The sequence below is a fragment of the Thermobia domestica genome, chromosome 9 (genome assembly GCF_964235325.1).
Source record: "Thermobia domestica chromosome 9, izTheDome1.hap1.1, whole genome shotgun sequence".
Classification (NCBI taxonomy): Eukaryota; Metazoa; Arthropoda; class Insecta; order Zygentoma; family Lepismatidae; genus Thermobia; species Thermobia domestica.
In genome coordinates, this window is record NC_137462.1 from 28,354,159 (window position 1) to 28,426,247 (window position 72,089).

A 72,089-nucleotide genomic window follows, 5' to 3' on the forward strand; every position below is an offset into this window, starting at 1 on the left:
ACACGTTCGATGATGAGATTTTATTTGTCTTTATCGCAACCAAACGAAACAATTTTCAACGTTCAACAAGTAGAAATGAAGTGAGATTACTTACCTTATCTCATTTGACTTGTCCTCGTATGCAATAATGGCTAGACATGCTCTGAATTCCCATTAATCGCAATACATTTCGACATGTCTCTGTGTTTAAAGGATGATTGTTTTGTTGCAATTTTAATTTCGAAAGTGTTCTGTAGTGCGTGTTGACACTGAAGCAAAACCAAACATCCTTAACATGTCATGTGAATGTCATGCTCGAAGCAAGTGATAGGTAAAGTTTTTTACGTGTAGAAGAAATGTCAAATAGTGTACTCTATTTATTCACCATGTAATTAGTCATCTTCTGATATTTATCGACGATCAACCATGCTTATTAATTATAGGATTGTTTACCTTATTAATATACACAGTATATTTCGCATGTTAAGCAGCTCCTATCAAGTTCATGCAGTACACAGGTGGAAAACTTTGAATATTGCGAAATATCATTTCTGTTTGCTGCATTGTCTCTGGAAATAATTATATACGGGTAAATAAAGTAAAACAGAAAGAAATACTGTATAGCTACAGTTTGTTTAGTTGGATTTATATGCTCACAATTTAATGAAAATGTTATTATCCTAACTATGTATATAAAACTTCATGAACTGACTCACTGACACAAAATAACGAGTATTTCCGCTTGCCGTAGAAAGTTGAAATGTGGCACGATTGTGGCTTTTCAGCACCAACCCACAGCAAAATTGTCAAAAGTGAATATTTTTAATTTTTAGTGGGTCTAAAGGGGAAATGAAGAAATTCCCCATGTTATTTAAATGGAACTTTTTTTTAGACCTATAATTTGATGTTTTAGGTACCTGGAATTGGAATAAAAACTTGAAATTCGGTATGCTTGTACATTTTCATTAGCATTACCTAAGCGAATTACCAAAAATAAAAATTCCCAACTTTAGAGTGATTTTATGGGGAACTGAAAAATATCATTTAAGGACTACCTCGGGAGAGTAATTCTTCCGGAAGTAGAACTAAATACACGGTTCTGATTGGTTGGCGTTATCCATTTCTTGCCACATTTGCATTCAAATAGCAGAAATCAAACTATTACTGCTGTCGGTCGGTGGTCGAGTGCGCTAGCACTATATGCTAGTAACGAATCAACTTTTGGCCCAGGGCCGCGGTGGCTCAGTGGTAGAGCGTTCACCTCTGGTGCTTGTGGTCCCGGGTTCAATCCCAGTCTCCGCAAAGTGAAGTTTGTGGTGGACAAACACCGTGTGCGTGGGTTTTCTCGGGGTTCTCCCGTTTCCTCCCACTTTCTTCATTCCACCATTTCATTCATTTCTCATCTTCACCGTCTCCTTTAGCCTAACAGGCATAACCGTGGGACGTAAAACTTAAAGATTTCATTTTTTCAAATTTTGGCCCGACCTAAGGATTTTTTTTTTTTACATTTTTACAACACTTTTTAAATTAAAATAAGATGAAAATGTTACTCAAAAAAGTGATTTATGCGGATAAATAGTAGTTGTAGTAGGAACTGGTTAGAAGCTCCGCAGGGCTCGTTTTGTTCCCCTTGTACTTCATGATATAAATTTTATGACCAACTTAAAACAGCTGGCTAGGATAGCGCGTAAAACAGCTGGCTAGAGTAGCGCGCGAGAAAACACTTCCGGGAGCAGTTCTCCCCCGAACGGGTCGTAGCAGAAATCACACTCTTGCTGCTGTCGCCCCTCGTGGTCGAGCATACTAAAGTAATGAGCTACTAATGAATATCGCTTTTGACGTGGGTTCAAACCCGGCCCAACGAAAGTTATTTACATTTTTTTAAAATTTTCATCACACTTGTTTCATTAAAATAAGATGAAAATAATACTAAAAAAGTGAATTACTTACTTTTGTGCAGATAAGAAGAAGAAGAAGAAGAAATTTTGTGACCAACTTAAAACAGCTGCCTAGTGTAGAGCGCGAAAAAAAACGTACTTCCGGGTGTATTACTCTCATGAACGGATCGTGTTACTTAAATGGGACATTTTTTACACCCCAAAATGTTTAGGCACTTTCAGCAGGATTCTAAATGATGAAATTTGGTATGATTGTAGACTTCCGGAATTAACCCACAGGAAAATTGCCAAAAGTGAATATTTTTTAGTTTTTAAGAGGTTTACAGGAGGGATGAAGATATTCTCATGTTATTTAAATGGGCGTTTTCTTGGGATACAAAATCTTATCTTTTAGATAGTTGAAATAGGAAAAGAAACTAAACTCGGAAGAATTTTGGGTTCAAGCGGTGCGAAACCGTATGTAACATATTTCTTTACTATTTGTTCATATGTTTCACTTGGTTGCCGCACTAATGTACGAAGTATCTTTTGATAGTGTAAGTTTCAAATTGCGCATAGGAAAACTATGCTCTGGCTTTGAATAACTTTCCAGTACTGAAATGAGAACAGATTTTTCCGAGCCTTTTCTGAGAATACATTCTTCAAAAAATACCGGAAACTAAGCTGCTAGCTAGAATCGAAGATATGTTGCGAGTTGTTCATCAGAACGTAAACGCAGAGCATCCGATGAAGAAGTTGGGTAGAATTAACATTTGCGGTCATCTCTGATTTTGATACCTTTTGTCATAATTGCAAAAGTTTTGACGACGTCTTTTCTCTTAAGATGAATGTTGTTAAATGATTTGCCAACCACAGATTTCATTGCATCGAGGCCAACTTCTTTCGCTAAACCACAGTTTATATCAATTATTAGCAACCAGTCCATTAGTAAGAGACGCTAGATCAGGCGAATCTTTCTGGAAAGGATCGTGTACGTGTAACCACTTGATCATCTTCTTAGCATCAGTGGCGTCCCTGCTTCTTTTTGAATCTCGGAGTTAAACGTGCTGATTTAAGTCGAAGTCGATTTTAGTCCACAATTTGTTTCTATGTCATAAAACTTAGTTATAGTTGACGTAGGCTTTATCCACCTAGCAACAGTGGAAGTTGCTAGATGGGTTAGTCCGCCAATGGATTGCATCGAGAGCATTTCACCGATGAAGAACACGAGGCTTCCGTTCTATGACAATCGACGATCAAACTGGGAATGGTTGATTTCTGTCACTCCTGCTTTGAATAGGAGGTTAATGAGGATTTTAGACACTGAATCTATTCCGTAAAACAAATTCTTAGTATATATTATTGTTTTGGCTCTTTGGGTTTCAATATTGAAACCGAAGTATTAGTAAATTACTATTACTTTCCATTTCAGTAAACTGTTATGGGTGGACATGGAACTTATATTTTGGAAATTGAATCTTTTACGAAAAACCGCTGCTCGATACTGATTATCGTAATCGTACTATGGAGATCAATATTGAGACCTGAAATACTAGTAAATTTCTAGCACTTCCGGTTTTAGTAGGATGTTATGGGTGGAAATGGTATATTTTCCTATGTTGAATCGATTCCATAAAACTGCTTCTCGCTATCTATTGCCGTATTTGTTCCATGTCGATCAACGTTGAACGTTGGAACTGGAAAGAATTGATTTCTACCACTTCCGATTATAACAGAAGATTAATGGAGATGGAATCTATTCTTGGAACGCTGAATCGATTGCAAAAACTGCGTCTTGATCTCTCTTACTGGTTTTATGTCAACAGACGGATGGGCGGACATTGCCGCTCTATAAGACTTCCGACACTTATGTATAGTACAGTTTGGAAGTCTAATAATTAATTATCATAGCAAAGAATAAATTATCTTTTGGGTGTGTGGTGGCTCAGTGATAGAACGCTCATCGCTGCTGTGTGGGGTCCCTGGTTCGATTACAGATCACGTCAACTGAACTTAGTTGTGGACAAACACCATGTGCCCAGGTTTTCTAAATTCCTCTTACTTTCTTCATTACCACTATTTCAGTCGTTATCATCTCCGTCTTCCTTATTATGACATAAGATATTATTTATTAAAACAAGCAAACAAACAAACAAAGTTTTTGATCAAAAGGACGAAGTTAAGGCGTGATACGTAGATGAACATACCCACTGATTTTGTTTTAAAAGGAGAAGGCAGAGGGTACCAAATGAAAGAATCTGCTACGTATATTTTACGAGGAATGGTAAATCTTAGGTGATTGCGCCAAAGCACTTGGGGGAGATGGGTACTGCTGGAGTAGAACGTAAATATTTTTACATGTAAATTCATTATAACAAGTAATAAGACATTTTGCTTGTTTTCCTGGTTCCGTCAGAAATTAGTTCAAGAACTCTTTCCTTTATTCGAAGGAAAACACCAAGCGTTGTATCGAAACAAAGATTGCTTTCAGCAAACATTGGGTATCCTTTGGATAGCTGTGTGCTTGAAGACCTGAGGTGAGAGCCAGATGTCTTTCGATGATGTTAAAAAAACGTGAACAGGGTTGGGAATATTTTGCCTCCTTCCTGTTACTTGCAAGACATCTTTCGATGGTTTAAAAAAAACGTGAACAGGGTTGGGAATATATTGCCTTTTTCCTGTTACTTGCAAGACAAAATTCTTCATTTTGCTAACTGTACAAATATGTTGCTTATCTTCTTACAATGAAGATTTGCTACAATCAATGCTTTCTTCTTTTTCGCACTCAGAAGATTAATTTTTGTTTAAGATTATTCTTCACGGATGAAAATAAGGACTAATTTTAAATAAAATGTCTACTTTGAAAAACTACCCCAATTTGAGAGGATATTTATAATACTTACGGATAAACATTCTTCGGAGGCCGATCAATTCGCATTAGCACTCACTTCTGTTCGGCGAACATAAAAGGATATAAATTAATTTCAAACTACATATGTATGTCATATTAGATTTTCATGCGTAGGCAGATATTGATTCTAAAATCACTCGTGCTCTATTATTCCATTATAGATATAACCATTCAATAAACTTTCGAATATTATATGCCTGCAACAGTCAATAGCGCAATATTGATATTTAATTACGTATCTGAGATTAAATTAGATTTTATACCTTTCATCTAGAGGTTGGTTTAGGAAAGAATTATGTTTACTAGTTCACATACAAAGGAAATAATTAGGCATTAATACACAATAACTAGTAATGGTGTGCATTGTAAAAGCGAGAGAAAAGATTTTACGCTGGAAGTTTTCAACAGATGACCCTTCAAGTAGTGCCGTGCCGTGGGGGGAGGGGCGAGCAGTTCGACGGCCCCGTTTGCCAAAGCAAGGGGCACAAAATTCTGGAGGAAAAAGGAAAGAAAGTGAGAGAGAGAAAAATTACTTGGAATATTACTAGTATGTATTAAAATCCTCTTCCTGTTTTAGGAAGTGGTCCTATAATGTTACTCATGTTAAGAAAATGCATGTGCACATATACAGGGTGTTTCAAAACAACACCGGCACTGTTTACGAAGTGATTCCTGACTCCAAGATAAGACGAAAAGTATACACCAACCTGGGTGCACGAGTGCTTCCTTTCCGAGTTATAGGCTGCCGAAAACATGAAAAAAAAAGAAATTTAAAGGTCCATGGCTCCAAAACTATGGGACCTACCGTAGTCGGTCAAGACTTCACTTAGGAGCTAATATGTGTGCTATCCAAAAGTATACGTTTCAGAATCCTAACGTACTCATGCAACCATTTTTATAGAGGGAGTTTGGCTATAGGCATATAATTTGAAGTACCCACCAACTACCTCTATAAAAATTATCGCGTGAGGATCTTAGGATTCTGTAATACGAATAGTTGGTTAGAACACATATTAGTTCCTAAGTGAAGTCTTGACTCGACTACGGTACGTCCCATAGTTTTGGAGCTATGGACCTTTAAATCTCTCTTTTTTTTTCGTGTTTTTGGCAGCCTATAACTCCGAAAGGAAGTATTTCTGCACCCAGGTTGGTCATTGAATGACCTAGAACGTGTCATATTCTCAGATGAGTCCAGCTACACTGTTTTCAAACAAGAGAGAAAGCCCATTTGATGCATACAATCCATACTGCTTGGTACCCATAGTCAAACATGGAGGAAAATCCGTGATGGTTTGAGTTGCAATGTCGTGATAGACTTTGGGGTCCTTAATTGTTCTAGAGGGTCGTGTTATTGCCAAGGACTATAGGGTCATTCTGGAGGACCACTTACACCCTACAGTTCGAACACTCCTTTCGGACGGTGGTGGAATGTTCCAGGATGATAACTTCCCCATTTACACTTCTAAGCTTGTCACAGAGTGATTCGATGAGCATAACAGTCAAGTTGAGTATCTGTCTTGGCCCTCTCAATCGCCAGATCTCAACATTATTAATCCTGTAATAGGGTTTGTTAAGAGATCGAGTGAGGAAACGTTTCTCTCCACCTCATGCACTTGAACTTCTCACTGCGCTTCAAGAGGAATAGCTGAAAACCCTTCTGCAAACGACACAGAACCTCTGGCAATCCTTCATAAGTTGTGTTGCTGCTGAAATGGTCGCCAAAGCCGCCCCAACATCTTATTAAATACAAATTATTGCTTTCTACCAGGTCTTTTAGTTTTAATATCCGCTACCTGTACGTTTATTAAGGGTACGTACGGACATAAGCGTACTATCCACTACAGCAAAATTAAACTACCGCTAATTTTAGTTTTTCTGTAATATCTTCAAAACAAATAAAAAATATTCGAAAAGCAGAAACGTAGTGAATTAGACAATGCTATTTTGCATGTGATACCTTTACTACAATTCATCTTGGGGCCACGGTGGCTCAGTGGTAGAGCGATCACCTCTGGTGCTTGGGGCCCCGGGTTCGATCCCAGCCCCCGCCAAGTAAACTTTGTGGTGGACAAACACCGTGTGCGTGGGTTTCCTCGGGGTTCTCCCGTTTCCTCCCACTTTCTTCATTCCACCATTTCATTCACTACTCCTCATCACCGTCTCCTTTAGCCTAACCGGCATAACCGTGGGACGTAAAACTCAAAGATTTCATTTCATTTTACCACAATTCATTTATCTGCTTTTGGTACGCCGCTATTTACAGAACCCGCAAAAAATGCTAACTCTATCTACAGATGCAAATCGAAAGCAGATAGATGAGTTGTGATAACCGTATCATATGCAAGATCGTATTGTCTAGTTTACTATGTTTCTGCATTTCGAATATTTTTATTTGTTTTGAAGATATTACAGAAAAAAACTTTAAAATTAGCGGTAGTTTAACTTCGCTGTAGTGAAGACCCTTAAGACACTTTTAGACCCCCCTAAAGATGGATATCTCCGTTTTTCAGCAATCGGTATATGGTTGATATGTAAGTTTATACGGATTGTGGTGTTGGAAAACCCATGGTACGAAAATGGGTTATATAGGAAGAGGGAGTTTGGTAACGGTCATATAATTTGAAGTACTCACCAACTACCACTATAAAAATTGTTGCGGAAGAACAGCAGGTTTCTGAAACTTGGATAGAGCACATACTAGTTGCTAAGTGAAGTCTTGACCCGACTACGATAGGTCCCATAGTATTGGAGCTATGGACTTGTAAATTTCATTTTTTAATGTTTTCGGCAACCTACAACTCCGAAAGGAAATATTTGTGCAGCCAGGTTGGTCTATACTTTTTCTTATCTTGGTGCCAGGAATCACCTCTCAAATGTTGTCTGTATTCTTTTGAAACACTATATACAGGGTGGCCCATAAGTCGTAGTGCAGTGGATTATTTTGGAAACAAACATGATTAAAGGAAATCTGACTAGCGGAGGTTGGACTTGGGTAAAGGAGCTACCAATTAATGCATGCGTGGTGAATGGCGGCTATCGTGGATCCAGGTTATTTTTTTTCAAATAGGAAGGTAGGCATGTGACACATCAATTAACATTGTTTTTTGCAGGGGAATGCAGTCCCGCAAGCAGAAATGCGTTATCATGTCCCGTTCCAAAGTTATGACGCCCCAAAGTCCCACCTACAGGATGTGCTCCACATGTTGCCCGTCCATTGCAACACACAACCGGAGTCTGTTAATCCAGTCCTCCTGAACCCGTAACAACACAGCGGGAGTGATGCTATCACAGGCGTCCTGAATACGTCCCTGTAGGTGTGCAACATCCCGAATCTTCTCCTGATACACCAGGTGTTTTAAGTGTCCCCTTAAAAAATCCAAGGGAGTGAGGTCCGGCGACTGGGCTGGCCACCCCACAGGGCCTCGGCGACCGATCCAACGTCCAGGAAAATGCAGATCCAAACATTCCCGCACAGGCAGCGCATAGTGCAGTGGGGCACCATCTTGCTGAAAATATCGCAGCAAAGTGGCATCAGGGCGGAGAAGCAACGGAAACACCAACTCCTGTAACATGTCCAGATATCGGACAACATTTTGGGTACCAGGAATGAATAAGGGTCCTCTGATCGACGTGTTCCATATGCCACACCACACCATGATATGAGCAGGGGTAACCCTCTTGCAAGGATTGATCGCATGTGGCTTTGCATCCGATCAATACCGCATGTTCTGGCGATTCACTTCCCCATCCAAATAGAAGTTTGCCTCGTCTGTGAAGAGAACGCTGGCTGGGAAATGCGGATCTCGGCCATATTGTGACAAAGCCCAATTGGCGGATTCCATGCGCCGGTCTGGATCCTCCTCTGAAAGGTTGAGTACAAGCTGCAGCTTGAAGGGATGTCACTTGTTCGTATGGAGAATCCTCATCACGGAAGCACATGGTACGCCTGTTATCGCTGATAGTTGCCTTGTGCTGCGCTTCGGACTTTTCACACTCGCAGAAAACACCATTGTGGATGTCTCCTCATCTGTCGCAGTTCGTGGGGGACCTGATCGTGGTCTGTCGGCAAAATTACCAGTTTTACAGAATTTCCTAATGAGGTAGCTAACGGTGTTATGGCTTATTGCAGGTCTTTCGGGGTGGCGCGCGTTGAAGTCCTGGGCAATACACGACTGCTTCTTTCCCCAGACATTAGGATGATCTCAATTCTTTCCTGCTTCGTCAGTGCCATCTCGCTCTACCTGCAACGAAAAGAAAACCTGTCTAATTTGGGGCGTCACGTCTTTCTTGCAACGTTAGTGCCATGTCGTTCTCCCTGCAAGGAAACAGAAAACCGTCAACTTTGGGGCGTCATAACTTTGGAACGGGACATGATAACGCATTTCTGCATGCGGGACTCCATTCCCCAGCAAAAAACAGTGTTAATTGATGTGTTACATGCCTACCTCCCTATTTGAAAAACCTGGATCCAAGATGGCGGTCATTCACCACGCATGCATCAATCGGTAGCTCATTTACCCAAATCCGCCCTCTGCTAGTCAAATTTGCTTTAATGATGTTTGTTTCCAAAATAATCCACTATACTACTTCTATATATACAGGAGTTGGACACAAAATCTTAAATGTTTGCAAAAGCGTGAAAATCATACCTAGTATGATATGGAGACTACTTTTGCGTCCAAAACAGCTTGGATCCGACGTCGAATGGACGTATACAGCTCCTGAATCGTGGTGTGTGGAATTTTGTACCATTGTTCCTCCAAAACATGCTCCAGTTTCATAAGGGATGCTGGTGGGGGGTAATGAGACCGAACACGCCTTTGTAACTCAGACCACAATAGCTCAATGATGTTCAGATCTGGTGATTGTGAGACAAAGGGGAGGTGTAATAGCTCCTGGTCATGCTCCTCAAACCATGATTTCATCGTTTTTGCTGCGTGGCAGGGTGCCAAATCATCTTGGTAGATGCCATCACCACCAGGGAACAATATTTGGGCCATGGGTAGAATTTGATCCCCCAAAATGGCCTCATACGCCTTAGCATTAATCATTCCCTGCAGGGCTATGATGGGACCTGCAGAAAACCTCGATATCACTGCCCATACTGTAACAGAACCACCCCCATGATTTACAGTTGGGAGCAGACAGTCTGTATCATAGGCCTGCGACGGCGTTTTTCATACGTAAATACGACCGGTTGTTGGAAACAAGGTGAAGGGCGATTCATCGGACCACATTACGTGTTTCCACTGCTCATGAGTCCATGCCTTGTGGTCCTTGCGCCACTGGTTACGCCTTTTCGCATTTACTGCTGTGACCAGGGGTTTGGCGATAGCGGCCCTGCCATGAATTATCATTTTATGAAGTTCCCGTCGAACTGTTTTCGATGAAACCTGGTTCTGTAGGTCGGAATTGAGTTCAAACGTAATTTTCATTGCAGTAGTCTTTTTTTTAGCTGCTACAATCCGTTTTAATGGCCTCGGATCCCTATCTGACAGGATTGTCTTTCGACCACTGTTGTGCTTTGCTGACGTTGTTTGCCCATAAATTGTGTATGCACTCGTGATATTGGACACAGTGCCTTTCGATACCCCCACAATGTTCGTCACTGTTGCCACTGAAGCTCCAACCAGACGGGTACCAACGATCATGCCTCTTTGCAAGTGTCAGGTCGCCTATTTTACCGCACCACTTTCACACCACGACACTCACAGATGAACGGGTTACTGCTGACGGAAGAGGAAGGTCCACATGATACATTGAAAACAAAGAACGATCAGCAATCGCAAAACGCGTTGTACAGTAGAAGGCCAAATTTACGTGTCCTGTATGACGTGTTTTTAAATATTTCTCTCTCCCTTTTTAAATATATATTTCAACTATTTCACGCAGGATCGTATCTCAAAATCTCACTTTTTCAGACAAAGAAAAAATATAATTTCAAGGAGGAGGAAAAACATAAAATATGCAATAATTGATCATATATTCCATATAATTATTATCTGGAATAGGTGACGAGTTTTTACATATTCAACTGCTTTCCTCTCTACGTAATTATTATTTACACTTTCATGAAATTGACTGTCCTCCATCTAAATAATGAACCTGCTATGCACCATTTTTTTATTTCTTTCTTCCTATTGTATGTGTTATGGTTCTGGCAGAACATGGTTATTTAGCTTGCACAGTACAAATCTTCTCGACTAAATCAGCTGTCTCCTCGGCTTTCTGTTGTTTAAACCCGCTTCATCGAAGTCCGATCCGGGAGAATAGGAAAGGAAAAGAAAGGAAATTAAATGAATCTTTAAGCTTTACGTCCCACGAGTATGCCAGCGAGGCTAAAGGAGACGGTGATGATGAGAATAAATGATATGGTGGAATGAAAAAAGTGGAAGGAAACGGGAGAACCCTGAGGAAACCTACGCACATGGTGTTTGTCCACCACAAAGTTCACTTGGCGGGAGCAGGGTTTAAACCCGGGACCCGAGCAACAGAGATGAACGCTCTACCAGTGAGCCACCGTGGTCCCGAGAATAGGAAAGTCTAAAGTTGTCCTCCATAAAGCATACAAACCTAACAAAGGATTTTCCCGGATCTCCATTTGCAATCCTGCATGCTTGCTTAGCTTTGGTAGCTGAAACTATCATCCAAAGCGAACAATAAATACCGTATTTTATGGACTATAAGACGGGGTTGATTTTTAAGTAATTTTATGGCGATTTAAGCAATTTTGTGATGGCGGGGCGGGAGGGAGACAGTGTTAGCAAGCTTGTGAATCCCCGCAACTCATGTTCGTCGCCTCGGTGGACTGCTGCTGTCAGTTGAATCCAATGTTGCCAGATAGGTTTCCCGCGGCATCGAATATATGACCATTTTGAAGACTGGCAGGAATTTTAAATCCAACACTGGACATTTTTATATTAATTTCAAGTATAAGACCCACTTGAATTTTGGAGGCAATTTTTCGAAGAAAAAAGAGCGTCTTAGTTCTAAAATACGGTATAATGTTCACTTTTGTCCACTTGAGTTATCAACTTAGTACTCTGATAGAATAGTAAATAAAAAAGAAAAAAAGAATTCCTAAAATCACATTATTCTACAGTCTTAAACTTATTAAAGCCTCAAAATGATTACTGTAAATACGTTATTATTCACTACAAAATTGACGAAAAGTCGCTACAAATTAATGTTACAACTAAATAAGAACTGTAAAAATGTTAGGCAAAACTGATAATACAAAAACTGGATTAAAACAGTGGCAACTCTGTTATAATTATTACCGCTTTTTTGGCTTCAGTGTAATTGCTCGTCATATCTACAACTTTCTGCCACACATGTGGAAACTGTTATTCGCCATCTGCATGTCCACTTCTGTTGATGTCTCAAAGGCCGCCCTGTGGCAGTGATGATGGGTTTCTTTTAGCGAACAAATCTCTACGAAATACGGCGACTCATATCCGAAGAATACGATGGCTTTTCGAGTATCTTCGCCACTTAGGCAGAAATCTTGCACAGCATTATCTGTTCCTCATTGTGACATTGACATTGTCATGCAAGATGATAGGCGCCGTTGTCAGCAAGTGCCCTCACTAACTGCTGAGTACGAAGCGGAAGTGATGTTGGAAGAAACTGCAATTGTAGGCATCAATCGTCTGTTTGTGATGTACAGAATAGTGTAGGGTTACCTCATGGATGTATGCTACAATGAACGTTACATTACAATATCATTTCGCGCAGGACCCACTGTCTTGGGCGAGAAGATCTAAGATACTCTTCCAATTGGATAGTCGCTTCAAACATCGTTCCAACGAATGAACGCGGGTTTCGTCCATACTAATGATCCATTTGAAGAGTTGTCACCTTCTCTCTTGAAGTGGTGATGCAGATTCCTTGAATTGCTTAGTGGTGCAATCGGTAATTTGATCGGGGTATCCACTGAGTGTGAGGTATCCGGGGTGCAATTTTGCAGACCCAAGAATGTTATGTTTGCACGCAGTTCATTGGCGATCCATCAGTGACTACGAAGATATCACTGCATTGCCGTAATTCTTCCTTCACCCATTGCACTATTGTTCAATATTGCAAAGCATCTTCCATCTTACGCTTTACACTAATTTTGGAAATAGTCCTATGCTTTAATTTTGATTCATGCAAGTTGTTCCATTTTTGTACGTGTCACCAGGGCTCTTGAAGTCTCGTAAGGGCGCTTCAAATCTCCGCCCCTACTTCCTAACACCATCGTTTCTCCACTTGCCACACTTGCTCATCTATCTTCCGTTATCATCTACCGAATACATCTGACAATTGGACTTCTCTCTCTCTCTCACACGATGGCAGTATTGTCACACTCTTTACCTTGACTATGAAAACATATTCTGGACTTATAAATAACAGATGATTATAATAAACTGTTGCGCGCGAGTTAGTCACGCAGCAAGGGGAATAACAATGAAACACCTGGTAACAGTGTTGAATATTTAAATTACATGTTGCGTTTCAACATATGAGTGTAATCGGCTTCAGCAAGACTAAGCATAAATAGTTCCTTATATAAATTCCGAAGTTGATCTATGGGGCTCTTCCTAGGGTTTTTACTTATTTATTTTTTTACCTAGTGTCCCTTATTTTAACCCCCCCCCCCCTTTTCCTTTTAACTTCTGGTTCGGAATTTGAAGCAAACACTGGAACTAGCCCACGAAATGGTAAATACAATGAATTTCCTTATCTCAAGTCAGAAGCTCCTCCGTAAAAATAATCTCAATACAACCAAAAGAGAATCAGCCTACATGGGTTGCACTGATAGTTTCGGGCATCACGCACTAGGAACAATGTAATCTGTTAGATTTTGTTGTAGTTATAAACTGTCATCTTTGTTCACTCTAAATGCAAAACCACATGTAACTCGGAATCTTTGTCGTTGAAGGCCACCACTTTGAACTGAGATAGTAGTGATCAAAAGCGGACCTGACGAGAGAGCACTTTCGTGCCATGATTTATTCCGATTTTCGCCAAGGGTTAACACAGCAAGAGTGTGTTTGTCGGATGACTGCTACTTTTGCTGATGAAACCCCATCCCAGACGACAATTTATAGGTGGTTTCAGGAATTCAGATATGGTCGGGTCAGCCTGAGCGATGAGGACTGTGCAGGTCGTCCATCGACAGCCATTGTGCCCAAAAACATTGAAACTGTTCGTGAGTTAATGAACACTGATCGGCATGTGACTTACTGCGAAATTCAGGGGACCTTAGGCATTGGCATGAGCCAAATACAAACAATATTGCATGATCATTAAGTGTGAAAAAACTTTGCGCTCGTTGGATCCCACACAACTTAATTCAAGCAAAAAGACGTCAGTGCGAAGTGGTGCAAAGCTATGACGAAACGGTTTAAGTCTGGAACATCTAATCTGGTGTTTAACATCGTAACAGTTGATGAAACGTGGATTTATGCACACGAACCGAACATCTACTGTGTGAGTGTTCCACAATGAACCTAAACCAACCAAAGTTGTTCGTGCACACAGTCTCTCCAAACTAATGACTGCATCATTTTTTGGTAAATCAGATCATATTGCAACCGTCCCACTGGAGAATCGCAGAACAGTCAATCCAGAATGGTACACAGCCATATGTCTACCAGAAGTACTGCATATGAGCACACAGTCCAACTCCAACCGTCGAATCATTCTGCATCACGACAATGCTAGTTCGCACACAGCAGCTGCCACGTGCTTTTCTGGACTAGGAAAACGCTGAAATCATGACACATCCGGCTTATTCCCCTGATTTAGCCCCCAGTGAATTCTTTATGATCCCAACGATCAAGAACGTGTTGCGTCGGAAGCGCTTTTGCATTCCAGAAGAAGTCATCGAGGCATACAAATTGCATGTTTAACAGGTACCAATTTCGGAGTGGCGTAACTGTTTCAAGATGTGGTTCTATCGCATGAAACAATGCATTGCTGCACAGGAAAGTACTTTGATGTTCTTGCGTTCTATCATTTTCCAGAAAAACTTCAATGCAGCCCTTGTACTAATAAATACTGCAAAAAAATTGCTTAAAATTTTGATTTTATTTTCAACTGCCAATTACCATTTGATAGAAATAGTATGGTATATTTTCAGCTAAGGTAAATTGTCAACCACAGTTCATGCCAGTTTACAATCAACTCACACAGAACACTCACGATAAAAAAAAAAAGAAAGAAAATGCTGCATTTTGTTTTCACACATAAAATGCTGTGAAATTATCTAATACAAATAAAATTAGAGGAGCAGTGTTAAAACCTAATCAGATCACCATCACATCATCATGCTATGTAGAAGAAGAAAAAATTCTTTTGAATAATTTAAGCTGACCCTTGGTTTGTTTTCTTTATCTAATAAAGACCCAACAAACTAATCGTCAACAAGGTTAGTTCACTAAAAAAATGGATCTAAAAATTTTTTTCTTACACTCATAGTGTTGCAAAATTACATACTTGTCAATTTTTTCCCAATTTAAGTTTGTACTTTCTGCACGTACCAATGTATAATGTACTCGTCGAACGTATATATATATATTATTTATATATGTACACTATTTACTAATTTTTATAAACACATCTTTCATATTGTTTTAACTCTAGTCAAGTCTGTACAATATCTTGCACTAGTTTCTACCCCTATCAGTTCATTTCTTTCAAGTCAAAAGTTTCAAATCACAAAAGAATCGTCATTTAAAATAGATTGTAAAGTCCTTTTACATTAAATTATGTGTTCTTTCCGCGGTCGTACGTCTACGTACATCTTTATCACAGATACATTCAATCACGCACACATGCAGACCTAATAACATGTGACATTGAAGTACTATTTTACTCATCCACACACACACACACCAGAAGCACGTAAACTATACGCCGCGTCTATAAATACACAAATAAACTTGTGTACGAAGGAATGTTTGTTATGCTGACTTATTCAGTCCAAATATATGGCTTTTTAGGCGTGTTTTACAGTTGTGTATAATCGAACTGTACATAAGTATCACTAAAAAATCCATTTCTTTCACCAGAGCTCATCAGTACTAAATGTACTTACAATTTTTTTTTTTTAAAAAAGACAAAAAACAGAAAAACTAGCAACCAAACATTAAGAAATAAAAATGCATTCACTAATTTTGTCATTGCAATGCATCTTCCTGTTGTATTTTGGCTACAACAGTCCTCACTTTGTTAATAACGCCAAGCATTTTCTCATATTTCCCAGTCGAGTCTGGTAAATTCTCGAAATTAATGACGTCACAAATATCTCGAGAGAATTTCACAGGATCTGGGAGGGAGGTGTACGGGGAAATGCTCTTCAAAATCGGAGTTCCGTACTCGACTGATTTTACGACTCCAAGCTTTTTATTTGGCGTACCGGACGCGTCTGAAGAAGCAGTATCTTTCGCCTCCTTGTCACTCGAACACCCTTCATCAAGCTCTGCCAGCAGTAGTCGCTTCTTAGCCTCCAGGTCAGACAAAGATGGCGATGGCGCTCGAGACGATGATTGGCTGCTTGGGGCCTGTAAGAGAAAACAATCGTCTTTATATGTTGCTTTACAAATAATTTCAAAATCATATTCCTTATAAATTGTTAAGTTCTTATATGATTTTACAAGTAATATGTGTGTCACCATTAGGGATATGTCATTGTTAGAAGAAGACAATCTCCTGCTTAACAATTGTAACGATCTGTTACATTAGTATGCTAGATTTCCTTTTTTCATTACGGTTTGAGCCAATGGAGAATTAAGTTATGGATTTTGTTTGTTATTGTAAAGAAATTTAGTTTTATGCTTACTTTGGAGTCGTTCATAATTGCGGACTTTTAAAAATTTAACATTTTACATTGTTTGTATAAAAAATATATATAGTTAAGTTTTTAAATTTGTTAATTGTTTGGTTCTTTTTTTAAAAAGTCAGAAAGAACGAGAGAATAAAGTTGAGGTGTTCGGAGCTTGAATTGGAAAACAAGTTGTCGTTTGCGGGAGGTTTCTCCCAGGCGATTACTTGATTCTTATCGTTCACAGGGATAACATGTCTTGGCATTGAGTTCTTTTCCTGTTGCTTGTGTCTGCCTCTTGGCTGTGCTTTCGATATAGTGTGAAAGAGTTGGACGTGGATCGACAGTGTAGCGTGGTTTGAAAGTGAGTAAAGTTTTGAAACGCAAATATAACGTATTTCAGCGCTGTTTAATTCAGTTCAAATACGCGTGAAAGATTATTAATTTAGGTTTTTTTTTTTTTTTTTTTTTTTAAACCGTTTGAAATTGTCGGATGTGATTCAAGTGGGCAGCATGGTCTGTTTGACCTATTGTCATGAGTTGTGTTACAATCTTATTTTAGCGAAGTTTGTGCCTTTCTTCTGTGCCTTTTTGCACAATATTAATTACTATTGCTGCTACTAAATTTTTCTCTTGAATTTCTTTGTCTTTGTGCGGAGCTCTTTTCATTCAAAAAGGCTCGCTTTAACAAAACTACGTTACATTGCCGTGATTCTTTTAATCGGTCAGTAGTGTAGAAGATACAAGTCTAAGAAGAGTCCTAAGGGTGCAGATTCATAATTTCTGGACAGGTAATCGAAAAGGAGTGAAATTTTTACGTCTCTATAACTATGGTAAGTGACCTACTTAGACTGCATGTGTAGAGGTGTAAATGTGCCTTCCTGAAGAGTTTGGTTGTTGATTAGTTAATTCTAGTCATTCATTTCTGCTTATCTTTAATGATTCTTGTCAACCTTTTGCCTTTTTTTTTTTTTTTTTTTGCTTTCTTTTCTCTTTGGAATTTTCTTCCTCCCCCCCACCAAGAAAATGGTCGAAACAGCGGTGTATGATCCAATATTCTTGCTCACCTCCTTACCTTTTAGATTTAAGAATATTTTTCTTGCATCTTTTTGGTATTAGTAACAATTTTGCCAGAAAAAGCGATTTAACGCTCTAAATACTAATAACTTTATTCAATCGTTCTGACTTTGAGAAACTGAAAAGAAAGAGTTTAGAATCAAAAAATTTTCGTTACTTGTGTAAAAATAATCCTATTTTTGAATTAATTGAATGGAAATTCTTGGTATGAGTAATTTATAATTAAATAAATTCTGAGCAAATATTAGGTTGTCAAAAGTTTGTACTCAAAATTAGAAAAATGGTTTATTGCCTTATTTTGCTTTGGGATATATGACTGTTTAATGTTGAAATTAAACGCAACTAGTGATTTTTTGTAAATTTTTGATATTTGGAGGGTTTTTTTTTTTTTTTAATTCTACAACTTTGCGAGAACTGAATTTCTTTAGACTGGTGAATTAGTATTTTGATTGGAAGATTACTTTTTCCAGATTAATTATAAAATCTTAGGCTGCGATTCAAAAGTTTGCATACCTTTTAATTAATACTATTATTGTGTTATTTTGCATCTGATTGGCTAGAGATCTCGAAGTTGATACGTGTATTGAATTATTCGGTCACTGAGATAGCTTTTTGAACTTTTTTCTGAATTTCCAAATATTAATTGTAATTTTGTTATAATTAGAGGTCAAGTAGTATTAAGGTATATGAATTGTACAGAATTTTGAATGTTTATTGGAATTTAAATTAATATTAATAAAAATTAAAAATTAAAGCCCGAATTATTTCTAATGTTTTCTTTTTTTGAAAATATTTACGTGATTTTGGGGAATTTTGAATTACTGAGTAAATTAAAGCCCGGATTATTCATATAGTTTTCTTGAATTGATGGGATTTAGGTATTTTTGAATTGTCTTTTCCTTTCTGATATTTGGTCGCTGTACTCACTGTCGATTAGTAGTTGCTTTATCACCTTTGCATACTTTTGCTTTATTGATCAATTATTGGAAGACATAAGTTTATTAGAATTGAAAATTTTAAAAAAAGGGAATTTAAATTAATTAGATTAGAGATTTGAAAATTTTTTAAAAAAAGTTCAGAGCCCGGATTCTTATGTTAAATTTTTATTGAACCGAATTATAGTAATTTGAATTTTGTCTGCTTTAATTTGTTTTAACGGTGAATATATAGTCAACTAACGATTGACTGCATATTCACCACCACAGATTTGGTTGTAATAAAATTGTTATACAAAAATCTGAATTTTGTGTTTTTCTTGTACTTGTTGTTAAATATTTTTGCGCACCATAATATTGGATCATAGATATCTCTTGAAAGAGAACTCGGCCGAGACCTATGCTTCCCTCATAGCTCCGTTTATCATTAGTTCTCCTGGAAAGAGACCGGAGGAATCAGTCGATTTTTATTAAATTTTGTTTGGTCAGATGGTCAGATTGCTTTTTTTTTTTTTTTTTTTTTTTGACAGGTGGATAGGGGCGTTACACAATGTACAAACACACTACAGAAATAAATAAATGTGTGCCAGCAAAATAAAAATTAACCTCTTAACATCCCATCCCAAGTATACTCGTCTTAACTATGCTTAGTACGTATTGCTAGGACGAATATACTCGTCTTCTTATGTTTCTGTATGTTTCCGCCAGATAGTGCTGTTGAAGTTTTTAACGTGTCTTCCCGGAAGATGTCTCTGTAATCTCCTCCATTCAGCATTCCAGTTTAGTTTTCGTCTGCAATGGTAGTTGTGATACAACAAAAATTCTGGCACCTTCGATTTCTTCCGTGTTTCTGGACGGTATTTCCCTTATGTTTTGTGTTTATTTTGATTATTCAACTGTATTTTATAGTTTATTTTTACAAGCTCTATAGGCAGTATTGGTTCCATTTCCGAGCAAGAATAAGAATAGACTCGGGATTTTATTTTAAAGGCTTTTCAAGATGCATGTATCTCACTGTCGCGTTGTCAACAATCAATATTATCATCACTATTTATAATGTTCTTGAGTAACAAGAAATACATTAAAATCGAAACACCTTTTGCTTCAGAATCTATATGTTAAGAGGTTAATCTAACATATAAAATTAAAAGTGACTATGTTTCTGACTTCACAACTCTTGAACCAGCCGACCGATCTCGACCAAATTTTCAACATAGATGAGGTTCAGGCTTGCGAGAGAGTGCTATCTATCAGAAAGCGCATCAGTAATAGTAAAAAATGACTGACTAACGGAACATATTACTAATTTTTCTTATTTGAGCCCAGCAAAGCGAGTAACTGAAGCAGTGTAGTAAAAAAAAAAAGAAAGAGAAAAATTTACCGTTGACGCAGGTGATCCAGGCATTTCTCCAGGCTCTGATTCACTGTCCGTCGAAGGCGGAGGAGGTGGCGGAGCTTTGGGTGGAGTTTCCTTTGGCAGAGGAGGTATAAAACGGCAGTTGTCATTAAATTCCTCTGGATTCAATGGAATATCCTCTGAAAACATTTCAAAGAAAATCAAAACAGTTTAATTAAGAACAAGTCAAAACACAACTCTTAGTAAGAATAACGTCAGACTAATTATATTGATCTGAATGACGTAAATTTCTTATACATGTACTTTGGGTTTAGTTTATCGCTTATTTTATCAGAGAGCCAAAATACTATGTTCAAATTCTTCACGGTGATGGTTAATATTGATGAAAAGTTTTATGAATAAAAATCTAGCTAATTATTGGTGTTCATGAGAAATCGTAACCAAAAATTTTCCCCACAAAATTTGAAATTTAGATTGAAATTGTTATACAAGAGAAAGTCATAAATCATCTGCACTTTCGCCATTACTCTATATTAATTATTGTCTGAGCCTTTGGCCCGTTGTTGCCTATAGGTTAAAATATGCTTAACTAAATGCTTTAATTTGCTACATATAATATTTTTATCTTTCTTTTTTTTTTTTTTTTTTTTTTTTTTAAGTTTAGTTTGCCTCCCAACCAGTCCGAACTCTACACCATATTTACATATTTATTCATTAACTTCATTGTAAGCAACATTATGTTGAAATAAATCATATGATGGACAGACACATTATAATACTGACCCAAGATGTAGCTTAAGATAATGCAACAATAAAGCTGTCCGTGAGTGAAGACTGGACGTGGCAAATAGATACCGAGGTGTTCAATAGTTTGACCTTGAGCTTTGCTTTTGGCTAATAGATGCCAATATGTTCAATAATTTCACTTGTAGCTTTGTTAACTGCCTTGGCAAAAGATGGTTTCACAGGAAGTTACCTCTGTTCAAAATCTAAAGGGTATTCTACATCAGACGGCATCAAATAATCCGAGACTCGATTGTTAACGTGAGTTCCTGTTATTGTTACAGCTTCAAATGAGCGGGTATTAAGAGTTTTGACAATAAATCTTGTGCCGTTGAAAGGCTAGGGCGACCATACGTCCCGTTTTGACCGGGACAGTCCCGTTTCAGGGGCATATCCCGGCCGCTCCTTCAGTAGATGGGAAAAAGTAGTATTTGTCCCGTTCTATGCAAGTGAAAGAAGTAAAAAACAACCCAGTACCTTTACTCCCTGTAAAAGTATTAATAATAACAAAGAGGCAAGAATTGAACTGAAATTCTCTACATTACGCAAACTCTATAGTTCGCAGTACTACTCGAAAGGCAGCAGAGGTTTTAGCAGTTGCTTGTTTGTTGAACAAACTTAACGTCTTTCCTTTTTAATAAACTAGCAGCGTTCACCCCGCTTCGCTGCGGTCACCCCGGAACGCAATAAACTTTGTTACTTAGATAATTTTTACTTTTTCGCTTTCAAGTGATATGATAAAAACCATAGAAGATTGCAGTAAATCTTAACATTATATCGCCTGTCATTTATGTTAACCCGCCCCGCTTCGCTGCGGTCATCCCGGTGCTGGCATATTGTAAAAGAGTCTGTAAAAATAAGCAAATCTATATATATAAAAGAGAACGTACAAAATTTTGTCCGCTCATCACGCTAATACGGCTGAACCAATTTCTTTCATTTTTGGGGGGTTATTAGGATTTGGACCCTAGATGGTTTTTATCATATCACTTTAATTTTTAATTACCAGTGTCTTGAGATAATTGACCATTCAAGTGTCCATAACGTACAAATCCTTTGTTATTAGTTCATCATAGGTAAAAATAAACGTATTTATATGCAACCCGCATGACCGTGTCACTCGGCGGGTTAACATAAATGACAGGCGATATACAGCGGAAAATAGCTTGAATCTTCTGTTTAAAATTTTTTAATTGATTTGCTTATTTTTACAGACACTTTTACAATATGCCAGCACCGGGATGACCGCAGCGAAGCGGGGCGGGTTAACATAAATGACAGGCGATATAATGTTAAGATTTACTGCAATCTTCTATGGTTTTTATCATATCACTTGAAAGCGAAAAAGTAAAAATTATCTAAGTAACAAAGTTTATTGCGTTCCGGGGTGACCGCAGCGAAGCGGGGTGAACGCTGCTAGTCAATTAAAAAATTTTAAACAGAAAATTCAAGCTATTTTCCGCTGTATATCGCCTGTCATTTATGTTAACCCGCCGAGTGACACGGTCATGCGGGTTGCATATAAATACGTTTATTTTTACCTATGATGAACTAATAACAAAGGATTTGTACGTTATGGACACTTGAATGGTCAATTATCTCAAGACACTGGTAATTAAAAATTAAAGTGATATGATAAAAACCATCTAGGGTCCAAATCCTAATAACCCCCCAAAAATGAAAGAAATTGGTTCAGCCGTATTAGCGTGATGAGCGGACAAAATTTTGTACGTTCTCTTTTATATATATAGATAGATATCGAATTACTTTACTCTGCCCTATAACAAAGACAGATAGATAGATAGATAGATAGATAGATAAAGAGAGAGAGAGAGAGAGAGAGAGAGAGAGAGAGCGGAGGAGGTGGTCTGATATCAGGGCGCTGGTAAGAACAAAGGAAAGTAGGCTTAAAAGTCCAGGGTTGCTAATTCTAGAATATATATATACACAGTGATCTACTATGTTCTTTTAGTTGTCCCGTTTTCAGCTATTAAAATTATGGTCACCCTATGAAAGGCCCAATGATGGATTAATATTTCTTAACAACAAACACTAACATAGCCAAGCGACCGTGAATAAATCTTTTTGAGTTTTACATCCCACGGTTATTCAAGTTAGGCTAAAGGAGACAGTGATGATAAGTAATGAATGAAATGGTGAAATGACGAAAGTGGGAGGAAACGGGAGAACCCCAGAAAACCCAGGCACACGGTGTTTGTCCACCACAAAGTTCACTTGGCGGGGCTGGAATCGAACCCGGAATCCCAAGCACAAGAGCTAGCGTGAAGTGCGAGTTCAAATAAAAAAAAAAAAACAACAACAAAAATTGACGTTCAATACCATCATTATCCATTTTGAAATAATTTCATTGAAACAACACAGCTGACGTTGCAATTAAATCGTCACAATATGTTACTGTAGATTAAGCTGCACTTAAAACCTCACTATGCGAGTATTTCTGTAGAGTACGTTGTACTTAAATCGTCACTATACGTATTTCTGTAGAGTACGTTGTACTCCAATCGGTCACTATACATATGTTTCTGTACAGTACGTTGTACTCCAATCGGTCACTATACATATGTTTCTGTAGAGTACGTTGTACTTAAAACGTCACTACGCGATTATCTCTGTAGAGTACGTTGTACTTAAATCGTCACTATACAAATGTTTCTGTACAGTACATTGTGCTTACATCATCATTATACGTATGTTTCTGTAGAATACTTGTACTTAAATCGTCACCATATGTTGCACTAGAATAATGTGTCATCAAAGGGTGACACATCAAAATACGTGTGAGCTCAAAGAATACATTAAATATTATTTTTGTCCTGCATCCATGAACAAATGAGAGTGCTTTTATAGTAACTAACTATACCTGTATCAAATACACGCAATTAGGTTATTAGCTGGTTAAGCATGCGGTTGCACAAATATTAGTGTTCAAATTTAAATATGAAATAACTAAACTGGAACAACGCAGGTATGGCGAATGTGCGGATATTTTGACATGCCCTCGTATATTGGTAGCCACACAATCCATGAGTTAACTGCTGGACTGCATAACATAGTGAGAAAAACTATAATGATAACAATGATTCTTTTGCGTTTCACTGAACAACTGTGTTCTTTAAGTAATTCTTAAAGAGTTCGCCCTTTCTGGTTACGAACCGCACATACTGAATTTTCATTGCCATGCTATCATTCAACTGTCCTCACTTGCAGGTCGATTTTGCATCATAAATATCATTATCTACTTGCCTACATCAACAAAAAATCTAACCGCTACAGCCTTCCTTTCCGTACAGATGCAATTAACCACATTATCAAATTTTTGACACTAAAAGAGCAGAGCACAGAAACGTAAAATATACCTACACACTGGTCTGGATTTAGGAGGCGGTGCACCGGAGCGCGTGCACCCCCCCCCCCCCTTCGTTCTGAATATACAACTATCTAATGTGAGAAACTGGCAGTGGAAATAGCAATACTTCTCTGAAATTTCAAGTCATGTTTCCGTTTCGGGCTTAAAAGAAAGCGGTTTTAGTAAACACAATAGTTTAAGCCAATTCCTCATACACATCACAGATGCTTAAAGGCATTTAAAAAAAAAAAAAAAAAAATTGATTCAAATGTACTGATAGTTATTGGTGCACCCCCCCCCCCTAGAAAATCCTGGATCCGGTCCTGCCTACACAGTTATCGTTTTTGTACCGTTTTACCGTTATCTTCAGCCATAGCATTCAAAAATTTGCTAATGCAGTTAGTTATGCAGCGATCAATTCCCTTATTTAGATACCTGAGTTTCTGCGCGTGAGAACTGCCAAGGTAAAATTACCAGTGCTTCATAACAACATTTAAGCTAATTTCTTTGCTGCTTCACACGCTCTTTTTCTACTTCATCTGTAAATCCATCCTTTAATGTAGCTATGTCTCAGCCACGCCCGTTAATGCACTAAATATGCAATGAAGATTATATCAGGTCGTCTAGAAAGTGTTGAGCCTTTAGAGGTCAAAATCAGGAATACATTTATTGTGATCTGAAATTACTCAATAGTATAGGTCCGCGTCTATCGTTCTGCCCGGTAACAGTAGCTCAAGATGGCACGAGGGGCTTCCAATCCCACCAAACACATAGCATAACTTTCCTGGGTGTCAGTATGGTTTTTGCCACATACTGTGGAGCTTCTCGTTTCAACCACGAATTTTTTGCGCATTTTTGTCGTGGATTATCCTTTTTTTTTTTTTTTTTTTTTTTACTCGAGCTCAATTGTTTCCGAAATGACTCGAGTTCGTTACGTTTCAGTAGAGATTCGCAGATAGAAATTTGACCGAGTACATGTTTTTTTTTTTTTTTTTTGAGTCAAATTTCTGTGACACCCAAACGTCAAATTTCTTTTTGTAGCCAGCTCTTTCTACGTGGTTTAACACTGTTTGGAGATGGATGTTTGGTCATTGGCCATGTCACGACTACTTACATGCTGATTTTGCTTGACTTTTGTTAGAATATCATACACGTTTGCTGTGATTCGTCGCCCACTAAGAAGAACATATTGGACATCAAAACTTCCGGGAACGAAAATAACGACTGAATCGTCTTTTTGGCTGTTGATTTTGATAATGTATCTTGCCCATAAGCAGCTCAAATTTCTTCACGGGCCTACGTAGAATTTGCGGCTTTACCGGAAGAAAATTGTAAAATGTAGCACAGTTTTGCAAAAAGTTTACAGATCTTCACCTTACGTTTGATCATAAGAATTCCAACACTTCTTGCAAGTTTAGTAGCTTCAACCGTCACCTGCCAGATGACATTAAGCCTGACCTGCTGCGACTCATATACCCTTAGATTTGGGACACTAATATTATTTCGTGCGCAAAAGTCTCAATACTTTATACTATTTGATATTTAAAATATATAAAATCTCTCTATAAATTTACACTTAAAAAAAAAAAAAAAAGGAAAATTATGTCCATAGGTTTTGCTTTTTCTTCACTTTTCCCCAATTCAAAGGCAAGTTGTACATTGCAACTTATAAATCTGTTAGTACTGTTTTCAATCTACTTTCAGCAGAAATTGAAATGAAATGAAATCTTTAAGTTTTACGTCCCACGGTTATGCCGGTTAGGCTAAAGACGGTGATGATGAGAGATGAGTGAAATGGTGGAATGAAGAAAGTGGGAGGAAACGGGAGAACCCCGAGAAAACCCACGAGCACGGTGTTTGTCCACCACAATGTCCACATGGCGCGAGCTCAGCAGAAATTGAGTTTTCAAAATGTCCTCCATTTGGAGAAGGGATTTAGCATTTAGGTTTCTGGCGTTTCGGCATCTAGCCCGTCACGTTTTGAGGGATGATGTCCCTCGGCGATCACAACACTACCCGGGGAAAGGGAAGAAAGGAAGCGGCCTGGGACCTTTAAGTGATGTACCACTCCGGTATTTGCCTGATATGAATGAGGAAAACCCAGGAAAACTTCATTCTAGGCTGCTGGCCTGAAAAAGCGTTTTATACCTTTTCGACCGAGTGCCCCCACCGGGAAGCGAACCTGGGACCGCTCGTGCCGAAGGCGAGAACGTTAGCGACTACGCTACGCGGGGCCATACCATTTAGAGAAGTCAGTCTTAAAAGTAATTATGATATTCTCGAGAGGCGGGAAATTGTCACAATTTATTGTCTTTGCTGTTTTGAAAATACAAAATAAATACAAGGTGGAAGTAGTGAACAACCCTACATTAAAGTAATACTCCCATGATAGGCACACCCCTGTCACAAGACAGTGACCCTCATGCAAACAATCTACACCAGTGATCGTCAAACCATCGATCACGAGCTACTAGTAGCTCCCGGGGACATTTTCGGTAGATCGCGTTAACGCTAAAGTTGGCTAACCTTGATCAGTATTGCCAATTTGGGGTAAAAGTCTCTAAATCTACAGATTCGACTTCCAGAATAGCGACAAAAAATAATATTTCCGATTAGCAACTTTTTAGTGATTTTTAAATAAGGATTTAGCGACTTATTTACAAATTTAACGACTTTTGTACTGTGAACAAGTCAAGCACTATTAGTTGTAAGTGAGTAAACTCATTCTGTTCTCTCTTTACGGAAATGAAATCAAATCTCTTACCTATCTCCTCCACTTCCATATCAGCTTCTTTCAATTCAGTTGGAGCAGATGCAGATTTCCTAAGTTTACTCAAACTCTTCCTCTTATATGCTGTCATAGCATTTGGCTTAAGTAAATGAAGCATTGCCTCCTTGCTTTGATCAGGATTTATTTGAGGAACTCTGTAGTACTCGGTCTCCTAGAAGAAAACAAATATACAAAATTTTGCTATATTTGATTGAAAATAAAATTTTCTCAAATTACCATACACATGCCAATACACAAGGTACAGTAAACAAACAAACAAACAAACAAAAAAAAAAAAAAAAGCGAGACTGAAATTTTATTTTCAAACGTAATACTGTAGCAGCAAAAGAGAATCAAGATTTCTCTCAGCTATTTATATGAAGAATTTGAAGTAAATAATAATAACAATAAATACAGTTTTTTAAAACAGTTTATTCTATAGAAGGAGAAGTGTCACTCAACTGAAATTGTTAACGATAATATATATTTATTAGTAGTAACACATAAGATGAGCTTGTAGCAAGCTCGAAAACTTATACATTTTTTTTTTCCAATTCAGCAATTATTCAAAGTATAATATGCCAAGAGATTTCAGAATTGTCAGCTGTAAAACTTTAATTGTAATGCCTGCTATAAAGTGCATTTTCAACGCATTTTGAACGCCACGAGTCCTTGGCCATAGAGGGGAGGGGGAAACATAAAGTTCTAAATATGAACAGGGACTGTGGTGGCTTAGTGGTAGAACGTTCATCTATGGTGCATGGGGTCCTTGGATCGATCCAGCTCGTGCCAAGTGAGATTTGTGGTGAACAAACACCGTGTGCGTGTGTTTTCTCAGGGTTCTCCTGTTTCCTGCAACTTCCGTGAGAATGAGAAATGAAAGAAATGGTGGAATGAAGTGGGAGGAAACGGAAGAATCCGAGAAAACCCACGAGCACGGTGTTTGTCCACCGCAAAGTCCACACGGCGCGAGCTGGGATTGAACCAGGGACACCAAGCACTGGAGGTGAACGCTCTACCACTGAGCTACCGCGCCCTCCACACACATCTAGACTTGTTTTGTATACCGCACTCCTCACTGTGGACATCGGTCTACAGGCCGGTCAAGCGCACACTCAGAAATTTTTATTAGGAGGGTTACGTCTATGTAGTATTGAACAGGTATTATTCTGCACCCGAGAAGATGATAAGTAATTGAAATATACTTCCTCCTATATTTTCAGAAAAATGATAGAAATAGATCGTTTTAAATAAGAGAAAGAGTACAGATGAAGTGTAAGATTAAATATTCATGCTACATCAATCATTTCCCTGTTAAACAAAGATAGTTTTATTGAGAAAGTGTACAATTGTACATTAAGTAAGGAAGTTTTGGGGAGGTGGGTCCGGACCCGGTGAACTCCACCCGTGAGTGTACCCCTGGCCAGAGTATTGTTGCCCAGAACTCCCCTGAAAGGCATTTGCGGTGTTTTACCATACTCGAGCCCCATATTTTCTCATTCAGAATTACAAATTTACAGCAGCCTACATAAAACATGACGGAACAGACAACAATTTGGTCGTTGTAATTTACAATGCTAGAACTGGGAGGGAGTTAAACTCTCTGAGGAATGACTGATCACTTGATACATGTTATATTGAATGCATAGTAGCGCATCGACTTCCAATAACATCAGTTTTCACTCATTAGACCGGACTTTTGGCTCCCCAATTGTCTCTTGATTCTGAATCAATTCTGTGCCCCATCAAAGCTTCGCACTCAAAGACTTACGCACAAGTACTCATCGAATTGCGAAATATCGGAAGACTTACATCAAGCGTTCCTTGTTCAGGCAGCACATTGAAGCCTGGGAAATCTACGATTCGTTTGACATCATATTTATCCCTTGCACCTTCAGCCACGATTTCACCTTCCTCGTCCTCTGGATCTGCAACGGCTGGAAAAATACAATAATCGAATTAATATGACAAAAATGTGTTACCTTCCTAACAAAAAGTAATGTTTGTTTATTTGACAGCCGGATTTAAACCAAAATATCTTCATCATAGACGGGGCGGGGAAAAAGGAGAATGTCAGCAGAGATCGCTATCATGATAACCACGCATCGAAGTGGGCAGTCCACCACGATTTCGATAGATAACACTCAACATCACGTTCATACCCAGGGCCGGATCCAGGATTGTCTGAGGGTGGGGGGTGCACCAATAACTACCAAACTAACCAATCATACTGAAACTCTTCAAAGTGATAAGTGACAGTATTCTTTCCCCTGACAACGCTGATACATAGAACGGAAGGGGGTATTTTAAATGGGGTCGCAAGTGGAATGGAGGACAAAAAATGTCCTTTTCTGCTCCTGCCTTCTGTTTCCTTTCCTACTTTAAAAATGTTATATTGGTTTGCTTAGTGAATCCTTTTGCTTCAACCTTCAGAAAATCAACTTAAACTTGCTTTTGCAAAGCTGTTTTCTTTTAAGCCTCAAACGAAAATATGATGCCAGAAAGTTTCGGAATGTGTTGCTATTTTCACTGCTAGCTTTTCATTTTAGATAGTGTATATCTGCAACGAAGGGGGAGGGGTGCACGTGCATCTTTGCACCCCCCTAAATCCGACCCTGTTCATACCCAATATCCCAAAACATTGACGGAAATTTGAAGCTGTGTTAGCAATAAACTCTCGCTATCGTCAGTTCATTTACCTAAAAACCTACGTTCCTTGAAGAATTAAATTTGTGACAAATCATCTTATTGATACAGAATTTTACTTCGGTTTCCTTGCTTAATAATCTGAGTTATCTTCCCATTTTTAGTGTCTACACTTGAAGCAACTAGATGTCGACATACTACTTCATTTACGCACAAAAAACTACATTATTCCACGCTCCTTAATCTGAATAGTACATATATACCTGCTATCAACCCCTACGAAACAATAGCACTTAATAGCTGTTGGTTATTTTGAAAGATTAATTGATACATCGAAAAATATCATCTACTGAGTTCTGTTGATTTTGAGTTTATCGTTCCTTTCAGCAACGAGGCTATATGAGATGTGGACTTACTGCTTAACGTGGAATCCGAACCACACGAGCTCCCGCTGGGAATCGAACCCGGGTCTCCCACGCCAAAGGCGCATACGCTAACCCTTAGCCACGGAGGAGCTCTGATGTTGGAGTGAGTTTATAGCAAATTTGTAGAAGTAACACGATATCAAATGGATTTTTAAAAATAAATCCATATCCGTCCAAGTACGCCTCATTGCGTCTCTTGAGGCCTTTGAAGTTGCCAGCATGCAATAGGTTTTGCCATTGCATTCAGATTTAAGCAAAGTGCCTGAAATGTCCCTCAACCCGCCATACATAACTTCTCTACTGGTTGCCTAACACCGTAGTTTCGGCCAGCAACAATGTTAATCTTAAGGGCTCAAAACGGCTCCTAAAATGTTGAATTGAACAATAACAACACGGTTTTTGAAAATTTGAATTAGAACTGGACAATCTACAAAAAATTGGAATAGATCAGTGAAAGCTGCACGTTTCTAGCATTTGTGGTTTTCGAGATCTCATTGTCGAAAGGACTGGAGACAAACATATAAACCTAGCATTTTAATATATAGACTAGCTGAACCTGCGATCTCTACATAGCGCATCAATCACATATGAGCATGAATTTCCTTGTCATTCCTCACATTTGTACATGTCCCTTTACAGACTCAAGTGAAAGACGTCTTGATAAAAATCGGCAAGAGATACCGTAAAGGGGAGAATTTTTCGATTACCTTTTTAATATCTCGCACCGTTTGCAAGATTTCAGCCTACTTCCGGTTGGAGTTTTTAATTCATATATGATCAGTGTTTTCTTTCTTCTTGCATCCAGTATGTAATAAGCAAATACATTACACACACAATTAATTATAATCTCAGTGATTTATGGTGTTCATTTGGCAAAACACTCCAAACAATAAAGATTCAACTTAGACTGGAGAAATGGTTATCCTTCGTTTTTCATTATAATTTGGCCATGAAACAAACACCTGAGAGATACGCAGCCCCTATATACAATTATATGGTGTTGGAATGTATAATAGGTGAAATATGATGCTTTAGTTTTAGTTTTAGTTTTTTTTTTTTTTAATTTTATTTATTTCAACACTTCTAGTGTACCCGTAAAATGTAATAAAGAAATAATGGCCATGTTTTTTTTAAATATTCAGTTAGAACTGGACAATCTACATGAAATTTGCAATCGATCAGCAAAAACGTCATCTTTCTAGAGCCTGTAGTTTCCGAAATCTCACTGTCGAAAGGATTTGCCACAAACATATAAACGTCCACAAACGTATAGTTTAAAAAGCTCCAAAGATGGCAGCACAATTCATTTGCATTTATTTCGGAGAAGGATTATTAAAATGCAAAGGCTTTGAACAATAATTTAAAATCATAAACTTTGTGAAAAAGATCTCTTTAAGTAATTTATTTAAAGTACACCTTTTAAAAAATATTTGTCTTTGTTATAAACGTCAAATCACATATAACCGTAAATCAAAGGTTTTAAAGCTAAAGTTATAGGTTGGAGCTCAGTCGCTCTTAATTGCTATTGTAGCATTTTAATAGATGATAATAATAATAATAATAATAATAATAATAATGTAACTGCTGACCTATTTTGTTAGTGATGTTGTTTCTCTTGTCCAAGTTCAACATTCAATGTTTGCGATTGGTTTCTACTCGGATGCTTTAAGTGAGTGTTTGACTTTTATTTTTATTATTGTTATCTGATACACATCCTATTGTTCACTAAGCAACAGGAAGTTGCATTATTTAGCACCCTAAAAATTCCCTTAGATCATTTAATAATAGACCTACTTTTCATTCAAGCATTCTCACGAAAACTGCACAAAAGAAGTTGGAGGAATAGGGAGGAGGAATACTTAACACGTAACGAATTATAATTTCACCAAACGCCCAACTGCATTCGTCTAAAACTGTTTTAGGGTGCTCTACTCCTAAGGATAGTAAAGACCACAAGTATATTATAGAAACAATTACAGGAATGTAAACAGCGCAACTTAGAAAAAAGATCTGAATGAACTGAATCATGAATTGTTTACAATTGAAAACCAGACTATTGAAATGTTATACTCTGCAGTCAATCATTGATATACTAGATACACAAATAGTTTATCATATTTACTAGATACACAAATATACAATTATATTTACTAGATATAGAAACAGAATTATTGTATTCTTACCATTTCCCTCTGAATCAAACAATGATATTCCAGAGTGCTTGATTTTGGCCTCCTCCAGCCAACCTGGAGGGTAACCTAGCATTCGCATCCGGTAAATATAGGGTGGAAGCTGATCGCTAGCGATTCCGAGAGCTTTGCGTAGTTGTTTTGTGATTCGACCAGGCAGAAAGCGCGAAAACTTGGAGTCTTCTTCAGCGTGATAACGACTACAAAGCGAACAGATGCAAAGTGTTAATACAATTCTATGGACTCGATATTCAACAATAAAAGCACATAATTGTGAATTAAATAGGAAAACCGATGAGGAAAAAAATCTTCACATATAAAAGCAACTTGGGGAAGTTGTTTCACATATAAAAGCATATCTTGGGGAAATTATTTCACATATAAAAGTAAATCTTGGGGAAATTGTTTCACATATAAAAGTATATCTTGGGGAAATTGTTTCATACATAAAAGTATACCCTGTGGCATTTTTTTTTTCACGCATAAAAGTATACCTTATGGAAATTGCTTCACTTCCACGAACATATCTGATGAAAACTGTCTCTTATAAAAGTATACCTTATGGAAATCATTTCATTTACCGAGGAAGAATTGTTTCACATATAAAAATATATCTCGTATCTGAGAAGTGATATTCACGAAAATAAGCCAGATGAAAACACGTCGAAAACAGTTTCAGAGTTACAAATATTGCAATGTGTGAGAAACTTTAAGGTTATAGAACACAAATAGTAAGTTTTAAAGAAATCAGTTTTGTGTACCAACCAACAGAAGGGTCTAGCTTAGAATTCTGAACACTACGTAGTGCAATTATCATGTAATTACTATTTCGCCATGTAACAAATAAACTGCAACACAATCATAAAACACAGGTGATATTTCGAAAGGGCTACGAATTACATTTTAGGTTTTTAATTTAATTAATTTTACACTATATTTCAGTTTTTCAATACAACTTTTGTTTAACTAACAAAAGTTCACACACTTTATCCAGCGCAAAAATATTTTTTTCATGTAATCTTCAAAGAATGTATTAAGAGAATCTCTTTTGTTCACTGGTCACAGCACTTTCGTCATTTAAGTTCTGAAATCGTACATTATACAGGGGGTTCCAAGTCTGTAAAGAAATAACAATCACTGACAACTGAATTAAATGAAAATGGGAATATAACAGTGATTACTAGCGCAGGTCTTAAACTTCCTTTGTTCAACGAGTAGTATGGTATAACAAAGGCTATCACAGAGAAGGCGAGACACGAGTTTTTCCTTGTTTTGCAACACTGGCCATGGTTTCGCACTAGTTTCGTTGTGTAGGATGACTAATTCTATATCCGTAGTAAGTTGTCATATATTTCTAAACCACGTTAATGAGCAGCTGTGTTGAGTTACGTCGAACGTGTTTCGTTCATCTCTCCAGGTTTTTGCCTATAAGATTGCTTTTCATGATGTGTATTCAAGAGGAAAGACGACATGCCATAAAATATGGTTAGCGTTTCGGGAAACAACGCTGCGGAAACGCAATTTTCAACAGGCATACGCCGATCAAGACAGACTGAGTAGAGGCAAAGTGCACAGACGGCACAAGTTGTTCGATGATGGGCGCGAATCAGGCGCTCTGCTTCCGCATCCTGGGCAAAGACCGTTCGTGATTAACGAGACGCTAATGAATACTGTCGCAGCAATTATTCGTGAAGATAGGCAAATATCTGTGAAAGCGCTAAGTGCACATTTGGACATATCGAAGGACACTGTCCATCGAATTTTGCGTAAACATTTCAAAATGAAGAAGGTTTGCACCACATGGGTTTCACATTTTCTTACAGCACAACAGATACAATAGCGTGTGGATGTTTGCATCGAGTGAAAGAGACGTATGGAAGATGATGATCTCATTCTGGATCGAATCATAACTGCCAATGAAACATGGATCCATGACTTTGAATCCACTTACAAAACAATAAAGCAACACACGGAAATCGCCACAGTCAACTCGCAAGAAAAAAATGCAACATAAGAACGAAGGTAAGATTACGCTAATTGCATTTTGGAATCAAAGAGGCACGATGAACCAACACATTGTCCCTCCTGGGCAAAGAATGAATGTGGTGTACTACCATAAGTCATCAAGACTGTGCGCCAGCACACACCAAAAAGAGGCCGCATTTGAAGAACTTCACACTGCATTAAGATAACGCACGCCCGCATACCGCGCGGGTTTTTCTGTATTACGCAACGAAGAGAAAAACACATTTTCCCGCATCCGGCATATAGCCCGGGCCTTGCATCCCTAGACTTTTACCTATTTCCACTTTCAAATGCAGCTTCCGCTAATCGCGAACAAACATCGATCGATTTTGCTTTATTAACTTTATCAGTTTTCAGTTCAATTTTGGGTTACTTGCACCTTTTCTTCGGTCTGATCTTGGCAAATCTTCAAAACATCATATTCTCCTAACGTCTGGCCTATTGATTTCACAGCTGCAAGATGAACTCAAACAGTTTTGCTACCTGATGATATATCAATCCTTTCTCAGAACACGAGAGCACGATTTTATATTCCACCTCACTTGTACTTCTCAACATGTCCCATTTAACGATTTCTTGAACGATTGATTGAGAATCTACATGGAAGATTTCTCGATCAATCTCACTTTATCGATGTTATGTTTTGAGTCTTTCAGGTGTTTTGAAAGTTTCGATGTTGGGGCACCTATTAGATTGAAAGAACATATTCGGGTTGCCAAACACAACAATGTCCCAATATCGCCCAGACTTTGTTGCCAGCAATCAACAAAAAATCAACTTTTATTATAAATTTTTGAACGATCTGTGAACAAAAGTGAGTATCTCTCGGTTTGCTGACGTTACGAATAATCCATAGAATCATTGTAATACCCTGTTATACTGAAAATTCATTAGGCAAAATGTAAGAAAAACGACCACGAATACCTAAGTAGTACATGTGACTCAGTATATCAACAGGAATAATCCAATGTGTTTTAGGTTGGAGACTATCTCACAACGTGCAATGTATACCTAAGTGATTTTTCATTTATACATCCCTCGAATAAACGACCCCTCCTGAAGCACGGTTGGCAAAAACCATTTTAAAAAATTCGTATTTGGGGGGGGGGGGTTAAACCCGGTTATTTTGGTTTAAATAATTTGTTCGTGTATTTATATTACATATGGACAGAAATAAGTTTGTTTCGCCTTGATGGTATTATGCAACAACGGGGTTATGCTGGAAGGGGTCACATAATCTTACAGCGGAAGCCAAACCGCTTCTCGGCTTGCATCCGAGAGAAATTGTTCTCCTTTTGGACTTGGAGCAGCAGAATGGAAGTTCCACCCACTTCACTCCAACACCACTAGTATATTCGCGTATTCGGGAATCAGGACCGTCCTGTTTCATTATAAAGTTGGGTGGTCCGGTCAGTAAATTTCTTAAATCCGGAAATTCCCGACTTAGCCACCGAGAAAATCCTGTTTTACTTAACATACAAAGCAATAACGGGAAAATCCCGTTATTGCTTTACATGTAAGATTTTACGGTCAACATATCATAATCAGTGCACTAAAACTGAGGTATTAAATTACAAATTTAGTATGCACATATCATTCAATAAAATTAAAACTGAAAGTCTAGTCCAAGCTAATGTTGGAAGCTACGTAGGCAGTCGATGAATTTTGCCAATTTCTATCAACATATTTAAAACAACCTTGGCTTATTTATAAAACAACAGGCATTCAGCCAAGCAGAAAAATACAATTTAGTTTCGTTTCGTACGTTTAGGCTGAAGATCCTTATGTAATACCGAGGTTATCAAGAAGACTCGCTTAAAGTGGCATCCTAACTACTACTTGGTTTACACTTGAAAGAAGGGTTGTGGTTCGACCGAGAGTTGAACTTGGGACGTCTTGATTAAAAGGTGAAAAGGAGATAAAACTAATGCAGATGGTTTGATATGTGGAAACGTCACCATGAAGTTCACACGGTTTAAAGCAGTTTTCGTTCTTTTTTCTTTTAGTTTAAACCAGTTGTTCTTTTGGAAACACCAGCTGGTTTAAACAAACCAACCGTGTCCTGAAGCGAAAATGAAAATGAATTACTTACCTCAAAACAGTGGAAACATAATCACACTTTAAAAAGTACACTATGCGGCCTTTCGCTAACCACTTCATCAAATAGAGAGGTGACGAAGTAGGGAGACAAGAAATACACTATAAGACCTTTTGCTAATCATTTCATCACATAAAGATGGATGAAAAAGTTGGGAGAAAAGAAAATGAAATGAAATCTTTGAGTTTTACGTCCTACGATTATGCCGGTTAGGCTAAAGGAGACGGTGGTGATGACTAATGAATGAAATGGTGGAATGAAGAAAGTGGGAGAAAACGGGAGAACCCCGAGGAAACCCATGCACACGGTGTTTGTCCACCACAAAGTTCACTTGGCGGGGGCTGGGATCGAACCCGGGACCCCATGCACCAGAGGTGAATGCTCTACCACAGCCACCGCGGCCCCAAGTTGGGAAAAAAGATTTATACTATATAAGATATTTCGCTAATCACTCCATCAAATACAGAGAGAGACAGAAGTGAGGAAAAAAAGAAAAGATCAGACAAAAAAGAAAGTAATGAACCTGATTTTACCTGCACTTACACTGAAACACGACACTTTTGAAAAACTAATCCAACATTCTATGTTACGGTGGCCCAAATAAAAAACGACTGACTGTCGTGAAGTGGTAACAGCGATGGACAGTATATGTTTCAAAGTTCTGGAAACATTTTGGTAGTTCTTTTTTAATGTTGTTGAATGTATGAGTTATTTATGAAAATAAAATGAACATTTTCAGTTTTACGCCCACGGTTATGCCGAGCAGGTTAAAGAAAACGGTGATGATGAGAATGGATGAAATAGTGGAATGAAGAAAGTGGGAGCTAATGGAAGAACCCTCAGAAACCCACGCACACGGTGTTTGTCCACAACAAGTTCACTTGATGAGAACTGGGATCGAACCTGGAACGCCATGCACTAGAAATGAACGCTCTGTCATTGGGCCACCGCGGCCTCGAATGATGTAATTTACAATTATTATTTTAATGAGTTTTAATTGAAGTAAAATAAATTTAAATAACCGAAAACACTATTTCCATGATGAAGGGAGATTTCTTTGCAAGTGAAAGATAAATGCATATGTTTGTTATCCAAAGTTTCTATTGCTGTGATAATGAAAGGCATCGGAAGCAGAGAACGAAATACTATAAAATAATATTTCCATGAAGGTTAAGAGAGTCCGAAAATAATATCTGGTTCCTTCTTCTTGAAGTGAAATACCTTCGTTTCAGAGCTCAATCTATTTTTGTGAAGAAGTCATCTGTCAAAAAATCCTTGATTTTCTCAACTCTCGAAGGAAATGCAATGCCATGTTTCAAGTTTATGATATCAGAAAATGGACTGTAGTAGACTATAATTTAAAAAGTACGGCCACCGATGTTGTAAGTGCTTTCGCTAAATGCTTCATCAGATAGGTTTAAGGGTAGAGAAGTAGCTGTGTATTGTAAGATGCGCGCAATTTTGGAATTTGGTTCGCAAAAATATATGATACAGGCTACTACAATTTCGTTGATCCGGCAAACAAATGATTTTAACATTTAATAATAGAAGATTTCAAACTTAAAGCAATATTTGTTTTCTTATCTTCTTTTAATTATAACCAATCTAAAACTTCCTCACACCTCTATAAAACTAACCGTTGAAGATAGCCGACATCCAATTATTTGGTTTAAATTAAATAAAGGAACTCGCCTATGGTGGACGTTAAATATTTATTCTTATTTATATATATTGCGGGAAAATACGTTCCTTCGTGAGTGAAATGTCGAAAAAACGGAAGCAAATATTAACAAATTCCCGTGACATCACTATGCATACATCTTTCTCTAACGATAAAGTTCACAACATGCAGGTCACCAACTAATATCATGAAGAACACAATACTGGTTCTCAAGAACTTAAAGAAGTGCTAGAGCTCCTTCGTGGCTAAGCAGTTAGCGTACGCACCTTTGGCGTGGGAGAGACGGGTTCGATTCCCGGCGGGAACTCATGTGGTTCGGTTTCTACGTTAATCAGTAGGTCAAGTCTCATATAGCCTCGCTGCTGAAAGGGGCGTTAAACTAAAAGAAAAATCAATCAAAGAAGTATTACTACAAAAGTGAACACAAAACACTATAAATTATTTACATATTTACTTATCACCGAAAACTCACAATAAATGAAACGAACTCATTGAGTTCAACTCTTTGAGTTTATGTTCTTTAGGCTAAGGGAGACGACGATTAAGGCAAATACATGATGATGGAAGAATTAGTGAAATGATAATGTGGAAGAAAACAGGACTACCCTGAGATAACCTTCGGACACGATCTTGTCCACCACAAACTTACTTGGCCAGTGATAGAACAAGGGACCCCATGCACTAGAGGTAAGCGTTCTACCACTGCGCCACCGTGCCCAACATCGAAAACTCACATTACATAAACTAATTATGCTTACATGTCGTATTAATGTCGAGTTGTCACCATATCATATGAATCATATATAATGTTGCTCTTGTGTGACGCCTCTGAGCAAAAAAAGGATAAATGTGAGTACTATTGTCTACAACTGGATACAATTAAAGTTTTGTTATGTTTACATTTTTGAGTTAACAACAAAATGGCAATCTTTGTCTAAAGTGACTTGGTCTACGTGTTCTTAAGTGCTCTTTAGAAGAATATTAGCTGGACAGTTTGTTGTGTTCATTACTTATTGTTTGAATATGGTACGTCTAGTATGTTAAGTGTATTCATTGGCACCTAATAGGTTATTTACAGGAATGGGCAAATCCGGTTTTATAAAACCCGGAAACCGGTTTCTAGAAAAACCGAAACCCGAAAACCGACATTTCGGTTTTCTCCAAAACCGGTTCGGGAACACACAAAACTATTTCTGTGGAAACGAATTCGGTTTCCGGAGAACAACGAAACACTATTCTGGTTAGAAATAGAACAAATTTTGAAAAAAAAAAAAAAAAAAAAAAAAAAACGGAACCAGTTTTGAAGAAAACCGATAACCGAAAGTTTTTTTTTTAATTTTCAAAAATCGGTTTCGTTTTTTCTGAAAACCGAAAAACCGGTTTTTGTGCCCACCATTAGTTATTTATTATTATTAAGACATCTGATCGACGAAGGGACTTATCATTTTCAAAAATAATTCAGAAATAAATATTCATGGAGCAACATACATGAGTGTCTTATTTATCTACTAAACTGTTCTACACTTACTCTGTATTACATTAATTGTTCACTCTTCACAAAACACACTTAAAGTTTGTATTTTCTTCATATACAGCGTGTATCAAAAAGAATCGTCCGGTTTTAAACAATAATATCTATTCTGTCTTTTCAGAGATGTGAGTGAACAACGTACTGTTGGAAAGAGGAACATCTCTAGTTGTACATGGTTTCCGCTAGGTAGCAGCAGTGTGCTTGAGTGAACGACCACTACGGTTCTGGTTAAAATGGCATCTGGACAACAGAAAGCGTTTTTGTGTACTACGATTTGCGGAGTGCAAGTCACTGATAACTGTTCAGCGTGACTCGTACTAAGTATGGTGTGGATCCACCTACTGCACAGAGCATTAGACGATGGCATGAACAATTCCGAACAACAGGTTGTTTATGTAAAGAAAAATCACCGGGACGTCCTCGAGTGCCCGACACAGACGTGGAGCGCGTCCATCAATGTTTTACACGCAGTCCGCAGAAATCCGTTCGTCGTGCAGCTCGACAGCTCAACATGCTCTCGATGTCCGTCTGGTGTTGTGTTGCGTCGTCGTTTACACATGAAACCATACAGAATTCAGCTATTGCAAGCTCTTTGTGAAGGTGACAAAGAACGACGTATGGAGTTTTGTAATTTCATTCTTGGCAAGATTGCAGAGGACGACAGTTTTGTTCAACGCTTAGCGTTTAGTGACGAGGCAACATGCCATTTGAATGGAAACGTGAACCGCCATAATGTGCGAATCTGGGGAACGGAACACCCACATGAAGTTGTACAACATAAGAGGGACTCGTCAAAAGTTAATGTGTTTTGTGCAGTTTCCCGAAAAAAGGTGTACGGTCCATTTTTCTTTGACGAGAACACTGTGACGGGGATAACCTACCTTGATATGCTTGAGTACTATCTTTTCCCACAGTTGTAGACAGATTCGAATGATTTCATCTACCAACAGGATGGGGCACCACCACACTGGCATGGGAAAGTGCGGGGATTTTTAAATCGAACGATTCCATAACGATGGATCAGTCGCACTGGACCAAATGATGCAGCGTTACATTACTGGCCTCCAAGGTCATCTGACCTTACTGTATGTGATTATTTCTTGTGGGGGTTTATAAAAGACTCCGTTTATGTGTCTCCGTTACCAAGCACATTGAATGAACTGCGACATCGCATAACGGCAGCTGTGACAGCTGTAACGGAAGACATGCTAGCTGCAGTTTGGGACGAATTTGAATACCGCATGGACATATGCCGTGCATCTCACGGGGGGCACATTGAACACCTATTAACAGGTGCAATAAAAACTTTTTGAGTTTCACTATCATGCAAAACAAAAACTATTTGTATATGTTTATTAGTTTCAGAAATACAGACTTGCCAAAGTGGATGAATCTTTTTGATACACCCTGTATATTATTATTATAAATAACTACATACTTAAGAAATTTCGTTTGAAATTATATTGAGAGGATGCCTAACTACATTCAACATCAAATCTGTGTAAAAGCAGACGCTTCTGAACTGATACCCAAAACTTTTATATGAAATTTACAACTAACCCTGGCTTAGTAGAAGTGGAACGCTGGTTCAAGAAATTTCGTCTATTCTTGGAGATAGTTTGGTTGTTCCGAGGAAGCGGACATTCTGTTAACATGTGGCTACCAAGGCAGTTGAAACACGTGTTTTTGGGTGGACACATCCTCTTATCTTCATCTTTACCGGATTCTTCCTCTGATTTCTGAAGCAGTGTGTTGCATGTCTGAAAGAAGAACAGTAAATATGTATATCAGGAAATATGACAGAAAGAATAAATATGAAAGTAGAATAAATAAGAACATTTTTTTCTTTAAATAAATCTATAACAAAGTAAATATATTGTACAGCACAAAAGCACCGAATATCATTTATCCACTGAGAGTAGTAGACAAAAAATCAAAGGAACTATTTGTAACAAAATATTTACTAGGGTGAATCAGTAAGTAACGCAAAATTTTTTCACGTCATATTGCACTCATCTGAAACGTCAAAATTAAAAAAAAAAAAAAAAAACTCTGAGATTCGCACTTAATCTGCAGTTGTTTGATCAGATGTACTGCTAGCGATGGAACTACTGACTAAAGATGACAGGTGTGTTACCTGTAAAGAACAGAGCTGTAGTACAGGCAAAAGGACAAAAACCGAGTCAAGTCCACAAGGAAATGGTGTGCATATATGAAGATACACTGTATGGACAATGACAACATCTCAATGTGGTACAAGTTCTTTTGAGAGGGCTGTGTGAATGATATGGATTTGTCACGTGATGACGGTAATTAACAGGATCAACCAAACAGAATGTCATGTCTCTTGAAAAGACAATTCGTAATGACCGACAAAACCATCTCCAAACATTGTCGAACATGCTGAACATTTCGTAGTACCAGCCACCATTTCAATTCCGATGAAGTCAAATCGGTTATACGCAGATGCCTATACTCTGAAAAAACAGACCTCTTGAATTGAGTATTTTCATGTTGCCCACCAACCTATGATTGACGTGAAGAAGAAAAGATACTACGACGTAAGCAATCTGTTAAAAGACCTGGCGGTTATGTTCAAAAGTAGCTTTAATATGAGCCCTTACTTTCTATATACAGGGTGTTTGAAAAAGAAGTCCCTAGTTTTAAGTATAAATTTAACTGGGAAATGAATGAAAACTTACATCAATGAGTACATATCATGAAAGAGAATTCCTTCAAGTTTTGTTTAATGTTGGTAGACTTCAACGTGGGATCCATTTGTGGCTCTGCACACGTCGATACGATATTCCACTTCTCGCCACGTATTTACCAACATTTCAGGTGTAACTATCCCAACCGCCGCGACGATTCTTTCCTGTAAATGATTGATGTCTCTGATCTCCTAATTGTAGACTACGTCTGACCAATGAATTCTTCGGGCTCCGAACACAAGAAACACGGATCTGTTCAATAATATCTTCAGAAGTTCTCGGTCTACCTGGTGATTTTGCTTTTAAAACACTACCGTTTTCCTTGAAAGACTTTAGCCAATGACGGATAGTTTTTGCTGTAGGTGGTTCACCACCATACTGACGTATAAAATTAGGTTGCACTATTATAACTGACTCAGTTTTCACAAGCCAAATAACACACTGCGCTTTCTGTTGCGGAGTACACATTGTTGCTGAGTTGCTCTGCACTGCACGCCTGTCTGGACTGAACTGAGGAACCAGAAAAAAAAAAAAAAAAAAAAAACAGCACTGGTGCCGTCTCAAGGTCAAGCAGACCTGCCAACTGCAGGGGAGAAAAACTTGAAGAGTTGATGAATCAAACACTACAAACTAGAACAGTGTATGTCACTTTGTACAGATTCTAGGACACATTAAAACCGGGGAGTTCATTTTCAAACACCTGTATTCTTCGTGTCTTACATACTAAAATTTCTTTTACATAAATTATTGTGCGTTACTTATTGATCCACCTTGGTACGAAAATAATAATAATTTAAGATATCAATTTTACATTAAAGCTAATTAACGCAAGCACAATCTTGTTCAAAAAAATCCTCGTCACCCAGGTTTTCTTAAAACGTACATTATTCTTGTCCATAGATGGAATTAAGTCACACAAAATAGATTCGTCTCTGATTAATCAAGAATCTTCTTCAAGCAAAAGCATTATTACGTACGTTTCCAAGAATATGATCTTAAAATGACAGATGAGTGGTCAGTATTTTTTAACAAGACTGTGCCTTATTTATTGCCTTTAAAAAAATGAAATGAAATCTTTGTTTTACGTCCCACGCTTATGCCGGTTAGGCTAAAGGAGACGGTGATGATGAGAGATAAGTAAAATGGTGGAATGAAGAAAGTGGGACGAAACAGGAGAACCCCGAGAAAACTCACGAGCACGGTGTTTGTCCACCACAAAGTTCACTTGGCGGGGGCTGGGATCGAACCCGGGACTCCAAGCACCAGAGGTGAACGCTCTACCACTGAGCCACCGCGCCCCCTTATTGCCTTTAAATTAACCACTACAATAATCATTCTTTGTTTTAACACTTTCTCATTTAAAGATTAAATGAAAATGATACATATTGTTTTGCATGATTTTCCATGCTCAACGGTAAAATCCACGCCTTTACGATTTTCCAGAGCGAGATGCCACGCCTTTATGAAGCGCTCGCTAATCTCAATGGGGCTTGAGCTCATAACTTCAATGGAGTTCGAGTCTGGTTGAATAAGCCTGTCTATCTAATGAGAATGGCAACATGTTAGTATTTAACAAAAACATTCAGACGCAGTGCTGCACTTTATTTTACGAGATAAAATAAAGTAATACAGCACCCATTTCCATGGAAAAATACACAGACAAAGAACAAACACAATAATAACCTCCAACCCAAAAACAATTCAATCTGAAACACACACACACACAAAAAAACTAACTTTGCACCAACGAAACAATCTGAATGAGAGCGACACTTTACAATGACAAGAAATAACGAAACCCCACGGAGAGTTCGCACAAACAGCAAGGAAATACGAACAAGAAGAACAGGCACCTAAATCAAAGGAAATACGAATAAGAAGAACAGGCACCTAAATCAAACTGTCTCCACTCAAGACAGAAGAATAAACACAATCACTGAAGCTGCACTGCGGAGAATATACCAACCCCCGATTCAAAACAAAAATTACGAAGACAACAAATTTTTTTTTTTTTTTTTTTACATCAACCTAGGGCTGGACGCCCATCTATTTCACGATGTAAAATGGTAAATCGACTCTTCTTCCTTCCTTCCATGTTTTTTGTAGTAGCTGAGCATTGATAATTAGTAGATGCTAAATATTTAAAAAAAAAAAAAAAAAAAAAAAAAAAAAAACGCACGGCTTTCTTTCATCATCAAATCAAAGTTCCTAAACAAACATCTGTTGGAAAAATCTCTCCTATCTTATTGCATCAACTTCTTGTGCAAGTACGTTGCAAGGTACATATAATTCAAGTAGGAATTATTATTGTGTATATACTTTTCAAAGGTCGTAGAAAAATCCCACTTTTCACATAATGATGAAACTAGTAACATTAGGAATGTTGGTCTCCTGATGAAGGAAAGCTGTTCTGTTTTCTGAAATATTTTGAAGCTACTGATCAAAAGTAGTATGAGCGTAAAGAGTATATATGTCATCGCTAGAAAAAGGCAAACAATAATCTGCTACTGAACAGTGTATTCTGCTATATATATATACAGCACATATATAATATTTAGCGTCTTCATTCGACTGTTTCACTGAAAGGAGAGCATAAGAAAAGAAAAGCATAAAATTGGGAAAAAAAGTTTAAAAAACACTTAGTACCTGTTCATATTTTGGGACGACGAACTTTTTATTTGTAACTGGAGTAGTATCCAACGTAAACAGCATCGGCTCATCTTTTTCTTCTTCCTTCTCACTCTCTGACTTTGTTAACACATCAAGGCGCAGATCACCCTGTTCGTACGTTTCCAATTCAAAAGAATTCTCACAAGCAAGCTTGTGAATGGCGTCGCGTACAATTCTTTTGAATTTCCTGTTTAAAAAAAAATAAAATAAAATCGTTAATGATGATGACTTTTTTTTTTTCATATATATACATATAGTCTCTTGATTTTGAGAGATTTTCAAGAGAAAATTTACAAAACATATATCATCCCTGTCTTCATCATCCAAAAGATGATGACCCTGCTAAAATCTTAAATAAAAAATGTTGAGCACAAAATGTTTTAGTTAATTCTCTCATGCTCGTTGTTGGGGAATCTTGAGTTTTTGATACTGTGCAAACAGAAAATATACATTTTTTTTTTTTTAAATAAATGAAGAAGGTATTTACTAGTAAGAATAAGTGTTTTCGTGGTTGTTCACCTACGTATTGGTGCATGTTTAGGGTTGCTATTAAACCCTCAGGTTGATGCGTAAGGAATAAAACATTTCTGGAAGACTGATAGAAGGTTTTAATTCGATTCTCAGTACCAATCCTGCCCCAGTATTTTACCTGCATATGCTTGTACTTCTGTTAAAGTTTAGTATACCTCAGCACTATTTTTATATTAACAAAAAATGTTAGAAGATGGCGCACTACAACTAGACTACCTTTAAAGGTTCGCCGGTCATTTCCTATGCGTGTGTTAACTGATTTAAACTCTGTTGAAGTAAAGTGTTTCAGGTTACAAGTCGAAGTAGTGGATCGGATTACAAACCTCATTTTGACAGACTTCTCTATTACACCTAACTGCACTATCGAATGTACAAAAATATTAACTTCTGTAACTGGAAAGATTATTTCCATTGGAGACAGTAAATAGCTAACTTTTAAAAATAAAATGTATTCTTTGTCTCAGAACATCAATTTGAATTTTACACGTAGCAATAATAGAGATTAACTTCAGAGTGTGGGTTGCGTCCTCGCCAGTTCGCAGAAAAGATTTTTCTGCGTTATTGTACTATAGTTCCATACCTACAGGTATAAAAATGCACACAACTATTTAAAAATTAAATACGATTTAATGTGATATGGAGATAAATGTCCTATGATTAATCATTACGGGGCCGAGGTGACTCCGGAATAGAGAGTTCATTTCTGGTGCTTGGGGTCTTTTGTTGGATCCCAGCTAGCGCCAAGAAAGCTTTGTGAGGGATAAACACAGTGTGCATGAGTCTTCTCTGGGTCCTCCCGTTTCCTCCCACTTTTTTCACTCCACTCTTTCATCATTCTCGTCATCTCTATGTTCTTTAGCCTACACAGCAAAACTGCAGGATGCAAAACTAAAATACGTATTTCATTCCATTAATCAATTAATTTAGGTCAGTTGTTATTCACCAAAACGATTTAAAAATAAATAAATACATAAATAAAAGTCAGACACTCACTTGTAACTGCGACTATACATCAAATGTGTATTAAGTTCCATCGTACTTTACAATCACTAATTTACCTAATAATACTACAGCTTCTGGTCGGTGGACAAAAGTTGATCTCATAATTAGTCTGTAAAAGTTTAGGTTAAAACATTAAAAAAAAAAAAAAAAAAAAAATCTTCTTTAAATACTACTAAACAAACTTCTATACTTATTTTCCTGTTTAATAATAACAAAAATATGTTTTATTTCACCTAAAAATATGAATTTCCATATGCTGACTATTTGAACCAATTTTATGAATATTGGTAATTTACCAAGTGTGGAAGATTGGGTTTTAAAATATCCACTTAATCCAATATGCTCGAGAAATTAAACTACCGCTTAAAACTCTCAGGAAATTTGTCTGATTCGTGTTTAGTGCCCTTTTCTCAGCATCGAGGCGGTACGAGACACTGATTTACAGCTTAATGTGAGGTCCAAGCTATGCATAACTTTTTACAAAGTATCGAACCCAGGCATCTCCGCAACAACGGCGAAAACGCTAGAGATCTATCCGCAAGAAAGCCTCTCTTAAGAAGTGTATGGCTGTAAATTTAATGAGATTTCATGCCTGTGGGTGTTCTGAAGTCATGTCATGCTGTAGGCACCATGTTCGTCTTGTTCACATACTTCACATACCAGGAACGCCCCCTTTGTGTATAACTTTATACAATCTTGGTTTTTAGGTAACTGTAAGATGACGCCCCCATCTGGGACAAGTCTGTATGACCCACGAGCAGGCTTCACTTTTCCATGACTTTGAACACAGAGGTGCGAATGATGGCAGCATCATGTTCTGACCACCTGCAGCACCTAAATTTCAACAGTTACTATTTGGCAGTGGCTAAGAGTAGCGAGAGATGCGAAATCAAGCCGCCACCCGATTGGTAGATAGGCTGCCAATAAGACACATCAGTTTTATTGTCACAGACTACATTAAACTCGTTTATTAAGCACTCAACCATGCGGTTACGCTATGAGTTATGATTAACATATTACGAGATGTATGCGAGAGGTATTGTAGTAATAGCAATAACTAACTTTTTTCTTTTTAATTTAGATATTGATAACTTTTACACCAATATTTATGAATATTTTCTTTATAGTAAAATGAAGGAACCGAGTTTTGGAGAATGATCTTAATGCGTGTAAGTTATGTTTATTTGTATTTGTTGAATTACTTGAAGAACCGTATTCATTGACAAATATGAAGTGAGTACATACCTTAGACTTATTGGTATTTGTAACATAAATCTTGTAGATTACAATTTGGTATTTTTAAAGATAGTTCTAATGCTTAGGTTGGTTCCTAGGTCGGACACTGCATCGTCTTCTTTTTACAATCGTATAAGGTCGCAATGCCACGACTTTGGGAATCCAAGTTGTTTTGTTTTATGACTAATCCTAAGGTCATTTACTTACAGTATTCGAGATGAAATAGTAGGTACACCCAAGTTCAAAATTATTGTCGCATGTCTATAAATGTGTTGTTGTAGGAATATAATTTGATAACGAATTCGCTCAGTATTTCTTATAATGTTAGTATGCGTATAATCGGCAAAGATCTATGTGGCAAATTTCATGTCAAAAGAGCAGTAAATAAGAACAATAAAACGAAAATAAAACTTTCTTGTCCATTTAGCAACATTTTGTTTTACTCATTCTAATTTTCATATTTATAATTCTTTCCCTATGAAATTTATTACAAATATACATTTCCCGATTATACACTTATTATCAGTATTAAAAGTATCCTGCAAAATCATTACCAAATTATATTCTTACAAGAAGAAAGTTATAGATACGCGACAATCATTTTGGACATGAGTGTACGTGTATTTACAGCAAAATACTTCTATCATCATGTTTTTCAATGCATTAATTTACAGTATTACGTTGTGCAAGGTAGTTGACTTCAGTACGTGGAAACAAATTCAAAGACAGAATTACAAAGCAGTTTTTACAGATAAAGAATTTTTAAGTTAATTATAAACGAATTTTGAAATATTAAGTTTTTTTGTTTGTTTGTTTTTTTTTTTTTCCTATTCTTTGCAAGTTATTTTATACAAATACCTACCGTCGCTAACGCAACTGCTCCAGTGGACGCATCCTTTCAGTCTTCGCCTTGCTCTAACGCGAACTAGATGCAATGCTAGTTTATAATAACCAGCTAGGACAGATTGGAGAATGTTTCTCCCATTCTAGATGCAACAGCACACCGGTGTTAGTTTCTACAGCGGAATTTACAGCTGGTATTATTGTAAATTCAAGCCAGCTCTTCAGCTTTTCCTATTGGCAAGTTCCCAATTTTACTATATACACTTTCAAGACGAATTTTTTGCCTAACACGCAGTGGAGTTTGTTAGAACGAAGGTACGCAAGTACACAGCGTGTCATCTGAAGTCTGCGATTTAAAATGACTTCGGCAAATTTCACATAAGATGAGACTGAGATTTTGACTGAGACTAAGCCTTCCAAAATTTCGAAAATTTGCAAGTAAGTTATATTGCATTAGACAGAAAGTGTATTTCCTAAGGACGTAATTTATACATAAAACATACGTAAAGTACGTAATACAAGCCTTCCAGCATAACATTGAAACAATATAGGCCAATTTGGTTCATAAAACAGGACAGTTTGGTTTATGCAATAGAATATTATGTTCTGAAGCAAGAAAAAAAATATATAAATGTATCTTTAAAAAAGGACACCTTTCATCCCAATGGGCAACTGGAAATAAGATTTAAATTAATATAAAATAAGAAATAGAAATAGTTAACTCTTATTTATAGGATTATTATGGCATTTAACACTTTCTACATGTCGTTACACACACAATTTTGAATAATACGTAAATTTAAAAATGCACGCAAAAATATAAATTATTTCCCTTTTATATCTTTCTAATGAAAAAAATAAGATTGATAACTTATTTCTCCGTAATGAAATATTTGAATTCAGTTAAACATTGAATTATTTGATCAACTGAAATAAATAATGTAACAGCATTTCATTCATCACAGCTCTGCAAATTTTATATACACTGCTAATAACTGTTATACAACATAAATTTCAGGGCATTTCCAGTTCATAAATAATCTCGACATTTCCCGGACTTTCACAATTTTTCTGCTTTCCATGACTTTTCCAGGGTGTTCCCACGACACACTTTTATTTTCAGTTTTTTCAGGACGCGTCGGAATCCTGCATATTATTATGTACAGCAATAGTGGAAGTCGTTGGGATAGGTTCGTGAATACCAACACACCTCAATGCCTAGCCAATACTACTGCACACACTGCTAAAAGAAAATGCTAACATAGCTTGCGTTATAAGAAACTGGAGCATGGCAAGGTCCTCAGCTAAGCTTCACTGGGGAAGAACAAACACATAGGAAACAAAATAATAATAATAATAATAATAATAATAATAATAATAATAATAAGAAGAAGAAGAAGAAGAAGAAGAAGAAGAATGGAACAGCAGTATAGGGAAAGGCAAATTAAAAAAAAATAATAGTGAGGATTAGTGACTAGACCCTTAGAAAAAAATGCAGAGACACATTAAGCATATTGCTAATAAGGAGCAATTTAAATCATCACTAGAACTGCCCTTGGCATGTACTTTTAATAATTCAATCACTGCAAAATATAGGAAATAAAGGAAAAGATTAAAATATGGTCGTATATAGCACAAATATAGACAAATTTCCAAAATAAAGGAAAAAATAGGAAAATAGGACAACTAGGAGCCCTGGCAACAGTGAAAAATAGAAAAATAATGAATACTTAGTACAGGGTGTCTACTAAAATTCCAAAATGAAATTTCGTTACTTTTTAATGATCTTTTCTTTTCCAAACCATAAAGTTTCATAACATTCAAAAACTAATAACAGTACTTATATTCTTTAACATTTATCTTATCTCTACTTTCAAAGGCTGTTCCCTGGAGCGGTTAAAACTTTGTCTTTTCTCACAGTTGAATAAACTGGTTAAATGCGTAGGTGGTTTCGGCGATGCGATGCGATTTGCATCGCCATTGCTCAATGATGCCAGCTGAAGAACAATCTCAAGAGCGAATTAGGCCGAATTTTCATGCATGCGATAGAAGTGTGCTTTTCTTGCGATTCGATAGCATCTAAAGCCGACCACAGACATTTTTGGCGGTGAATTTTGACGTATTATAGAACAATTTTTTCCAGTCTCTACTTATATTTGTACAGATAAAAAAAAAAAAAAAAAAGAGCTACCAAAAGCTAAATTTCGTGACTCTTTCTTGACCTTTCATGACAGTTTTCTGATTTCGTGACCGATAGACAGCCTGTAGTAGATATAATATTTTATGATAATTTACCTCATTAACTTCGAAAATGCTATTTATCTTAAAGTATGCGAAGTGCAAGGCAGTATTGAAAATCAGCGTAAAATATGAGTAGTTGTGAGAATTTATGGCACTAGCCAGAAAATGTGTTGAGGAAGTGATTGTTTGCCGTGGTACTGTAAAATAGGAGGCGGATCAAGAAATGGTAGAACAAAAGATTACTCCATCATTTTGGTGGAATAAATACCACAGCAAGTGCGGGAAAAACGCATAGAAATATAAGACAAGTTAGATAATATGTGTGTACTGAAATAAGGAAACTGCACCAAATGTACTGGAGTATTGTAATTAAAACTGACTGTAACTAGCCTACCTCAAAGTCTCTGTCGCCCTAACTCTCTTTGTTACACGTTCAGACACCTACACACTCCCGGTAAGTCACAGAGGGAATTTCCTCGACTGCAAGCAGTTTTATAAAAGTCGATAATGTGCTCTTCGCAATTTTGATTAAATATTGCATAAAATTCACTATATTCATAATTACTACGCTTTTGCTATCCTAAAGTAAATTTGCAGCAAGAAATGGAACGTCGTATATGAAAAAATGAAATGAAATCTGAATTTTACGTCCCACGATTATGCCGGTTAGGCTAAAGGAGACGGAGATGATGAGAAATGAATGAAATGGTGGAATGAAGAAAGTGGGAGGAAACGGGAGAACCCCGAGGACACCCACGCACACGGTGTTTGCCCACCACAAAGTTCACTTGGCGCGAGCTGTCGTATATGAGAGTAAACTACAAAATTTGAAAGCACCAAGAGTTAATTTCATCCAAAAGGGAGAGTATACGTACTCATCTTGCACTGACAGCCTTATTATTTATCTGTACCGATGTTAGGATGTGTATACTGTATGCAGGTATTTTTTATGTAAATATCAAAACGTGACGTTTACGTGTTAATGTTATTACTAAATAATAATTAGATACATGAAGTCTGTATAAATAAAACTTTTCAGACTCTATGTGATACGTTTTCACTTTGATAATTTCATTCGATTCTTCGATTTGATTCTTTTGGTTTCGGTTTTCAGAACTACCTGTTCTACTAGGTTCGTTATTTTTAGAACTGTGGATGTGCAGTCATGTAGTGTCACACTACAGTTCCTCCTCAACTGTATGCGGGTGGAGATATGTGTATGATTCTGTTCTTCACGTTGTCTCGGTTTATTGCTACTGATGCTTTTCGCACGTGTTGCTTGCTGCTGTGTTACTGTATTTTCCTAGTGGCACATGTTTAATGGGGTGAATTTACTTTCAATTTATATAGGTTGTGAACGTAAGTGTGTAACAATGAAGTACATTGTTATAGATTTTCTTTCACTTCGCTTTTTTATTACAATTCAACACATGTTGCAGTGTATGAGATGTGTAAAAGTAACTATGTACAGTACGAGGTGGTCATGTCAGAGTGAACTATGTATGCTATAATCGGAAATGGTTACCATTCTTAAAGCTACTATTCGTTAGGAATGGAAGCTGCATCAATAAACATAGATTGCAAATACGGGAAATTAATATATTATATGTTAGTCTCTTGTGTGCAAATTATGATTGTTCTTGTGTGACATTTTTCACGAGTGCTCATTCAGTGCTTCATGCTGCCGAACTATATTCATCAAATCAAAATTTTCAGATATTTATTTCATTGGATTGAAGTTTAGTGTCCCGTTCAGCTGCGAGGCTCATGAGAAGTGGGCCTACAACTTAAAGTGGGATCCAAAACGCAAGACCTTTCGTCGGGAATCTAACCCGGATCTCCCACACCAAAGGCGGTATTTATTTCATTTTTCTAAATTATTTCGTGATGCTAATTGATGGCGGAAGAGTGGGTTGAATGGTTTGTCTCCAAGTATACAATAGGTTCTAAAATTCGATGCCCAAACTCCAACAAAGAAAAGAACGAAGTTCAGGAAGAGAAAGAACGAAGTTCTAATACACATGGGTAAAAAACGTCTCCTTTCATAGTTACAAGCTGACGAAAATAAATAAATAAATTTTAAAGCTACATAGCTCCAGAGCTACGGGATCTATCCTAAGGAATTACACTGGAACTATTTAGTATACGCTTTATCTAAATATCCCTATTTCACAATCCTTGGGTACTAGTGCAACGAATTATATACAAATCCTTTAACATCCCACGATTATGCCCGTTAGGGTAAGGGAAACGAACGAATTATATGGAGAAAGTTTGTGTACTGGAAAACACTTTCAAGTATTAATTAAGGATAAAGGGGAAAAAAAAGAAATCTTTCGAGTTTTACGTCCCACTATTATGCCGGTTAGACTAAACGAGACGGTGATGATGAGTAATGGATGAAATAGTGGAATGAAGAAAGTGGGAGGAAACGGGAGAACCCCGAGAAAACCCACGCACACGGTGTTTGTCTACCACAACTTTCACTTGGCGGGGCTGCGATCGAACCCGGGACCCCAAGCACCAGAGGTGAACGCTCTACCACTGAGCCACCGCGGCCCCTAAGGATAAAGGAGTATATTTAAGTAAATGTCATTTAAAAATCGTTTTATTTCTATGTTATTAATCAAAAATTACAAATACCACTGTGAAAGAAGGCGGTTTCCGATCTATATTGTAATTGGAAGATTATAATCTTTTATTCCTGTTGTACTTTTTATTTCAAATTTAATATCGTGTCAAAAATAAATAAATAAATAAAAAGATTACTACACATGATTTCATGTTAAAAATTCATCGTAAAATGTTAAAAATTATTATATAATATCTGCCGTGAATTTACTTTATGCGCTGAAGACAGTTTAACTTATACACCGGTAATGAACTTCCTCATTATGTAAATCCTGCATTGACAGATTTCTATTGTCTAAACCAAATTCCAATTTGTATGTGAAGACAAGTTTCTGGTCAATTTTTCGAGCGCGTGGCTCTACGTGATAACCACGGGCAATTTAAGAAACAACTTCAGCAAAAGTAATAGTATAAAACCTTAAAGTACTTCTAAAATGGTATGTGTGTAGCCAGATTTCTACATCGTGTCCTATCTTTCTGGCGTCCTGAAACTGAAATGATCTTAACTTCAAACTCCGAACATTTTCCACAACATCTGTAAAAGTTCATACAAGTAACAGCTTATATCAAGCAGTCATCTCTGTAGACTTATACTAAACTCAAATACTTGTGCTGAGATTGTGCTCTAAGCAACCAAGTTTTAAGATACTCGCATCAATTGGACATAAGCAAGTACGATATGTGCCTAATTGAGATCTGTCAACACCCCTGCATGTCACACCACATAAACACTTCACAGATTATAAAATAAACAATCAGGATCATGAAATTAATTAACATATTGAGGCTTGTATCTTTTATTTACGCCTAAAATTATCATGTTTTAATTGATGTCATAAAGCTTTATTATCAAGAGTATAGCCTAGTAAAAAGTTTGGTTTAGTTTAGGTACCTAAAAACCTCTCGCAACGCACCTCAAATAAGATTCCATATATATATACCAAAAGCATAACCACAACAGGCCTATTTATAACTTTTTTCAAGCATTATTTAGTTTCTCCCCAAAATTACTTGGTAGTGCTTAGGGTTGATAACTTGTAACTGTGATGGGTATAAATATAGTGTGGACGTATGGCATAAAAGCTACAGCGTATAAAATTGTGCAAGAATCAACTTGTGCTAGGTGGCAACTAAAAAGCTCGAACGCTGAGTCAGGACAGGAGTGGAGCAGGAGGGCCCAACCGTTAGCGAACGGATGTGGTTCGTAGGGAACAGGCGCGTCAGTGACGGTGGGTATACGCATAAACTGGGTGGTTTAGAACGGCTAACTAAAAGTTACTGTACAGGCTCTGGAGCCGTCGATGGATTTGGGGAAGACACTAAATGCCATCTGGTTTTATTATTATTACTTTAATATAAAAAGCACCTACCGGAGTTTAGACATTGAATTTTTTAACATACTGTAGAGTTTTATGAGCTGTTTGTACTGTACATTAATTTTAATTGTAAGTATTTCATAATTGTACTTTGGGGGGTTAGGAAAGGCTTCGCAATTATGTGTATAGTATTATGTGAATTCGATTTTTAATCCAATGCCTTTCACAGTTTCATGTGATATATATTTTTAATCATTGCCTTTTATGCGTCTTTCCACTTAGAGTCTCATGCCTTGATAACAATTGTATCAGTTAGAAAATGTGGTAGATCTTGCTGTAGCTTTTTCCATTACTTTATACAATGCATATTTCAAGTTTTGATAAATTTACAACTGTGTTACAACAGGACAATGGAACAATGTTTAGCAGAAGCGATCCAGCTATTTCTTTCTTTCTTTCTTTTCAAGCTACGATATCGCTAGTTTCTGTACATATTAGGTTAATTTAGGTTAGATTATTTTACTGTTGGAGACCAGCATCATTTTCGAAAAAAAAAAAAAAACACACACAATTTCGCTTATTTCTATTATTATTAGGTTAGTTCAAGTTAATTTAGTTTAGGCTAGGTTAGATTTGGTTTGGTTATGTTAGGTCTACGTACCTGCATCTTCAATTTCTCCTGTACATTTCATATTCTTACATACTGATGGGCCCCTTCTGCTAAACGTTTACCCTACCATGATTTCTAACCGATTCGATTTCTAAGGCAAAGGTTCCGGATGATATTTAAGGAACTGTTCCAACGAACCAGTTCGTTAGGAATAGATTCATTAAGTGAAATAACAAAAGTAAACACTTGCCCTCTATACATGTGAATTAAAAGATTTATCGCATGAACTTTCTAAATCTTAGCACCCAAATTATTAATCTGTGGTGTTTTAGGTGTTTACCTGGGGCAAGGTTGATCCCCTTAAAACCTTACTTATCCTACTCCGAAATTATATTAAACTAAATTAACGTAAATATAGCAGAATTTCAATTTGACATGAAATTACTTACCGAGCCACCTCCAAGTCTTTAAATAGGATTTTAAAGTCTGGCTGTCCACTGTCACTTTTACCGGTACAAACGGTACTGCAAACACACTTTGAGCGAAATCTCTCTAATTCTTCCTTTAATCTCATGTTTTCTGCGCTTAAAAGTTCTTCTTTCGCATTTGTGCTGTTTATACATACACTAACTTCACTAATAGCATTATTAACTTGTACAGTTCCCTGGTGTTCGTTAAGTTTACAGTTCGCGGATTGCGGTGACGAAACAACACTACCCCTCTGATCTTTGCGACCCGACGAACTATCGGTATCCGAACTCGTCGAGTCTGTCAAACTCCCATTTTTTGTATCTATATGTCTAGTTTCACTAGGTTCTGTACAAAATTCAAATAATAATGTTGGATCATCCATGCACTCCGGAACATTGGTTTCTGCCATGTTCATAAGTAAACACTTGCTTTAATATTCACTAAAATATTACTTCCTTTTCAAACATATTTATTTTAACATTTTGTACAGAATCAAATAAATAATTGTCAAATTAAATAAACATAATTCATTATTATGCGTTATTAAGCGCTACCATAAAATTTATTTCAGATAACTCTTACCATTCTGATGCTGTGATATCACCAAACATAACAACTGAAGTGCGAAATGCTGTACATAGTACCAAAACTGGGAGCAGGAAAATATGGTGTAGTCAATCCCGGTGTAGAAAAATTTGGTGTAACAAAAATCGATGCACGGAAAATTGGTTGTAGAGAATGCTAGGTGTAAAGAAAGATTCGGTGTAGTAGACCGTAGGACATGGGCGGCGATTAGGGTGGCAGTTGCCCCCCACTTTTTTGAAGTGACGACCAATTTATATAGTTTCATTTGGAAATGTAAACAGGGTGTCCACACAATTTGGAGAATAGATCTCTGATTTTTCCCTGACTTTCCATGACGAAAGTTCCAGATTTCCCTTACCCCTGAATAACTTAAAAATATAGAAGAAAAAAAGAAACCCCAGCCTCCACACTCCCCATAGTTGGCCTTGTTCTCTTCCGCTTCTGTTTCTTTCTTTTTTCAATTTTTTTCCAAAGGAATGTAAATTTACAAACATGTCCATTACTCCGATAGTGATTAGGCCTACATATTACACAAAATGTAAAGTTACAAACGAAAGTGTCCAGTATACAGAGTACTTAAGACATGAAAAAAAATATACATTATATGCTTACACATTGTAATACCAATTACACAGCATTATAATATTGCCTATAGTAATAAACAGTTCATACATGATTTTACTGATTATTAAAAAAGACGCACACACATATTATGTCACACACACTTACTTTTGCTGGTGCAGTTGTTAAATGCAACCCATTTAGATATTTTCCCCACCCTTTCTCGCATAGATTTCTTCTCATTGATCTGAATATCCTTCTTGTTGTTTCTGCAGTTTAATTTTCTTCTCTTCTTCCTCCAGCTCCTTTAGTTGTTGCTGAATCTTCCGTTTCTCTCTCCTCTTCTCGTCTCCAGCATTTATTTCTCTTTTCTTCTCCAAATACACCTGATATTGTTTCATTGAACTTCTCACTGAATTTATCATACCTCTTGTGAGCGTGTGTCCTCCCTCACTCCCATTCCATTTGTTTAAATTACCCAGTCAGCCTCATCTGAAGTGGAATATGCACAATACGTTGGCGCAAACCTTATATAATGGTGCTGTCTTCCTTAACATGTTGGCAACGCTTTACTGTGATGATATGCCTTACGTGATCAGGAAACAAAGGAATGTGAAGTAGCTATAATGTTTTAAAAAGGTAGTTTTGTGAAATTTACTGTCATCGACATTTATTTCTATTGTTTTTGGTATTTGGATTACTTTAATTAAATGGTAAATAAGTATAAAACTTAATAGTATATATATTACCTACCAATGAATGTTTTCTAATAATATTTTAACACTACTCACTGTCATTAATGGCATAGGAAGACGAACACTTTGTATCGAAGGTGCGAAAGGTTGGCATTGCGAAGCCATTGTTAGATACAGGAACGAATGTGTAGAACGACGGTGAAGAAAATATGTGATTAAATAAGCAATCGCCCACAGTGTTGTAAAACTAACTATATAAATGTTTTTAATGGTTAACGCAGTCTCATGACGTGAATGTTAAGGTGAAAGATAGTGAGTATAAACCAAAATAATACAACTTACGTAAAAATCAAGTGAGTGCACATCGTGAAAATCTATTGCGAACATGATTGATCAATAAGAAAAATTAATCTTCGCTCAATTACGTCAATATTTATGGTAAAATACTAAAAGTTATGTGAAAGACAAATCCATTTGTTCAACTATCAATTTATCGTATATTAAGTGATTTTACCGTAAACTTCACAATGGGAAGACGTAAGTTGAAGTAACCCGGATAGAGCCTTGAAATCATCTTTGGAATAAGAAGACAAAATCAAAAGGATGTCTTCTCTATGGAATTTCACTAAATCCCTCTCAAAACCCTCTGAGAACAATGTGAGAAGTGGTGAAGTGTTTAGTGAACTAACGTGTGCTAAGTGGTCGTGCACCACTAATCTTGATATCGGCCGGCAATAAAAATATAATTCCGTTTTAAATTAACTCTTCATCTTTTATTATTCTATATTAAATGGGCTAGAAGGTTCTGAAAATATATTGAAATATATATGTATCAATAGAAGTATACTAGTAAAAGATACACATAAGTAAGTGTGAAATGTAAATTACCTGCTGATCAAGTAAAATTTATCCTATGTATTTATTTTGTTTTCAGTTATATTTTCCACGTTTCTTACATAAATCATTACAGGAATTCTTAGCATTTTGTGTTGGTATTCATACATACTCTGTACGCCTCATTGATTGACGCGTCAGGGATGGTGGGTAATACAAAGGCAACCTCCGGACGAGTTCATCTTTGTTTACGGTCCAATTAAGTGTTGCGTTTAACTTTTGTTCTAACCACTGCCACCTGCAGAGTTAAGTATTTTTCTTACTGACCACTAAATCCATTTTGGATACAAAAATTTACAGCCCACACATGGGAAATCGAACCCGGCCGGTCATAAGAATGGCGCACCGAGCAACGACAGAATTCCTGCACTGTTAAATTGAAAGTAGTGATTTATGTTCAGAAACGTAGAGGTAAAATATAAGTCTGACTCGTGTTTAGAATTTTTTAGTCGTGCAAAATGGATGAAAGTAACGTTAAGTTATTGTTGGACGCAATTAAAGCAAATAAAGATGAAATGCAAATTTTACGCGAATCTTTGGAAAGCAAGATAGCTGAAGTTAGTGGGCAAACTAATAATGTACGCGAATCTTTAGAAAGCAAAATAGAAAAGGTTAATGAGTCTTTGGAAAGTAAAATGTTAGAAATCAGTGAAGCAACAAAAAAACAAATTGACGATAAACTCGAGGTACAATTAGACTTAATAAGGAAATAATGTTCGGGTAGATATGAACAAATATCTAAGGATATAGACGAGAGATGCGAGAAGGTAAATGATAAATGTGAGAAAATATGGGGAAAAACTGTTCAAAACTAAAGAACTCGAGATTATTACGGTTGATTTGGGTAAATGCTAGGAAAAGGCCGACCGAGCATTCTAAAAAAATGAATCGATTGAGGAGTCTGTAAATAATATTGAAAGTCATTTAGAAAATAAAGAAAAGATGTTAGTAGCATTGAATGACACGACTCATAAGTTAGAAAGAAATGTCGCTATATTACACCGTAGGGTTGATAGTTTGTCACAGAATACTATTCCTCAAGGTATTGATGTAGTCAATATGAATCAAGACATTGGTTTAATAAGTGATAGATTGTCAGATAATAATAAAATATTATTTTTCATTATTCAAACTACAGCATTTAAACGACGTAATATCAACTCATTAGTTAACTCCAAACATTATGCAATAATACAGTAACATGAAAGTACGAAATAAATTTTCTTATTAGTAAATAAATTTTCAAAACACATTACACATTAAAAACTATTTTCAACATAGCATTGAATAATATACTTTTGTCGAGATTTAATAAAAATTTATCGGCGCATTCAAGATCCACAGCTAAATTTTTATAATGTAATAATTTAGTTGTGCTTCTCTCTGACTACTCGACAGGGTCTGCCTTGCTAAATTTTAAAGATACCTATACACAATAAATCATTTGTTTCCCTATCCCGAGATGAGGCCGGAAGATAGAACATAAGGTTAAAATCTAAAATAATAAAGAATGGGATTTTACCAAAATTGCTTACTAAGAGCTTTAAAAGAATATTGTATTACCCAAAATACATGGGGGGAACCTCATCTCTATGACTTGGCATACAGCTTAACTGTTTTTCCATTACTTTAAAAAAAAGTATCAACGGCCATCTGGAAATCGCATAGCTGGTCACAGATGCCTGCTCACTTCATATCAAACAACTTTTTTTATATGTATAATACTTGAACTCTCTCATTTAATGACATGTAAGGATTTTGTAAGTTTACCAACGCAAATTCCAATACATCGGATGAACAGATTTTTACAGTACAAGAGATTCAAATATTTACCAACATCCAACAATTTTTCTAGAATTTCGTTTATCCGTTTGTTATTACTTCTTGACTTCACCTTTTGAGACAAACACACAGGTACTGTGGTTAGGGCATTGCAAAGAACAGTTTCAACACTAGTTTCTAATTCTGAATTTTTAAACTCACTTGAAATTACATTGTGATACTTTTCAGAACTGTGTTTAACAGCTAAATCTAACCAAATCTTTCGAGTTGATTTCGTAGGTTTCCACACCTTAAGTCGGTCTACAGAATGCGAGCCAATCGATTTACCAGTTAAAGGATCTAACAATTCGAACACCTTCTCAGCTAAAGATTCTTTTAGCTTAACAAAACTCTGCTCACACTCGTCGGTCCAAATCCACCTTTTATTCTTTTCCAAGAGTTCAAACCACGGATTGGCTAGATGAGCGAAATGATATACGAATTTGGAACATCATTCAAATAAACCTCATACTCGCTTTAGTTCCTTTACATTCTTGGGACGGGACAATGTTCGAATTGTTTCAACGTATGATGGATTCTTTTTCACGCCTTCAGGTGTGACTACGAATCCAAGAAATTGGAAGCTCGTGTTACAAAATGAAGATTTCTTTAAATTTACAGTCATGTTAGCTTCTTCTAATTTCGTAAACAACAAATTCAAAATTTCTAACTGCTCATCAAAGAAAAAGTTGGTACTGAAATATCAATATACGTGACCAATTTTTCAAATAATGCATGACCTAACACAACCAAAAGACAAGCCATTAATCCTACACCTCCATTTGCGTATCCGAAAGGAATGGATGTGAATCTATGCATCTTTCCATTCCAAGAAAATGCTGTATAATCTCTACAATTTTCAGAAATTGGAACTTCCGTGTAACTTCCTACTAAATCGATATTTGTTACATACTTTGCACCCTGAAACTTCAACAACAAGTCATCTATTTTGTTTACTTTCAATTGTTTTATTTTTACATGGGAATTCAAAACCGTTAAATCCACTACTACACGCATCTTACTAGTGCTTTTCTTTGGGACACAGAAAATTGGATGAGAATGAATAGATACACAAGGTTCTATTACTCCACATCGTAACCACTCATCAATTTGTGAATCAATATGTTCTTTGAATTTGTATGGTAATGTATATTGCCTTTTAACTAAAGGTTGATCAGTATCTACCTCAATAGCGTACTCAGATTTATTACAGCGTCCGGGTATATTTTTTAAAATTTTCCTATGTTTCAACAACCTAACAATTTTTTCTTCTGAAAATCAGTTTTGCTTCCTTAACCTTTTCCCGTATTTCTGAAATTGAAACTGCAACTTTATCTAATGACTTACAATTGTGATTTTTCGATCTCACAATCAATCTCTGAAATTTGTTGTGAATAATAATCGAACAAAAATTTATCTTCATTGGCAATTTTCAAATTTAAAACTTTCATTTCTTTTTTATTACTACAAGAATTTCGAATTTTATCGTAAGCTTGGTTAGAGAGAACAACATGATTAACCCATTCTTTTTCTAATTTACGCTTTTCACTTGCCAAATTATTTACTATGGGACATTCTACATTTACCTTTCCAATCTCAAATAAACATTCCGATTCATCATCACTGCCGCTAACAACATTTACATTAGTTTCATTATCAGCTTGAGACACAAAGTTTACCTTTTGCTGTATATCACCTTTAGTTAAAATTTTAGTAACTTTGACATTGTCAGCTTGACTACTTAGCATAGGTACGTTAACCACTTTCCCTTCTTTCTCAACCGTAACAGAATTATTACCCAAATCTATTTTCGCCTTGGATTGAGTAAGGAAATTTCTACCCAATAAGCATTCAGCGTTTAAGTCGGAAACAAATAGTATACGTACGTCAAAACAAACTTTCCCTATTTCAATATACAATCTCGTTTCACCTTGCACCTGTTTCTTTTTCTTACCTGAAAAATCCACCAACAAAACATGTGGGGCTGGTCGCAAGTGAGCATGAGAAATTATTGACGCTACCCGTTTCCGTGCCTCTAAAGACAATATGCCAGGATGCAGTTAGATGTGTTTCTCGCAGAAAATTAGTTTCTTATTAAAATAGAAATGCGGTATTTTAAGTGAAAAAAGATAGTATCCTATTAGTTATACAACCTTTCATCAAACAGCGTTATAAACAAGCAGGAAATCTAACATTGATATACAATTGTTCAGATCATGTCTTGCCCCCCACTTTTAACGTCCAACCGCCGCCACTGCCGTAGGATCCATTAGAAACTTAAATTTGAGGATAAAGAAGCGTATTAGTTTTAAGTTCAAACTTTGTACAGAACGTATTTTTACTGTCTACTTCAAGGATTTTTTTAAAAATATGATCGTGAAATAATTTGAATTCGAGATGTCGACGGATTTTAAACTTTCATGACCCTTACATGAAGAGAAATTTATTCTTCGATGTCCAGTCGTGTGATTTATCGAAGCGACCATCGCTACCAATCGACACAGTTTTCTACTTCCAAAAATAAATGTAGGTTACTGGACGAGTAAAGTTGAAAATTGCAGATTTTTCAAAAAATGTTTTAACGATTTTATTTCTATTTTATAAATAAATATTTAAATCTAAATTCTTCAAAAATGACAGTTTCTTTATCATATGTTATTCAAAGGTGTGAGAATAAATGCCTCCACTAAAGTAACCACGCCTGATTGGATAAGTCAATAAAGAGTCAATAGGGTTGTAATACTTGTTTAGCTTAACATAAAACTAACAAACTGAAGTGTCTGATTGGAGGAGAGGTCAACTATTTGTACAACTATTATCTGATAAAACCATCCTACTTTGTATTGCTCATCCCACTAAGACTTTTTTCATCAATATATTTTTACATCTTATATATGTATACATATGTTCTATGATGTACTATGTAAAACGTGTTTTTAGTTGTTACTAAAACTGTTCTCTGAACTTATAGTTACACTCGTTTTATTTCTGTCAAAAAGTATCAGATTCATTGTGTGATGAATGCTATCACAAAACACATGCAAGAGATGTCGCACTCAAAACAAATAAATAAATAAATTTGCTTTTCTTGAAATAGGTAATAACATTTTAGTCGGTACATTTTATGATGGTTTCGTTTCCACAATATGTAGTTTCTTGGGTTATCGTAAGTGGTAATATGGAGTACAAACAGACACATCGAGAACAAGTACACACTAGACGAAATTAAACCTTGCTCACGTGCAATTTGGCGACAGAAGACATGTGGATTTACCTTCATTGCTGCAAGGATATCAATGCCAGTGCCTTCATTGCCCACAATTTTAGGATTTCCAGATACGCGTTGGGAATTATGGATTTTGCCAGTTCGTCATAGGGGATCTACAAGATGAAGAAATGCATGCGGTGCAACAGAAAGTCAATGTGGGTTCTCTATATAGTACAGCTGTGGCGTGTAATTTTGGTGACATTTTCCAAAGACTATAAGCATGTCAAATGCTTCGGCGTTGGTATACAACATTACACGCAGCACATCAGAAAGTACATTACACTTATCTCCTACACAAACTAAATACAATTTTCTTACAAGGCTGTCTATAATCTTTATTATAAATTAACTAGAAATGTTACAGTTTCGGAAGTATATCACTTCCTTCTTCAGACTACTACTCCAACTGAAATCATAAGTAAGTCGGTGGCTAATCCCAAAAGAACCGACTCAGAAAATCGGCTCAATTGAGCTGAGCTGATGAAAAATCACAACCGAACCGGCTAGGACTGTTCGTTCAGTTGAGCCAAGCCGAACCGACTGCCACCCGGTTGGGTTTCTGCTTAGGCTCAAAAATTCGACTGAGCAAGTCTCAGCCTTGATGGTAAGAACTACAGTATATACTTACACAGAACTACAGTATATTGATGCTCACGACATTTGAGGCTATCTCGTTCTAAAAATGTATTGCTGTCTCGTTATCGAGACGAGACGAGATGATGCAAGCAATGGCTTCTCTAGTGAGCAACATTAAAAGTATTCCATATTACTGCTTACATTTGTCATGGCTTTCCCTTTCCAGTCAAATCAGGTCGTTATTTCAAAACGGGTTGAATGCGCGAGCCATTTATTAAACTCGACCTTAAAAACAGTGACTTGACTCGGGAAATTACCTTTGAGTCGACTCGAATTCGATTCGAGTCGAATTTTAATTCCACTCGTGCCCATCCCTAATCAAATTCCATACCATTCCTTTTAAAAATTTTCGAATAACCTCCCAGTGATCCATGATATGGGACCCTGTGGGAAAAACAGCTGTGGGACAAACAACACAGTGATCCATTCAATGTGCCCTATCACCTTTCTCTCACTTTTTGTTCCATCGTTTTATCTTTAACCGTTTAAGTTTTATGGGCAGTGGACGTTTTATCTTAACACACACTATACGTAAGATTTTGAAATTTTGCGAATGAGGACATTCCAACACAGTTGTTCGAAGGTAGAGGATAATTCCTTTCATATTATGTGATACCGTACACAGTTGCGTATTTAGAATTTTGTTTCTGGGGCTATGCACAACACGGGGAAACAGGGGGCAATTGCTTACCTGAGTGAGAATTAAATATATTTTAATCGATTGTCTACTAATATACCAGGAAAAAAACATAAAACTTGTATATCGGTGGAGAATATTCTTCCCTCCCGGAAAATCTGAAATGAAGCTCTTGCAATCAAACGTTGAATATTTGTAATCTCATTTCAACTTAACTTATTTCATTTTTTTTTTTTAATGGAAATATTCAGTTTTATTTGTGTATGTTTTACCTGAAACAAAATGCTGAGAAGTTGAAGCTGATATATACTAATTGCAGTTTTAATTGGCAACAATTGGAATTGCTGACTCGTGAATCTTATGTGATATTGAAATCGTGTTTTTTGTCGCTGTTAGAATTTCGTAAATACAACTGTAACATAGATACCGTAAAAAATGGAAACGTGTGTCAATAATTAAATTAAGCACAGATATTAACAATAAAAACTATCCTACGGTGCAAATCACAAAACCTGGTTAAACTGTGCAGAAAACGTAATGCTACTGAATGTATTTCATACGAAAGGAACATAAAAAGATTACAAATGAACAAACAGCTTTTACTGGACATGTTTTACGGCCACTGCAACCTCTCTTATTTCATTTTTTATTTGTTTTCTTTCAATAAAGGTGGCTGTGTGGCACAACTGATAAATTAAGAGCTCACTTACTCATAATGGTCTTCGACCGGTCAGTTGGTTCGCTGCTGATGCCACTTGGGTCCTGGCGCCGAATCCACGCTGGATGCAAAGGAGGTTCACAAAAGAGTTCCTGTACTGGAGCCGGAATAGTTTTAGGAGTACATCGGGTAATCCCAACCCTAATAGCATGTTGGTTTGCAGCAAGTCTTTCACTATATTTGATTTTAGCTTGCTAGACTTTCCGTGCACTGTACACCTGCTGCAGGCGTTTTCAAAGAGTTACCCGCAAAAGTTGAATTTTATTTTCACTTGCTAGATTTTACTTACCTCGGAGGCTTGCTGCAACTTTGTAGCAAGTGTGTCAGTTCTAGTTTCTACCAACAGGTGGCACAAAAGTCTAATCTTAGAAATCCCCCCGCCAGGCCGCCATTTGTAGTAGGTGCGAAGTGTGTGAAGCATTGAAACAAGTGGACAATTAAGATAATTACGTAAGTATCCAGTATGTAAAGATAATTTATATTTTAAATGTGTATTGTTTGACAAGGTTGTTGAGAAAAATATACTGTGTAATTGTTCGTATATAGTAAAAGGCATGCAATGCAATGCAAGTGTATACCTGAAGAAGATTAACTACACTCACTTGCTGGAGACCTGCTGTAGACTTGCAATCCAAGTATATACTTGCAGAAGACTTACTACAAACTTGCTGTAGACATGCAGTGCAAGTGGTATCCTTGCAGAGACTTGCGTCAAATCTGCACTAACTTCCTGCTGACTTGCTGTGCACTTGTAGTGTAAGTGGAAACTTGCAGTAAGCTTGCTGTGCAAGTAAACCCTTTGCAGAAACTTGCTCTGAAAACTTACCATACACTTGCACTGCAGGCGTGCTGCAAGTTCGAAGAGCGTCAACTAGGAAGTTTGCATTAAACTTGCATCAAACTTGCAGACTTGCATCAAAAGTCTGCTGCAAGTTTGCCAGACTTGAATTGCAAATCTGCAGTAAGTTTGTTGCAAGTCATTTTTGCTATCTGGGAAGGGTCCGCTATAATCTTCTACTGGCAGCTCAACAATTGTCCACGCTGGCGTAATTCTTTTTACAATTTACACGACGTTCATAAATACCACTTTGACATCACCAGACGGAAAAACATAATTAAATTGATCACGTTTTAGTAGATAGAAGAAGGCAATCTAGCATAATTGATGTCCGGTCGTTTAGGTTGTGACACTGACCACTACCTGGTAGCAGCGATAATAAAAGAGAGGTTATCGTTGAATAAAGGTAATATTCATTGTCCGAAAACGGAGATATTCAATTTAAAGAAATTAGAAGAGAGCCAGGTAAGAGAGAAATACCAGATTGAAGTTTCGAATAGATTCTCGGCTTTAGAAGATTTGGAGTGCACTAGTGTTGAGGATACCTGGACTGAAATAAAAGATAGCATTAAAATTTCAGCAAAAGTAAAATTGGGACACGCGGAAATACGTAGGAACAAACCATGGTTCGACCAGGAATCCATTAAACTAGCAGAGAAGAGAAAACAGGCAAAATTACGCTGGCTGCAAAATCCGAATGAAATAACTACACAAAATTTCGCAGATATCAGGCGGGAAACTTCCAAAACTTTTAGAACAAAGAAACGCGATTTTCTGAAAGTTAAAATTAAGGAACTCGAAGATAATAGTAAAAATAAAAACGTCCGGAACATGTATAAGGGAATCAACGAATTTAAGTAAGGCTATCAATCTCGTGCTTATATATTACACAAAGAAATCTGACGGTACAGTTCTCACTGATACGGATAGCATCTTAAAGAGATGGAAAGATTTCTTTGACGATTTGCTTAGCACGAAACCAAAAACTAGTGTGCGTGAAGAAAAGGAGATACACACCGCAGAACCGTATATTCCAGAACCCAACCGAATAGAAGTAGAAACCGCTCTAAAGAAATTAAAGAAACATAAATCTCCGGGTGTAGACTATATTCCGGCTGAGTTAATTTTAGCTGGAGGCGAAAAATTGTGGAGCAAGATACACAAACTCATTCTCCTTATCTGGAACAGGGAAGAATTGCCACAAGAGTGAAAAGAATCAATCATTGTTCCAATTCACAAGAAAGGCGACAAAACTGACTGTAATAATTATCGAGGTATTTCTCTTCTGTCAACATCCTACAAAATCTTTTCAAATATTCTACGAGTATTAGCAAGACTGACTCCATACGCAGATGAAATTATTGGAAATTATCAGTGTGGATTTAGACGAAATCGAGTAACTATCGATCAAATATTTACCATTCGCCAAATACTTGAAAAAAAAGTGGGAATACAATACCCCGGTACATCAACTATTTATTGATTTTAGAAACGCGTACGACTCGGTTAGGAGAGAAACATTATACAACGTTCCTACAGAACTTGGAATACCGAGAAAGCTAATTAGATTAATTAAGTTATGTTTAAATGAATCCCAAAGTAAAGTCTGGGTAGGAAATTTTTTGTCCACGAGCTTTCACGTCCAAAATGGCCTGAAACAAGGAGATGCGTTGTCGCCATTATAATTTAACTTCGTTCTGGAATACGCTATAAGGAAAATCAAAGATAGCAACCAGGGCCTACAGTTGAACGGTATTCACCAGGTTATGGCATATGCTGATGATCTAAATTTAATAGGGGATGATAGGAGAACAATAGAAAGAAATGCAGAGATCTTATTAAACGCTTGCAGGGACATGGGTTTAGAAGTAAATGCAGAGAAAACTAAATACATGGAGGTGCGTCGGGACCGGAATACGGCAAATTATGGATGCGTTAAAATATTAAATAATACTTTTGATAAAGTGGATAGTTTCAAATATCTAGGATCAATGTTAACAGACGAAAATCATATTCACGAAGAAATTAAATGTCGACTAAACGCAGGGAATTCGTCTTACTATTCGGTTCAAAATCTCTTGTCGTCGCGAATTCTGTCGAGGAAATTGAAGCTTAAAATATACAAAACGATAATCATGCCTGTTGTTCTGTATGGTTGCGAAACATGGTCACTTACTCTGAGGGAAGAACATAGACAAAGTATTTGAGAACAAGATCCTGAGACTAATATTCGGACCCAAGAGGAACCGGAATGGGGAATGGCGGAAACTTCATAACGAGGAACTACATAATTTATATGGTTTACCCAACATTGTTAGGGTCGTCAAGTCTAGGAGGCTTAGTTGGGCGGGTCATGTAGCTAGGATGGAAGAAAGTAGAAACGCCTTCAAAGTCTTGACTGGGAGACCAATCGGAAAACGACCATTAGGAAAACCTAGGCGCAGATGGGAGGACACTATTAAGATGGATCTCGCAGAGATTGGAATACAAAGTGGAAACTGGATGCAGTTTGCTAAGGATAGAAGTCAGTGGAGAGCTTTTGTGAACGCGGCATTGAACCTCCGGATTCCATAGGCCATAGAGTTAGTTAGTTCACAATCTGAAGCTCACTTTTTACATAAAACTAATGGTTTCAATACACTGGTAACACTTAACTTAAGATTGCTTTTAATGCTCGACCCCCAAAAAAGGGGGAGGTAACTTTCAATAGCACGGGCGCACAAATTAGCTCAAAGTAAAACACGAGCAGACCGTCGGCCTGCTTGGGTCGTGCGTCATCACAGGCAATATCACGACTGGATTATCCCTTGCCGAAACACAGGTTAAATATTATAGCTTTTCTTCAGGAGCAAAGTCCTTGACCAATCAGCGCTCAATCATCACAGTGCTTGAGTGGAAATGCAAGGGTCCCGAAAATTAGGGAGAAGGAAACAGCCTCCAAACATGTTACTATCACGTGAGCAGAGTCCCTGTTTCCCGACCATATATGCCGTAAAATCGAAGTGAGGCTTACCAACACAACTGCACAAAATACCAAACTGATAAAGAAAGCTTCGAGATTGTTTCTCTATATACGAGGCTTGGTTAATAAAGTTTGAATTAACACTGTCTTTTCCAATTTCTTTCAAATCCCAAAAAATGAGCTTCGGGTCGGTGACAATATGATACACACAAAATTTAGCAGTGTATCTAGCCTCTTATTTTATTCATAGAAAAAAATGACATCCACATGGAATACCTAATTTCCCGAGCTACTTATTTCCCCTCTTGATTTTCTTTAGTTCAAACATTTACCTTTCTTTATAACTAAACGATGTAAATATTCCTTTGTTATAATACCTAAAGTCCCCTTGTGTTGATATCCGTGCAAGTTGGTGTGGAACACTAGTTTCGCCTATTAGCTCCTCTTAGTATTTGTGTTACTGACGACGGCCGACTTGAATCACAACTAACAACAGTTGGAAAGTATGATAGGAGAAACGAAAGAAAGTAACAACTAAGAAAAAGAACCAGAACAGTAGAATGGACGAAAGAAAAAAAAAAGAACGCAGTTCTTACATGGAATAAAATTTGACAAATGCTGAACAAAGAAGCATAAGAAAACGGAAAGTCAATGAAATTCTTAGAAATGGTAAGAAGGATTATTGTTGTACGTGGAATGCAAAAAAAAAAAAAAAAAAAAAAAACTAACAAATTTATTTGGTAAGGGGGAAAGACTTGAGCCCGATATCCACCTAAAATGCTACTGGCGATACAGGACACGTAGTCGCAACTTAAGTTGTCATAGCAAACTCGAAGGGATTGGCCAACTCTGGGAAAGTAAAACCCTCGAAAGTATATTTGAAAAAATCACTATGTGAGAAAAAAAATATCATTCATGCAGTATATTTTCCAGTCTTTATTTTCCCACCAGTATTTTTGTTTGCAGGAGATATCGCCCTCATTCTCTCAGTAATTTGAGCACTCACTATCTTAATATTAGTCTATATTTCTATTATAACTAATGTACAGAATAGCACACTGTACATTAGGGGGACAAGAAAGAATTCTACACGATTAAAATTAAATTCCTAGCTATATTTGGAGGAGTAAACATCGAAAAAATAGTCCATATAAGCAGATATTAAATAATATACCGGTAATTAAAAACAAAAATGAACTTATTCGTGATCCTATCACAGGAAAATCAGTGAACCGTTTCAAACTCATTGTTGAACATAGTATATACCTCGAATTGGGTTTTTAACATACCACTTTGGCAGTGGTGCCCACCCCCTTTATGTCTATGACGCACCCCCCCCCAATTGTCTATCCGTAGGTGTTCTTCCATGAAAAAATCTTCTTTTCGATTAATTTTACCCCCCCCTCATCAAACATATTTATATAGATTTTAACCCCCCCAAATATTTCAATGACGCAGTTTGCGTCATAGCCCCCCCCTTGTGGGCACCCCTGACTTTGGTTAAGCACATATCCTAAGACAATGTAGAGATTTAAAATTACTGTCAAAAATAGAATATCTCAGGAGCCTCTCAAGTTAGAAAGATTACATTCGGAATATATTTTTTCCATTAAAATTAAGCAGACATGTAACCGAACATTTCAAAAATTCCGCTTTTAAAGAGAAGAAGGGAACAGTCTCTACCTAGGTATAATATTTTACTTTTCTACTTTGTATTCATAAAATGGCGAAAGTAAGGAAGTAGTCGAACCGTTTAAAATAGATTTTAAAAATAGTTAGCAATTGGGGAGACCAAGTTTCCATCTTTACGGTTTATTTGAAATGCCTATCTTTGGTAGGGATCGGGGTTCAAGTATAGTACACTTGCGGAATCATGGCAAGCGTCTCTGTGGCTGACACGTCTCCATTCTGTTTTGAAATTGCAGATGAAATAAGTGTTAATACAACGTTTTCCCAGATAAACTAGCACAATAATCTCCACTATCATTATTAGTTTTACTTTTTGACATTTCGTTAAGCCACACATCTGCTTCCATACATAAATCACATTTCTGGCATATGACTACCTTCTGTGATCCAGTGTTAACACATTTAACCAAGGAGCCTTTTCACCAAATAAAGATTAAAGAATTTTTTTTCTTTATACAGCGGACTTCCTAGATTCGAGCAAACATTTACTCCCCTTGAAAACTGTGCTGTGGTAAAAAAAAAAAAAAAAAAAAAAAAAAAATCGTGCATAAATTGAACTTTTGAACCTCATGTTTGGATAACTCAAAGTAATTACAGTACAAGAGTTTTTACAGTTTTCGACAGATGTAGTTTCAACTGCTTGTCGCTTGAGGAAGCCGTAGGAAAGGGTACCACGAAAACACAATCTTAAGATAAAGAGGGAGATTAAATGAGCGATGAAGTAAAAAGCATGTGCCAAACTCGTCTCGTTTCCCAAATGGTTGATTTATTGAATGGTGACGGAATGTTATTAATGACCAATGGCGTATTTACGATTTTATTTCGGGGGGGGGGGAATTTGCCTGAAAATTCTGCAAGATATTTCATATAATTTACTATAGTAAGATTTCGGGGGGCTTAAGCCCGGAAGCCCCCTAAATACGCCACTGTTAATGACGTTTTCACTCAATAATGAAATTGATTTTCTTCACCATATAATATATACATTAAAACGAACTAAGTTCACGAACTTCTTTAAGTGATAAAGATAATTCTCTTTTGAGATGAGAAGTAGCATGAGCAG

At 36.9% G+C, this 72,089-nt stretch overlaps 1 protein-coding gene across 2 annotated transcripts; it reads right to left on the bottom strand.

Moving 5' to 3' along the window:
• Window positions 1-14,822: 14,822 nt before the first annotated feature.
• Window positions 14,823-56,509, bottom strand: LOC145694509 (zinc finger CCHC domain-containing protein 8 homolog). Of its 2 annotated transcripts, none has more exons than XM_081770817.1 (8): window positions 55,701-56,509; window positions 44,818-45,028; window positions 41,021-41,220; window positions 32,120-32,325; window positions 28,678-28,802; window positions 26,860-27,037; window positions 19,970-20,124; window positions 14,823-16,316 (listed from the first exon to the last, which is right to left on the bottom strand). In XM_081770817.1, the coding sequence occupies exons 1-8, from the start codon at window positions 56,135-56,137 to the stop codon at window positions 15,933-15,935; spliced, it is 1,896 nt and encodes a 631-aa protein (XP_081626943.1). In that variant the 5' UTR covers window positions 56,138-56,509; the 3' UTR covers window positions 14,823-15,932. The 2 variants fall into 2 exon arrangements, with proteins under 2 accessions (XP_081626943.1, XP_081626944.1); XM_081770818.1 differs by having other exon boundaries at window positions 56,305-56,506.
• Window positions 56,510-72,089: the final 15,580 nt, after the last annotated feature.

What these genes read in the sequence shown, in the direction of transcription:
- LOC145694509 (XM_081770817.1), bottom strand. Translation starts at nt 56,137, where the DNA reads ATGAACATGGCAGAAACCAATGTTCCGGAGTGCATGGATGATCCAACA. An exon ending in CTGAACAAGGAACGCTTGAT is followed by an intron (nt 27,038 to 28,677) that starts GTAAGTCTTCCG and finishes GTTTTCTTCTAG; the next exon opens with GAGACCGAGTACTACAGAGT. An exon ending in TATGGAAGTGGAGGAGATAG is followed by an intron (nt 20,125 to 26,859) that starts GTAAGAGATTTG and finishes AAATGTTTTCAG; the next exon opens with AGGATATTCCATTGAATCCA.